Here is a 67,256-nt window from a genome sequence, read left to right as displayed (position 1 = left end):
GGGTCGGAGAAGACGCACTTTCTAGCTAGTTGAATTCGTCGTGGCATATTATCACGTCAGCTGGTGCGTGAGATAGTAAATAGATCCATCTACCTCCAACACTTCACTATCTAAGCTAGGACGCGTACTTTCCTCAAAAACAAACAAAAAAAAAAGCTAGGACGCGTACGTCTTTTGTTTTTGCCGTACCGCGAGGGAGATTCTTTTACGTTCGTTGCAAGTCTCCTACGAGCTAGTAGTATAGTTTTGCCGAGAGGGATCCTGCTCGCGCGCAGCGTACGTACGTATATACCCAAATAGTACAAAGGTGGTCTTGTTGGTATGTGCCGGCCGCACGCCCGGTCGTCGCCACGTCGATCAATTGAGTTATTTGCCATCGCGAACGCGCCATAGCTGGCCGCCGCCCGCCGCGCCGCATTGGTTGCTAGAACACGACGTTGGTTCTCTAAACGAACTTGATCTCGAAAGACCCGATCGACTGCCTGAGGCACATATATGTCACGTGTTACGTGAATTCGATCTTTCTCTCTCGGAGAGTAAAACGTCATGCTTATACTTATATTCCGTTCAACGTCCGTTTTAGTCAGACGATAAAGTGCGTCTGGCCGGGTCATGGATTGAGTTGAGTGGCAGTAGCTAGCTAGAAGTGCATTATGACACATCTGAATTATGCAGGAAGTTATTCGGTCGACCAAATCACGATAGAACAATTAGAGGTTAGCTGAATCCTTGGAAAAGGTTTTAGTCGTCGTTGGCATCAAACTGGGTGTTTGACTTAAAGTGTTGCGCTGTTCCACGGGACCATGGCTTGATTTGGAGCTTAAGAGATTTTTGGTGTGCAGGATAACTAAGTCATACGATTAAGTTTGACAAGACCTTGGAAATTAAGACTAAGATTAGACTAAATGTTGAACTCCTAGAGCTAGGTACGGAAGGATTATAAAATATAGAGTAGATTCCACCTAACATGGGTTTTTGGGGCAGTCGTGTCGCTGAACTACAGTTAACGAAAAACTATTTGCAAAACCACATTTTTTGTGTCAAGTTGTCTCAGTTAGCCCGAAACCGGGTGTTTAGGCGGTTTTACTTGAATCCTTACTGGTGGGGCCCACATGTTGGGCGCCACGTCGGCCCTGAAAACTTGCGGGAGTGGAAAAGGGGTCGGGGGTTTAATCGTGGGCTAATGGGTCAGCACGGGTTGGGGCCGACGTGACATCCAACGGGTTGGCCCCACCTATAAGAAATCAACCAAAACCGCAAAACCACTCGCTTTCAGGCTGACCGATACGACTTGACTCAAAAAGTACGGTTTCGCGGACTGTTTTCTGTTAACTGCAATTCAGCGACACGAGTGATCTAAAAACTATGATTTTATGAAATTTACTCTAAAATATACCTGCTGTACGGAGCCAACGGAAAAAAAATACTACTCTAATTAAACTGGAGCACATGCATACACGAGTCGTGCAGATTCAGTGTAGACTCTATTGTGTAAAGCCAGAGAATCGTGCCCATGGTATCTAAAAAATTGGAAGAGGACAACGTGCATGTGCACCTGCATTTGGAATTTTGGAGCCTAGCTTGCAGACGGGAGCCGAACCGATCGATCGAATCAATGGCGGCAGAAATCTAGCCCCGATTGCCGCTGCGCGAAACGCAATAATGGGCGCGCGCCACATGCATGCATGGCCACTCAGCACGTGAATGCAGGTCGCGATGACTGGCGGCGATGGTCGATGCATGGAGGCCGGATATCGACCGTCTGGACGGTTTCTGGTGCTCCAGTGACCGTTGTCCCCACTATGCATTGCAGGTAGGGCTATATATTCGTAGTAAGATTTCAGAGGCCGGTAATACTACCAGTAAATTGCAGTGGAGATCCTTAAATTTGGCAGCCATGTTTACTTTTAACCATAAACTCGCGGATTTGAAAAACGGTCTTTTAAACTTGACAAGTTGGGTCATTTTAGTCCAAAATGACAATTTCGGACCAAATTAGGCCACGCTGACATCTGACGTAGCTCGGGGGTTCTTTTTGCAAAATTGCGGCTTCTGAAATCTTGTGTTTCCCCCCTTGGAAAAATATGAGTTCTAACCCGCAGCTTAAATCCCTAACCCTAACCTCAGAAATTCCCAAATCTTCCCATTGCTCTCCTGAAGCAAGCGCCGGCCGTGTCGCTGTTCCAGTAGTTGCCGCAGAAGCCATCGACGTCATTCGTGTGGACGTCGATGGAGCCGCCGTTCAAGTCGTCGTCATCTACGCGATTCCATCTGTGTGGGTGCCGCCGGTTGTGCCGTCGGAGATTGTTGGCAATTGCCTCCGGCAGTCCGGCCCTTCTGTTCCGTCGCTTCGTCTCCCTCGAGCGAGGCAGTGTAGCTGAGGACGACAAAGGCCCAACGGTCTAACACGCAACGAGTGAGGTTTTTTTTTAATAAATCAAACATGCCACCTCTTTGTAGCGATGCCTGGACCGCGGGTTCAATGAAAAAAAAACAACGGCCGCAAATTTGCAAAGAAGACCCTCCCCCAGCCACGTAAGATGACAGAGTAGCCTAATTTAGCCCGAATTCATCAATTTGGACGATAAGTGAACCCACATGCCAAATTTAAGGGGACGTTTTTCAAATCAGCAAGTTTATGGATGAAAGTGAACATCACTGCCAAGTTTATGGATCATGCATGCAATTTCGTCGTACTACTAGGTGTAACTTCTGTAAAGCGCGCGCGTCATCCGTAAACCAAGATTAATTAGCCCACACCACATCCATTTTTTGAACCTAAATGCTGAAATATGTGTGTTAGGTATGGCAGTAGTAGTTGACACTGCAATGCCAGATCTAGAAGGTTGCCGTATATATATCCACGGGTGCATGGTGTGACCAGGCTCAAGTTGTGGGGTGCACGTACGTACACATAACCAAAAGAAAAATTGAGACGGGGACAAATGCCTGTTCAGCCTCGTTAGCGTCTAGTCAGTGCACTATTCCTCGTTAGCGTTCGATCTCTTAGATGAATAGTTTTCCTACATGCTGATCCTCCATCCGGATCGATCGAGGATTTCGAGCACGAAGGAGTGACCGGGGAAGAGGACGTAGCTGAATCTAGGATTTTGGCTGTGCGGGGGCCCGAGGATCCTCCGAGAGCCAGCCAAAAGGACGTTGCTTTCCAGGAGGGTGGTGGCTCGTACGGGAAGCCACGTAATGCTGTGGTGGATCGGCTCCAGGTCCCACCAGGCAGTAGGTGAGCGCTGCGCCCCACCACGTTGCCTATCCTGCCGACAGCCGGGAGGCCCGGGAGCACGTGGCCCGCCAGTGCCGCTTTAATTGGGCCCACTAACGGCCGTTGGTTTGGTACTCCGGTTCGGGCGCCGGCCCAACCATTCGCGTCCGCATGTCAAAACGAACCCATACCGGCCGGCACGGTGATTTACAGATTGCAACGAACCCGTGCATGGTGCATACCACTACCAGCACGGTGAGATAACATACTACTGGCCAGGGATCGGAGCACGTACTCCATCCACCGGTCAAAATAACCGATCGATCTGGACGTCTCCGTCCTGCGCCGATGCACCAACCCCGGGCCGGCACGCTCCATCGATCGGGCGCACCGTCTCCGTCGAATTCCGACCGCCGGCCGCTCGCGGTCTCTCCAGCACATTACCGACGTGCCGACCAAATCTCCAAGAGAGGAATATAAGAACCGCACGGCCGGTACTACACCCGCGACTCGCCACCAGCGAACTGGGCGCCACCTCTCGTATGAAAACTTCGCGCCGGCCGGCCGCCGGTCGCTCGCAGTTGAGGCACGTCGGAACTCGGAACTTCGGAAGGATCCAGCCAGTGCATGCGTTGGCGGTGAATCGACCGTTGAGTCAAGAGCACGTCCAGGCCGACGTGGGCGGGTCGCTAGCGGGCGATCGATCGGTGCTTGGGGATTAATTAGATAAGGCGTGGCTTTCCGGCGCACGCGCGGGAGAATTGTCTTGGTCCACCTGGTCACGGCCGCCGATCGATCTTGCGCGGTTTGGATAACGTTGTGCTTGATATTACTCCGATTAACTAGATACGCCTTGGGATCTAGTAGTAGGTGGTTTTATATATACTCGATCGATCTCTCGCTTTGGTCGGTCCCAGTGACCGTAGCACACGTTTTCTCGTCTTGTGTGGTGGAAATGATCTGACGCACGATTAATCGACAGGGTGTCGATCGTGCTAGCAGTAGCGGCTACCGGGTGTCCGGGGTGCGTACGTAGACCTCGTCTCTACGAGTGTGTCCAAACAGCCGATCGGTCATGGGATCATGCCATCCTGTTACGTACGACGTGTGCTGTCCGTTTATGGTTGTCGAGGTTTCCGACGTGTCAGTGAATCTACTCCGTGGATGGTAGGCTCACATTTGTTTTTCAATGCATGGTCACATTCCGCTCTCACAGAGTTAATTTGTCAAAATTCGTGTTAGAGATGTCTGTTAGCTTAATTATCTTCTCTCTTACAACTAACATATTTTATCTCTCTTAGTTAACTAAGAAAAATATACTGTAATATTTTAATTTTTATGGCATGTCTACATCGTTTTATTGTACTCCCTCTATTCCTAAATACTTGTCGTTGTTTTAATACAAATTTGCACAACGACAAGTATTTAGAAACGGAGGGAGTATTTGCTTTTACGCACATCACAACCAAGGCGCGCCCACCACTAATTGCATACAACTTCTTTTTCTCTACAAAGTTATGCCAACCGCACTTTTAGTGGAGTTGTGCGCCAACGCACACAGACCCTTTGCTATTTCAGTGAAACAAAAAATTTGTCGTTCAGCAATCCATTACTAAAAGGAGAGAGAATGAACAATCTTAAATATACTCCCTTTGATACATAAAAAGTGTATCCATTTTGTATACTAAGTTACACAAATTTTGTATTAAGTGGGCGTCACTTTTTATGGATCGGAGGGAGTAGCTTGTTACTAACATCTAAAAAATATTTATAATATATTGTAGTTGGCCTCCCAAAAGTATGATATAAATAAGAGTAAAATGCATCCATGGTCATTTTATTTGATTCGTATTCTCAATTTAGTCACTGTATTTTGGAAATCCAAAGTTACGGTCACCGAACTTGACGAAATATCCCCCGTACGGTCACCAGTACAGTATTTGCACCGTCATATGTGATAGCTCAGCACAGGTTTTGCAATTTGGCCCTTGAAAAAAATATCTGCTCGTTCGCTTGCAGGCATGAGGCAGGCAGCTACAATCGCGTTGCACGCAACATTTTGCTGCCAGATTAAACACACTGGCGTGTTCCTTTTCTTTTTCAGCGTGTGTGGACCTGCGTCTTAACTAGGGCTAAAGTTTGTGCGTTATCTGTGCAAAATTATGCATGTAAAAGAACGCGGAATTTTCCTTTGTTTAGTTTTTTTTTAGATGATCAGGGGCTCGCCCCCGGTCCCAACTTTTCATTGAAACCCATTGTGGGGCCAAAATTGCAACTGTAGCAGAACAAGTTTGTGTCACAAAAGCTCAAAAGCTATTCCTTCTCTAAACCTATCTTTTCTAGCAAAAGCAGCTATGAGTTTCATTACAGCCGATCATTCGGCGATTCAGCGTGCCTCGCAGGGCAGTGAGCGCCCGGCAAGCAGCCACGCGCGGGGGAGACTGGTGCGTATCGGAGATCTTCAGCTTGGCGTAGTCTCCCAGGAGTGTATCTTCAGGCTTTGACGCCAGTAGGCAAACTCTACCTTCAGTAGAGCTGAATGCCGCTAGCGCCAGCCCAAGAGAGGGGTTGCCTTCAGCACCGAGCGGAGGAGGGAACAAAAACCCTCGGCCTGCCCCAATTCTCCTGCTTGTAGATAATCTTCCATTTCTGGAGAGTTCGGAGTATAAGCCACCTTAATTGGTTAGAGCTAATCCAAACAACATTATCAAAAATAGAGCTATTCTTAAATTTCCAGATATACCAAATGATAGCAGCACAAATAGAATTCAAAGCTCCATGTTTTTTTATGAGAAATCCATAATCTGGCAATTGATTCTAGATCAGCCCCAAGCTGTTTATTGAAATGGAGGGAAACAGTTTGCCAAATGAGTTTAGCAACTACACATTCAAAAAAGAGATGAGGAACAGTTTCACTTTCAGCACAAAAAACACGGCTTTTTGGTTTCTCTATATGTTTTTTTTTCAGGTTATCTTTGGTCATGATCTTATTATGAGCGACCAGCCATAAAAAAACCTGAACTCTGGGTGGAGCAGGGATTGACCAGAGAGAGGGTATGAATATCTGTTTGACACCTCTAAAGTTGATGATGCTATAGAGAGAACTAGAAGAATAGTGCCCTGAAGCAGTGTATTGCTAGATAAGTGAATCTGTGTCCTCTCTAAGCACTATGCTACAAGCAACCTGTTCTAAGGCATACCAGGATTCCATTGTGGTTTGGGAAAAGGTTCTTCTAAAAATAAGTTTCAGGTTTTGCCCATCCCAAACATCAGCAATGGTGGCATTACATTCATTGCAGATAATATAAAGGGGCCAAAATTGAACTGCAAGAGAAGAGGTACCAAACCAAGTATCTTCCCAGAACTTGATTTTGGCACCATCTTCCACAATCCACCTATAGCCAAATCTGGCAGCCCCGGCAGCCCACATTACTCCTCTCCAGAAGTGTGAGACACCAAAAGTATTGCTACAAAATATATTAAGGATGGTTCCATATTTGTTATTAACTATTGTTCTTCGCATCTTCCCCTCATTAAAGATGTATCTTTTGACCCAGAAAGTTAGGAGGAAAAGGTTAAAGTTTTGGAGGTCAGGGACCCAGTTTTCCTTTGTTTAGTAAGTAGTTAGTTTATTCTGAATTGATATTTCTTGCAGAGACAACCATTCGGTTAAGCTAGATTGTTTGGTTCTTATCTTTCGGCTGGTTACTGATCGATCTATATGCGTGCGTGTACATAAACTGGCCAGTTCGAAAAGAGTCATCTGGACACAAAAGGCCCGCTATTCTAATCGCTATACCTATTGCGGTACATGCATGCAGACACATGCACATCGAGAGATGCAACCATATGTCGTAGATAACAAAAAATTAATCGATGCATCAGCCGGCACATATGGTCCAATTCATGGGGTAACAATAGAAAAACAACTGAATTTTTTGGTCTCGGGATTCAAGTCGATCGGCCGTACAACATTCTGGCCACCTAGATGCACACACGGTCACTTGTAAGAGTAAAATGCACGACAGAAGGGCTGAATCGCAAAAAAGCGCGCTGAACTGATACCAGTGATCGGAAGTGCGATATTTCGTCAAGTCCAGTGACAGTACCTTCTAGATTAAAAATACAGATCAAATATAGTGACCGTGGATGCATATTACTCTATAAATAACAACTCTTTCTCCAATAATACTTTAGTTGTTTCTTATGTCTTGGTACGTGTGTAGTACTAGTTTCTCTAAGTAGAAACCATTACTCCATCTCTTCTCTTTTTTCTGCAGCCACATCATCAAATTTTGATATGTCATCGTATTAGTAACAGCTGACTCACTAGTTCTGACGGCATTGCGTGACGGTTGACCGACACGAATTATATTTCTGTCGGTTTTTGGGCTATTTTCTGACGGTTCTGCACCGTCACTAAAACTTTGAGATCCTAGGAGTGAATTGTTTGCACCGATAAAAGGTAAGCTTCGTCTCCCGGCAGTTTGGAAGCATTCGAATCGAAAGCAGGTCTGTCAATTGAATCTACTCCGGCGTCATATGGGAGTTGGATTCGCGATTGTTTTAATTTGGATTTGGGATGGAGTATGTTTCATTTGTTGATCGGCACCGCCTGAAGTTGAATTCATGGCTGGCTTAATTAGAGCGTTGGCAGGGAGATGAACTAAACCAGCAGCGAAGTTCCGGGCCGGCCTCTGTTTTTTTCTATTGATAATGCATTGTACTCAACACTCCATCAATAATGATGCAAGGAATTCACAACTGGGGCTGACCGCCATCCATTATCGCTGCTTGCTTCTAGTATACAGTACTACTAATCGCGAAAAGATACGGCAGCCATGATCTTATGGCGGATCACCGACCACATCTGATAGCTGCCTTTTTCATGGTACATATTCATGGAGAGCGATCAATCCTCTGTTACGTCTAGCTGCCTACCTGCATTATTCTTTTTCCCACTGGTCAGTGCAGATTATCGTCTCTTCTAGCAAAGCAGCGTTCGACAGCAGCCCACGAAACCGAGCACCGAACCGGTCGTGGGGGCCTCGATCGATCGACAAGGCTTTCAGGATAACGTCCCGGCCGGGGCCGACTATCTGGGTCCCCCCGCGGCACGCAACCACGAACCACCACCTGACGAGGCCCCCACGCAACGACCCAGTAGCACCGAGATGGATCATGGATGGCCCCTGCATAGCTAGCGCCGGACCGGCAGTTACCTTGCCCTTTCTGCCCCCGACCGTGGCGCCAATGCGCCTGGATCCGCTGACGCCTGCGCTCTGTCTTAACCCGCGTAACCGCCGCCATCATCATCATCGATCATGCAGGCAGATCGTCTTATCCCGATCGATCTCCGGCCCCCTGCACTCGAGCGAGACTTGATCGGCGAGAGAGAGAGACGACGGTCGGTCGGTCGATCGAGGTCTCATGATGTAACATCAGCTATGACTAGATCGACGTGTGAATGAACTGAAGGGGCACTTGACTGAGGAGGGGCATGTGACGCTGCATGCCCCGGCCGGCCGGCCGGCAGTACATGTGGTATCTGGTGATTTAGAGTACGCATCATGTGCTCTAGTTAAGGCACTCCGAACAAAGGTCTCGATTCATTTTACGTGAAAACTTTTGCAAGTTCACGTCTCCCTCCAAGGGCCAAGGCGGTGGGCTCGTCGACGGCCTACTCCGGTCGACGTCTCTCTCTCTCCCAAATCTCGTCCTCGATTTGCTTGACGCCTCCCGGGAAATGACACTGCAGCGCGCTACGTACGTACGTTGTCGATCGATCGCAGATTCAAAGTTGCTGCTTATGGCGTACGTACGTATGGTCTAATTGGATGCCGTCGTTGTCATGCAGGTATACTTACAAGCTACAGAAGAGGCTTCACGTGGTTCTGACCATGACTTGCTCGAGTGTGGCGGCCGGTGTGGATCGATCTGCATGCATACATGTATTACATGGGGAGCTTTCGCAGTCGGAAGACAACAATCTAATATCTAATTAAAGTAATATTTAATTAAAGTAGCAGAAATTCTACGGTCTAGATTTTACAAAAGTTATCGTAGGGTCTAGATTTGTCCTTTTTTTTTGAAACAATGGGCTTCTCCCATCAATTTCTATTAAAGAAACTGCCCTCCAGTTCTTACGCACAAGTTCAGATGAAAATAAAAACGACATAACAAGACTGGAACACAGTCCAGATCAAGCAACAAAATAGAAGTCTGGCCAAGTTCTCAAAACATCACTCCTCAGTAGTTTGAAATTCCAGCCAGGTAAAAGAGCTAAAACCCCAGCAGCGCTTCAAGCTGCGATTCTTCTGCTCAAGGGAGCCCAGCCTTGACGTCTCGCGAAAGCTTCAGTCATGACTTGCCTGATCTTCACGCTCCCGGCCTCCAGCTTTCTTCTGCTTGCTTCGATTTGCAGCAGAGCCCAGGCATTTAGAATGGCACATTCAGCGAAAATAATTGTCGAGGGATCATGTGGGAAGACTTGTGGGAAGCAGGCATTATTTCTTGTTTTCCAAATCGTCCAGAGAACCGTAGCTGCACCACACAATGCCAGTTTACGTTGGTTGGGCGGGAAAGACATTTCCCAGTTACCAAAAAGATCCTCAACAAACAATGGGATTCTTCTAAATCCCAAAGCACATCCTATAACTTGCCAGGTAAATCTGGCAACAGGGCATGCAAACATGAGATGATCAATAGATTCATCTCTATCACAGAAGAGGCACTGAATGTTGCCTGTCCAACCCCTCCTAATTAGATTATCCTTGGTCAGAATGTTGTTCTTCAGGATCAGCCAAGGAAGATTTGGATCTTCAGTGGGATTTTCAGGTCCCAGATAAACCTGTAGCCCACTAAAGCTCCAGCTTTTAACTGTAGATAAAGAGACCTAACAGAGAACTTCCCAGAGCTACTGATTGTCCATCTCACTTGTCCATTATTATTATTATCATATAATTAAGGAAAGGATGCAACTTAGACACGCACGCGTCTCCGGCCGGGACTCCATCAATGCAATCCGGCCGGGACTAAGCATACATTAGTCCGCGTAATATTCAATCTGATTGAATTAGAAACAAATTACATGTGCCAATCTGTAATCGATGTGTGCTGGACAGGATTTCCCAATGCCCACTTTCCTATCTCCGTTCTTAATTGACAAATTAGTTAGGATCAATTAGAGGTTGCGCTATGGCTCTGGAAAGAAAAATTATTGCCACTCCATCGCACAAAGCAGGCATCGCCGCACTGGTCTGAGATTAATCTGTCCTTTCTAGATTTGCATAGGCTCGGTTAATTAGCTAGCTAGCTAATCTCACGGTCTCACCTCCCCTCGATCCAATTCCTGCCAGCCTGCATTTCGGAAAATTCAATTCAGTTTTCATCCTGACATAGGTGATGACGACGAACTGACGCCGCGCATAGAGCAGCAGGAACAGGAAAAGGAGCTTGCGAGCACGAGATCACGAAGCCTTGAGCCGGGCAACGTCTCTCCCAGTCGCTTTTCCCTTTATACAATGGTGCCGGTGCGGGGCGCCCCTCTCTACAAGCGTCCGCCGTCGTGCCGAGTGCCGAGTCCGCCAACCAACCAGGTTATACGACCCCTGGCAGCGCCATACGCTCAATTATTAGTTGCCATGCATCTCCAGGCCACAAGGAACAGAGGTGCAGCACGCGGGTGGAGAAGAAGATAGTGGAAGCTATAGATAAGGGAGATATAGGGAAGTGGGCCATCGATAAATCCCGTTCATCGAAAAGAAGGGGAGCATGGATCGGAGGAAACAAACAGGAACTGACAAGCCCCGTCTTACTTTGGCACATTGCAGCTTCAACTGCGGGTACCCAACGAATTCAAAGGTCTAAGGAAACATATGGACATCAAAATTTTATACAACAATAGCTACTGAAGTAACATTAAAGAATTGCCGCATCAGTTCTTAGTTCGATTAAAATTTTAATTCTCCCCAAATTTTCTCTTTAAATGCATGATTCGATTAGATTTTGCTGATTTGATTAAAAAAGGCCCCTAGAAGCCATAGTCGCACCAGAAACTACATGCCAAAATTCCTATGGAATGTCGGCTAAAAAAACAAAGTTGTACGGACAAACGGTTGATGGGCCTAATAGATAAAAAATGGAATTTGCTTACATCATAATCCATATAAGAAATTGAGTATTAAAAATATATATACATCCGTAATCATGTCTGAAAGGAAAACTTTTAAATAGAATACATATAAATGGCATACAAAATGGATTTACTAGAAAATATAAATATAAATACATAATAAACATTTTGTTATGATTAAATTAAAGAAAATCACACTTTTGGTGTCAAGCTTTTCATGGAGCCACAGTTATGACTAATTGTCTCGAGTAACCACAACTATGGTGGAAACCTTCTCAAAAAGCCCTAACCTGGCATATTAAGCCTTTGACACAGTTGCTTACGGACGTGGCTCGCTGTCAGTTGCCACATGTCAACTTTGACCAGTTTCATTTGCACGTAGGCTTTCAATTTGCAGGCCGAGTCAGGTTGAAAGGCCGCGTAGCAAATGAAGCGAGTTAGAATTGACACGTGACATCGGACAATGGGACACATGTCAGGAAATCATGTCAAATATGCTTAATATCACGTTAGGATTTTTCTGAGAATGTCTACCCCAAAAATTGTGGTTCCTAGAGATAATTAGTCATAACTGTAATATGTTGAGAAAATTGACACAAAATATAGGGCTTTATGAAATTTACATTTTTTATATTAATTTAATCTAGCCGCGCAGATTGCGCGGGTGACCCCACTAGTTCATGTTATATGTGGTGAGTGTCCACTTGACACATGCAGTCAGGCCCCCTCTAGCAGAGTAATTAAAATCTCCATAGCTGCAAATGCGACCTGAATTTAGTAACTGAAAGGTACAAATATAATGCTGCGGCAGACTTCTCCACCAACTCCCACTAGCAGATAGCTATTGCTCGTAGTGGAAAAAGTACGTATCGGATGTTTATTATGGTGAAAGAAGCTCCTTATCTCAGAAGATAAGAACATTGGAGGGGACGTCGTCGATAGCAAATTTGTTTGCCGTCGTTAATGTGCAGGAAGGGGCCGGGCCTGATCGATCGTTTGGGCAGGATTCTCGGAGGAGATTAGGCAAAGATCGTACGTAAGGTAGCAGATCGCTAGCATCATATTATGTGCATGATATGACGTTCACGTGAAACTTAATTAGGTCCACACTCGCCATCGCAATAGTATCTATACTTCATGATCGATGCAGTCGGATACGATCTTAATTTGCATCACTAAATTGTACTGTTTGCGTTTATGGACCACTACGTACGTGACATCTTCTGAACACAAGGGTTGTACATTTCTTTCATGCACACACACTAGTTCAAGTTCTGACCGACGTTTCGGAATACTCTTCTGCCGTCGAGTGGATCTAGTGGTGTAGTGAAGTTGCCCGAAAATGCGGAACCATAATAGCTTTGTAGTATAGTGTGGAAATTGGTGAAACAATGCCAAATGGTCGAAAAAGAGAGAATCTATATATATAATGCAAAATGTACTAGTGCAAAAATGTGTGAATGAGCTCGTAGTCTTGGAGCAACTGACGATATCTTATATGAACAAGTTGTCTCTAACAAACAGATATGAATATTATGAAAAGGCTAATTCTTTTCCGGAAAAGAAGAGAGGCTATTTCTGAAACTCATTTCGTTTAGAAACTGTCATTGAGGGTAGCTATTGGGTCTATAAACCTTTTTTTTTAGAATCATTGGGTCTATAAACCTAGTCATCCGGAAACTGAAAGCATCCATTCTGATCCAAAACTACTCCCTGATAAAGCCCATTCACAGCTCGGCTAAGCTCCTACTGTATTTAGAGGCCCAATAGTCTAACAAGGCCCCCAAGAAACCAGCTGGCCCAAGTTAATCCATTCGCACAGGCGCACGGCTCACCTTCTCTTTCTCATCGCAACTCGCAAGTCCCAACTCAGATCTCGCGGACCTCTCAACCCCCGCGAGCTCTCGCATCACTGCCGCTCTGCTCCCGACCCCCAGATCACCAGATCTCCAGCGCTCACGCCTGCACCCACCCCCCAGCCTGCGAGGACGTCGCCGCCGCAAGCGGCGGCCACGGCGAGATGCTCCGCCTCAGGGCGTTCCGGCCGACGAGCGACAAGGTGGTGAAGATCCAGCTCCACCCCACTCATCCCTGGCTTGTCACCGCCGACGCCAACGACCGCGTCTCCGTCTGGGATTGGGAGCACCGACAGGTACTTTGCTACCGGAGATCCCGCTCGAATTGGGCTCTCTAATACATTTCTTCCCCATTTGTTGATTTCGTCCTGCGGAACCTTGTTAACAAGCTCTGTTTGCGATCGAATTGATCTCTGCTTGCTTTTGAATTGGTTGTGGTGTAGGTGATCTATGAGCTGAAGGCGGGTGGCGTCGACGAGCGTCGGTTGGTAGGCGTGAAGCTTGAGAAGCTCGCGGAGGGAGAAACTGGTATGCTATGCTGTGCAGTAATTCTTGTTGTGATTACTTGTTAGGCATGTCATTATGATTGCTACGCACCAGGACTATATTAGTAATGTTAGATTTGCTGGATTTTTTTGTCTGTTGAATCACAATGCGCTGTCTCTTAAATTGCCCAAATGCGTGTGTTTTAACTGATTGCCAGGATTTTGGCCCGTCAAGAAGCCATGGTGTCTGTGTTCAACTAGGTTACTTCCTTGCTTAGTTTCCTGTAATGATGTAATACCATTAATTAATCATGGAAATTTAGTAAACAACTTTTGTATCAAGCATCTGTCTATCAAAAGTAATAAGGAGACTTGCTGTATGGGTAGGAGGTTTGGAAATATTTAATTTTAACACACAATTCAGTTCTTGAACTATCTATCCATACCTCAGTCACGTCCTTGAACTACAGAACTGGTTGAAGCAGTCCTTGAACTGTCAGTTTTGGCTTTCTTATGTCCCGCTGCTCATGTGGTGCTACACGTGGACGAGCCAACTCAAGTTACATGCAAAAAGACCCAAATACCCCTGCGTCCTTTTAGCGCAGCCACATATGAAGTCTGACCTAAGCAGCCTCTAAATTGTTCTCATCTGGACCTGAATAACACCCAAATATCTCAGCTGGTGGGCACGCTATATTTGCTTTAGACTCCCAGCCAAAGGCAGCCCATGAAGCTTGTCCTTTGTTTGGGCTGTGTTTTTTTTTGTTATCAATCCAAAAGCTGAAAGCCTTAAACAAACAGGTCCTAAGATTAATTATGCGTGCTAACTCTTTCTTGTGTTGTAAATACATAATGTATCATATGGATGCATGCTAACTTAGTAAACATGGTCCGGAATACGATATTATCCCATTGGCTGGAACATAGCAAAATGTCTGAGGTGTATTTGGGTCTTTTTAAGGGCTTTGACTGGGGTGAGACTCGCCATCTAAGGCGCATAGAAAATCAGATTTATCGATGTATTAGCTGCCATTGGCATATATATTTTGGAATGGAGGGGGTATATGAGAGATATATTAGCTTGATCTGACCTTTGCCAAAAATTTGTGCAGATTCAAAAGGAAAGCCTACTGAGGCCATCCGTGGAGGAAGGTATTGATTTGATAGTTTTGTTATTTTCCCATGACCCTTTTACATGGTATCTTTACCTGACTCCCTATGGTCCAACTTTTATACTTTTAAAGTGTAAAGCAGGTTTCGTTTTATGATGATGATGTGCGCTTTTGGCAACATTGGCGCAATTGCTCTGCTGCTGCTGAGGCTCCAACCGCAGTTAATCAACAATCGTCCGCTTTCAGTGCACCTGCACCATCTACTAGAGGAAGGCATTTTGTTGTCATTTGTTGTGAGAACAAAGCGATATTTTTGGATTTAGTCACTATGCGTGGCCGTGACGTTCCTAAGCAAGAGCTTGACAACAAGTCACTTCTATGGTATGATGACTTTTTCAGAGTACCCTCCTTGTGTTTATATGAATTTCCTTTCATATGTCTGTGGTGTTTAGATCAGCCTAAATGAGTTGTGCATGTCAGCTTTAATTTTCCGTAACAAATATTTTGGGTCGGTGATTTAAGGAGCAAAACAGGAAAACCTTATTCTACTTGTGCTATGCTTCTCCTTTAGGCTATACTGGTTGGGAAATGGGAACCATTTCTGGCAGCTGAGTATCTCTGAATCTTTAATGTTTCTTGGTACAATAATAAGTAATAATTGTAGGAAGACATTGTATTCATCATACTTGTTCTTAAATCCTAATTGCATGCATTTTGGTGGTATCAACATATACCTGTCAACAGGAACCTTGACTTGAACTGAGCTGAAATGTTACATCGCATGAACCTTATGCTCCATGAGAGAATCGATCATTTAGGTTCTAAATAACTACTATAGCTTTTTTGTGCCCCAATGCTAAGCGGCAGGCAAATGTTTCACTATACTAGCGACTAGCACTATAGCTCCACTATTTGCCATAGCTTGCTGCTAGCAATAGCTCAACTAAGCCATATAGGTACATTTATCACAAAATAGTATGGTAAATTTGAAAATAATTTTACACTGAAAGTCAAAAAATGCATCATTTTATGTCAGATTAAACTACTCCCTCCGTTCCTTAAAGATTGGCATATTAGCTTTCATTAAGACAAGCCTTTGACCACAAATTACTATGTCAAGATGTGGCTTATATGACATGAAATTAGTATTGCTAGATTCGTTATCAAAAGTACTTCATGATACTTGTGGTTTCATGTCATATAAACCACACTTTAACATAGTAATTTGTGGTCAAAGCCTTGTCTTAATGAAAGCTAATATGCCAATCTTTAAGGAATGGAGGGAGTACGTCCAGATTACCATGGTTATCTAATTTATTTAAATGTAACTTTTATTATGTGTATATTTAATAATTTTCTTTTTTTATATAACGGTATTGTAATAGCTTCCGTGGTAGTTGCCACAGCTGTAGCTACGACCTTGCAGTGAAGCCGTGCGAACCGCAATTTAAAACCCAAGCTTGATATTGTATTAAGAACAACAAACTGATTGCTCCCGGTTCACCTTTTTGTTTGTTTGTATGGTTTAACTGGCTTATGTTATCTATTTATCTCGAAAACCCAATGCAACATACATTATTTGAACAGCAAGTATTTTCAAACTTTAGATTGCTGCTGGATATTGACGTAGATCATGTTTGCCTCTTGCAGTATGGAGTTCCTCTCCAGGTCATCTTCTAGTGATGCACCTCTTGTTGCTTTTGGGGCATCAGATGGCGTGATTAGAGTTCTCTCAATGATGACATGGAAGGTGACACATATTATACTCACCCCCTTCTGTTTCTTTGTGACTGCATTTCAAACCTAGCATCCTTGCAGCTTGTGCGAAGGTATACCGGTGGTCATAAAGGAGCAATATCTTGCTTAATGACATTCATGTCTGCAGCTGGCGAGGTAAATTTCCACATAAGTGTGCTTTGTTAGGTTTGGTCATCAAACTTTGATTATTTCTCCTGATGAGTGATGACTACGGTCTCATAATGTGATTTGCTTGTGTCATTTGTTCTACTTCTCTGATATTTCACTGTTGTTAGTTTCTGCAGCAATTTCGTTTTCCACATGGTACTGTTATATCTTTCCTTATCAATACGTATGTATGGCTTCAGGTACATTTAGTTTCTGGCGGTAGTGATGGTCTGCTGGTATTATGGAGCGCTGATCATATCCACGACTCTCGTGAGCTTGTACCTAAGATTAGTTTGAAGGTATCATTTTTAACACTTTGTTTGTTAGTGCAGAATATTTTGATAAATTATGTAAATGGCATTAGTTAGCAGTTTAGCTTGTTGGTGTTTAATATGGGTTTCTTTTCTTTGGATATCTTTCTGAAGGCTCATGATGGAGGGGTGGTTGCTGTTGAACTTTCAAGGGTAATGGGAAGTGCTCCACAACTCATTACAATAGGGGCTGATAAAACTTTAGCCATATGGGATACCGTTACATTCAAGGTATGCATATTCAGTATTTCCATGAAATCGTGTCCTTTGTTATTCTAGGAAGAGCTTATGGAGTAGCTTATTTGCTGTGCAGGAAATAAGGCGCATTAAACCAGTACCTAGACTTGCCTGCCATAGTGTTGCATCTTGGTGTCACCCTCGTGCACCAAACCTTGATATTCTGACTTGTGTCAAGGACTCCCATATTTGGTATGATTTATTCTGTGTTTGGAAAGGAACATCAGACTACATATATTTTGTAGTGACGACAAAACCCCCCTTCACAATGTTACATTCTTTGCTGCTACAGGGCCATAGAACATCCGACTTATTCTGCTTTAACAAGACCGCTCTGTGAATTGTCCTCGCTTATTCCTCCACAAGCCCTTGCACAACATAAGAAACTGAGAGTATGCTTCTGGACTGATTTTCAATCAAAAAGTTTTATTTTGTCACTTAAACAACGGTATTTTGAGTTATATGCGGTGTGGTGTTGGAATTTTACACCTGATGATTCTACAGTATTGTGTGAACATGGATTTCTTTTCCATTTTTATCTTGTGCTTTAGTAACTGCTCTACTGCAGAGCTATGTATTATGTATTGCAAGTAAGAATGTGATATCGTCATTGCTTAAGATACTGGCACAGCCAGGGTTATCTATTAATACTTAAGTGTTAAGTCAATTATTTTTCGTACCCAATTCATCTCAACAATCATAAGAGCAGATCTTAATAACTGAAAAGCTTAAGTGTATGCCTTGAGTTTCTTGGTGGATGATGCAGTTTGCAAAGACTGTTACCACATCGTTCTGCACTTAAAAATGGAACTGAATTATCACATATCAGCAAAAGATAACTTCATCATTGAATTTACTAAATCTCCAGAATTTCCAGTTCACTGTACTGTATGTTCATGAGAAAATGCCGGTTTTTGTATAAAAATAAAGCTACTGTAATGCATTTCCTAAAGCATGCTAACCATAAACTGAATTTGTGACTACTCTAGGTTTACTGCATGGTGGCACACCCCTTGCAACCACATCTTGTTGCTACTGGAACTAATATCGGTATTATTTTAAGCGAGTTCGACCCAAGAGCACTTCCAGCCGTTTCTCCTCTACCAGCACTGACAGAAAGCAAGGAGCATTCTGCTGTTTACATTGTGGAAAGAGAACTTAAGTTGCTGAATTTCCAATTGTCAAACACAGCAAATGCATCCCTGGGAAGTGCATCGGAAACAGGAAGGTCAAGGAATGAATCTATAGAACAGCTAATAGTAAAGCAAACCAAGAAGCATATCAGCACGCCTGCTCCCCACGATTCCTATTCAATCCTTTCATGTAGCAGCTCTGGGAAGTAAGTGTTCATGCCATGTTATCGTCTAGCACTTGGACTATACAAAAGATACGAACAATCATGTCCTCCGTTTTCTTATTTCATGCATCTCTTGCATTATGCATTGGCCCTAGCTGAATTGCTTCTAGTCTTCATTCTGGATACTGTTACATTAAACATTGTGTTTGTAATTTTGTATGGTTTAGTATTACAGTTATGTTGTTGTTATATGCTGTGAGTTGTCCGTTGCAATCTGTCAGATCTCTATCTTTGCTTTTATATAGACCTGACTTAGTGGCGGTCCATTCACCCTTGCATAGATTACCTCTTAAGCTGAGAAGAATTTACCACAATTATTTCCATTTTATATAGTAGACAAATATGTATCATGATCTTTTGTTGAGTGAATTTGGTTGATGTATATCTTGAGATAATCCTTTTTTTGGCACAAAGTTAAAGACTGATGACACAAGCGTTTAAGCAAATCCGTAGCAACACATGTGATATAACTAGTAGAAGTTAATGTTTCTTTTTTTGAGTGTTTTTTTTTAGCGGGAGTAGAAGTTAATGTTTCAGATGTATAATCTGTTCTGCATGTCCTAGAGTTGTGCTGTCTATGTTAATTGCTTATTTAGATACATGTTATGATTTTAAATAAATTTTTTGAAAGATTTTTTATATATTTGCAGGTATGTTGCAGTTGTATGGCCAGACATTCCTTCTTTTGCTGTGTACAAAGCTAGTGATTGGTCAGTTGTTGATTCAGGCACAGGGAAACTTTTTGCATGGGACAGCTGTCGTGACAGATATGCTTTGGTTGAGAGTGCATTGGCTCCAAGGATGCCACTTATTGTGAAAGGCGGTTCTTCTAAAAAGGCAAAAGAAGCAGCAGCTCAAGCAGCACAAGCAGCAGCTCAAGCAGCTAGTTTTGCTTCTGCAGCCACAGTACAAGTCCGCATTTTATTAGATGATGGAACAGCTCATGTTTTGCAGAGATCCATTGATGGCCGCAGTGAACCGGTTTGTACTCATCTTTTCTGATATATTTTTTGTTAACTCAATGGAGAATTTCGTTTCTTTTCTTTTAACAGGCCAATTCAATGGCATATGACTGTAGAAAGGCAGTAATTACATTCCTGTTTATTTTTGTTTTCTGTTTTTTGATGGAAATACGAAGAACCATCAGTGTCACTTGTAGAAAACCATCATACCATGCCTGACATATGCTGGAAAATTTCCATCCTCCCCTTCTCTCTCAGTTGGGGAAAAAAGAGAGGAGGAAACCATTCCTTAGAAGGCAGACAGCGATGTTCAGGTCAGGGTGGCGAGGTTCATGTGGGGACAGTGAAGGGGAATCTCGTGGGAGGGAGTCGGCGGTTGGGTGATGGTGACCATGGAGGAGGCTGCCAAATGTAGAGGTTGGTGAGGTCAATTTGGAGGGCTGCTAGAGACGGTGGATTGTATGGAGGCTCTGTTGGAGCAGTTTTTTTTTTTTTTTAAAAACATTGAGCCTCGAATCAGGGATGGCAGGTCATATAGCAGGGATTGCTGGTGATGTTCTAAGAAGCTCAGTTACTTTGCAGACATATGTTGGTAGACATAGTTGACCATATTTTGACATGCCGCGGTCATGTTCTTTGCACAGTGAATTTATAGTTCCTAATTATTTAATATAAAATGTTTTCTTAACTTGGGTAGAATTTTTTTTGTAGTCGAGTTAATGCTAATGATCTCTATCATTCAAATTACAATGTGATTTATTTCTGAATACCATGGGTTTTAAGATGGTAAAGCGAGGCACCTCAGCCCCTTCTCAACTTTTAAGCGCTTAAGGCGGAATGGAAGGCTATGCCTTAGATACATTCTACCATTTAGAAGCAGGGTCTTTCTTTAGGGCATCTTTGGGTTGAAGGATTTCCTTATAATTTTTGTAGTATTTCAATTCCTAGGAACCTTTTCTATGAGTTCCTTTGGATCAAAATAATGGGGCACCAAAATTCCTATGGATTGCTTTTCTATGCCCCTACTCGATAGGATTCCTAGCAAGCTGTTAGACTCATGGAAAATTTTCTTTGTGCCTTGTTGCATCTCTCTCTTTAATTTCCTGCGAAAATCCTGTGGGGGCATCCAAAGGGCCATGTTTACAGATTCATGTGTTGTTTTAGTTTCCTGTAGGTTTGAGGAAATCATGACATCTTGATCCTACATTTTTCCTATCGTTGGGAGATTTATAGTTGCACTCTTGCAGGTCGTTGGCTTGCATGGTGGTGCTTTGCTTGGTGTCACATACCGGACATCTCGTAGAATCAGTCCTGTGACGGCAACAGCTATATCAACCGTTCAATCAATGCCCCTATCAGGCTTTGGAGGAAGTGGATCATCTTTTGCTTCGGATGACCCATTTTCCAGCAGAGAAGGGCCGCCTCAAAATTTCCAGTTATACAGGTATAGATGCACTTGTTGCTTTTGAGGTGTTGCATGCTTCCTGAATATCCAGAGAATTTTTTTGTTGGCAGATGCAAAATGATTGATATGTATGTATTATTACTCGCATGATTTATAGCTAATGCTTTTTCTTTCCTATACACATTGATATTTGCAACTAACATCCGTGTTACCCTAAAACTGCCTACTTAACTACAATTGATTGGTGCAGCTGGGAGACCTATCAGCCTGTAAGCGGATTACTTGCACAACCTGAGTGGACCGTGTGGGACCAAACTGTTGAATATTGTGCATTTGCTTATCAGCAGTATATTGTGATTTCTTCCCTGCGACCTCAGTTTAGGTATCTTGGAGATGTTTCAATTCCTTTTGCCACCGGTGCTGTTTGGCATCGTAGACAGTTATTTGTGGCTACACCAACAACGATCGAGTAAGTTATACTTATCCTCTGAGCAGTCTCAATGGTTCATTTCCTGCCCTCCATATTGTCCAATATTGAGTCTGTTTCTAGATTTACGCCACGTCTTTCAATAATGCAATACGTGCGATATGATGGAAATGGAAACAAAAGGTGCCGTACAAGGCTTATGAGTCCTTGTATGATCCACTTTACATTATCCGGTAAAATATGAAAACCATTCTTACAGTAATTAAGTTTTATGATATACATTCAATGGTGTAGAAAGTGGTGGTGCTAGGATATTGGGCTGGCAGGCACTTTTATACGAGTTCAGTTATTTTGAATTGATATGATTTTGAATTTTAGTTATGTGCAAAAGGGGGTTCTCTGGTCTTTGTTGGGACATTTTAGTTATGTATTGAACCAGCAAACAATGTTTTGAAGCTTCAATGGCACTTGGGACATTTTTATATCTGTTGAACTTTTGAATAATATTTTCCAGGTGCGTCTTTGTTGATGCTGGGGTTGCTGCCATTGATATTGAGACAAAAAAGAGGAAAGAAGAAATCAAAGCAAGAGAAGCTCAGGGTCAAGCAGTTGCAGAGCATGGAGATTTGGCTCTTATCACAGTTGAAGCTCCCCAGGTTACGGCGAGTGAAAAAATATCACTAAGACCTCCGATGTTGCAGGTACGTATTTTAATATGTCAAATGCTTTTAGTACCCCTTTTGGAGACTATTAAATTATTCTCTTCGGTGTCCATTAAATGTTTATGTGAAGTAAGGGTTAATAAAAAAAAATGTACTTTCATTTCCTATGTTTGCAACTTCTCTTTAGCTCTATGGCATTTGTCTTCGTACTTATTTTTATATACTAGCAAATATTATGAGGTATTTTCTTATGGAAGTTCTCAGTTATCTCATTTAGAAATTAGGATAAGTTAAGGTATTGTTGTTTACAGAATATACTCTGTATTTTCCAGGTTGTTCGTTTAGCCTCCTTTCAGCATGCTCCATCAATACCACCATTTGTAGTGCCAAAGCAATCCAAGTTAGATGGCCCGGATTCAGTTTTCCAGAAAGAACTGGATGATAGAAGATACGCTGAAGTTGCTGTTGCTGGAGGAGGGGTATCTGTTGCAGTAACCCGCTTTCCTCCTGAGCAGAAAAGACCTATTGGGCCACTTGTCCTGGTTGGTGTCAGAGATGGAGTTCTTTGGCTTGTTGATAGGTAATACATTTTACCTACTTCTTCTAAGGACAACATGGTCAGTTCCTTGACACAAGAAAGTGCTGGTGGAAATAATATTTCACTCGAATATAAACTAATATTGTACTCCCTCCGATCCATAAAAAGTGTCGCCCACTTAGTACAAAATTTGTACTAACTTAGTACAAAATGGGCAACACTTTTTATGGATCGGAGGGAGTACTATTTTTGTTGTGGTGATATTTGAGGTGCTGATTTGGATGCAATTCTGACACTCTTGCCATATTCTTTGAAGGTATATGTGTGCACATGCTTTGTCTCTCAGCCATCCTGGTATAAGATGTCGGTGCCTTGCAGCATATGGAGATCCAGTTAGTGCTGTAAAATGGCAAGTGTTTATTCTTTAGAGCATTGCATTTTGTTAGCTGTAGCAAGGGGGAGGATTAATAACTTAAAATCCAATCATGCAGGGCTACTAGACTTGGCCGAGAACACCATGATGACCTTGCTCAGTTTATGCTGGGAATGGGCTATGCTACCGAAGCACTTCATTTACCTGGGATATCTAAGAGGCAAGATTTTTATTCCTTGAACTGTTCTTTTGTTAGATAGTGTTATACTATGACATCATATTCATTTGTTTCTCTTTACATAATTGTATTCTCATAGTCAGAGTCCAGGTATCAGTTGATATTGATAAATAGATTAATTTTTTCATGAGTTTTTATTTGTGCTGATGTTCCCCAGGTTGGAGTTTGATCTTGCAATGCAGAGCAAGGACTTGAAAAGGGCACTTGCATGTTTGCTGACAATGAGCAATAGCCGAGACGTGGGACAAGAAACTACTGCTACTGATGTTACACAGATTCTCAATTTAGCAGTAGCTAAGCAGGCTAAGCAAGAAAGTCTTGCAGATGCAGTGCAGGGAATAGTGAAATTTGTCAAGGAGTTTTTTGACCTTATTGATGCTGCAGATGCCACCGGGCAGGCTGAAATTGCTCGTGAAGTTCTGAAGAGATTAGCTGCAGCAGCTTCTGTAAAGGGAGCGCTGCATGGACAAACTCTACGAGGCCTGGCACTCCGTCTTGCAAACCATGGGGAGCTTACTAGATTGTCGGTATGTTGCTGTGACCTCCATTCAACATGACTTCCTATTAAGCGTGCACGGTGCAGCCAAACATATCCATCTTTAACAACCAATAAAAAAATTACTAGGTTTATTAGGTACAACTTGTATCATTACATTTGTCATGAAAAATTGTTTTGAAATATGTTAATTTAAGTAACATATACAACATACAAGAACAACGGTCAAAGTTGTGTGCTGAATGGAGGGAGTAATAATATTTCTACCATTACAACTTGGTTCTTCCCCAGAATGGTGATTAGCGATAAATAACTTGGATTACCATCCATGATGGTATTCACAAACCTGTCATGATCATGGAGTTACACCAGACCACATATCTACTATTGCTATCTGTTTCTGCGCATTTTTCTGGAATATGGCAGGACCTTGTTCATGCATGCATTCTAAACCTGATGTTTACTTCCTGTTGACTTATTAATTTTTGTTTATCATTGGTAGACTGTGACAAGCATAACTCGTTTTAGTATAAATGTCAAATCTGAGGCTAGATTTTCTCCTTTTGCCCTAATTGTTGCCTCAACGAAGTAATCTGTTTCTAAGGTTCACTCAATTCCTTTGACAATGGTGAGAGTACACATCTCTTACGTATTAGGCACTATGAATTTTTCTACTCTCTCCGTCCAACAAAGGATGTCTTAAGTTTGACCAAATTTGAATGCATCTATACACTAAGTCATGTCTAGATACATCCAAATTTTTACAAACTTGAGACATCCTTTGTTGGACGGAGGGAGTAATGAATTTGCTGATACGAAGCTCTTATTTTGATAAGGTAATCTCGAAGAAGTAAGAACGCTTTTCATTAGCTGGTCGTGACTGGTAGGTTGACACAGGGTCCAGTCCTAGTTTTAGGAACCGGACCAGACAAGGAAGCAAACCGGATTTTCCCCGGTCCAACAGGCGGTTTTCGCATGAACCGGTGAAAACCGGGGGTGGCCTGGCCGCCCAATGGGCTTCGAAATACTCTTTCTGGTATTTATGTAATGGGCCTAGTGTAAAAATTGGTGTGTTGCGTGGGAATCGATCCCAAGACCTCCCGCTGGCGCAGAACGGACGAGTGCGCTAGCCACTCGACCTATCCGAACATTGTGAATATGAAGGAAGTTTACTTTATTTATAGTTTATGAACCACCGGTTGAACCGGTGAACCACTGGTCCGACCTGTGAACTGGTGAACCGGAGGCCTGACCGGTTCGATCACCGGTCCGGTTTTCAAAACTAGGGGTCCAGTCACAATCAAATTTTACTCAAACCTGTCCAATGCTACTGATTCAGGGTTTAGCAGCCGAACCTGTCGATATCCTTTAAAAGGTGGTTTAGACCCAGTCCAGTTCTAGACATCGAAAACCCTGAGTTATCATCATTCACAATGCATGAATGCTTGGCTGACTTGATTGAAGATAGGGACTCATGACATGGTATTATGATCAACAAATGTTAATAGGATCACAATCTTATGCTTATTTGGGCCATATGGCTGTTGCATGCTTGTGAAATGAATTAGTAAGCAGAACCTTGTGCATGTTACAGAATTTCTCGGAGCAATCACTAATACTGTTGCACTTTCTCAGGGTTTAGTGACCAATTTGATCACAGCTGGACATGGGCGTGAAGCAGCATTTGCAGCTGCAGTTCTAGGTGATAATGCACTCATGGAAAAAGCATGGCAAGACACAGGAATGCTGGCTGAGGCTGTTTTACATGCTCAAGTAAGTTTTATATTGTATCCTGTGGTGTCACATATACTATGAAAAAGCACAAGTTTGATGTGAACCATTCAATCTCAGCCATCCATAACATCAAATGTCTGAGAAAACAAATTGGCCTTTACAACCGTAAAAGTTCCCACACTTGCTGCCTGTTAATTATTCCTTGGTTGTTACTTCAAAAATCAGATCACACTGCTATTAATAACGCTTATCCAATGGCCCCACTTGAAGCATCTGAGCAAAACCTAAAGCACCGACAGCACGCTACCTCAGAATCATGTGTCTTCCACTCTGCCTACATGCCCTTTTTTCAATTGATTTCTTTGTATTCAAAATGCATTATGCCTAAATGGGGAAAACATATGGAGTTCTTGCAATTTCACCTTGCAGAATCCATCGAGCATCAATCCATCTATGTTTCTTCCTAAATAATCCATCGAGTAGTATGAAGCATTGCAGACGGGGGTTGGGGTGTATATATTTTGTGCAAACACATTGCAAAGGACATGCATTATAGTTGAACGATTGCTCCTAATTTTTGAGAGAAGCCGACCATTATGATTTCTCTATAACGAGGCATTTTCTTGTCTATACATATGAGATGTTCTTTTATTTGGCTGAATGATGTACAATGAATATGATTGTCAAGTGCTTACGAGGATTTTCCACTCTCTAGGCCCATGGTCGTCCATCACTAAGGAACTCAGTCATAACATGGAACAAGGTGCTACAAAAGGAGCTGGATCACACCCCAACAGTAAAAACCGATGCTGCTGCAGCGTTCTTGGCTTCTCTTGAGGATCCGAAGCTAACCAGTTTGGGAGAAACCGAGAAAAAGCCACCTATTGAAATACTTCCTCCTGGAATGCCACCACTATCTGCACCTCCCATAGTAATTAAAAAGGCTGGTGCCAAACCTGGCCTTCCTAACACAGCACAGAACCCAAATGCAGCTATAGGTGCCCCCATGGCTCAAGGCACTCCTACGAACCAAGGTACCGCCATGAATCAAGGCACTCCTATGATCCAAGGTACCGCCATGAATCAAGGCACTCCTATGATCCAAGGTACCGCAATGAATCAAGGCACCCCAATGATTCAAGGCACTCCCACGGCTCAAGGTACTCCTGCTCCCACACAGGGTACTGATGAGGGAAAGCCATCGGAGGCTAGAGAAGCTCCTGAGAATGTGGATGCTGCAGCAGCTCCCAGCAATGCAGAAGGTCCTAGTGCAGAAGCTCCTGGTACTGCTGAAGCTACCGTAGCTCCGGCAGTAGACCCAGCAAGTAGTCCTGACGCCGCTGCTGCCCCAACTCCAGTTCAAGAAGCTGGGTCCAGTGGTATTGATGCACCTGCTGTTACTTCCAGTGAAGCTACAAATGATGCACCTTCTACCGAGGAGCCAGAGTCACAGGATAAACCACCGTCAATAGAGGCATCGCCATCACCCCCACCGAATGTTTCTTCTGTATAGAATCTTTTTGACTCAATTCTTCTAGCGGTGTGCCATTTTTGTCATGCTGATTCGTTCATCCCACTGTAAGTTTTCCATACTGGTATAGTTATTTGTTATATGTGGTGTTCAGAGACTTCGAGCAGTATTGTGAGTAAACCATGTACATCTACTGTGGCCAGTGCGACAGTAGCATATGTTTGTGATTATTTGAGACTCAAAAGGCCACAGCTGATTTGTTTGTTCGCCAGTTTACTCCTTGTTTACCACATGTTTATGCGTCTTTGGCTTGTAATCTTGTTGCGTGACTAGTTGTAATTCATTTTCGTTGATTGGCTATGGACTACACCACCGTGTGTATCTCGAATGAAGATGTGGAAAATTAAAAGTTCCAAACCAACGAGTTATAGGATTCATGGAAAAATGCTGCCACGGAAAACATACTCCTTCCGTCCAACAAAAGATGTCTCAAGTTTGTTAAAATTTGGATGTATGTAGACATGACTTACTGTGTAGATGCATTTAAATTTAGTACATCTTTTACGGAGGGAGTAGCAAGTTTGTTCAAAACTGGACATGCTGGCAACTCGGTCAAAGTCATCTCAAATCGCTAAGCAAGTCTGAAGTCGATTCCGTAAGAAAAACGCGATACTGGTCCACCGATCCCAAGACTTTCCTCGGAGGCAGCAATTCATGGTGCTGCAGGGCGATCGCTGCCTGAATATGGGGTACGGGTCAACCCTGTGTTGCCTACTGTCCTACGGAGTACGTACCACTTCTGCTGCACTGCGCGATTATTTATGAAGAGAAACTTTACAATAAATAGCTGAGGATGTTAATTGAATAATTGATCATCAGTAAGATTTGGAGTTCGTGTTCATTTGTATACATAACAAGATCAATTTCGATCAATATCTCTATAGCTCGGAATCCGGTGTGGAAAAGAGGAAAAACAAAAACTTTATGTAACAAGTATAACGTAGAGCACTACTTTGTATGATTATTAGTGAAGCTGGATAAAATAAAGACACGCACAAAAGGTGATGATGACCAAAATGAACTAATCAAACTCAGAGGGGTACCCACAGAAGGTCTCGTTTTTTACGCAAAGGAAGAGCCTCTCGTACGCCAGGGCCATCTTGGTGGCCGCGAACATGGACTTGGCGTAGTCCCTGCACGCGCGGCCTCGTTCCGCGGCGCGCCGGGCGCCGTCCTCCACCACCGCCTCCAGCCTCTCGAGCAGCGACTCCACGTTGGGCGCGAACATGTAGCCGAACTCGTCCTTCACCACGATGCTGCCCTTGATGCTGGGGAACCGCGTGGCCACCACGGGCTTCCCGCACTGCATCGCTTCCATGAGCGTCAGGTCCAGCCCCTGCGGCCGCAGCGTCGGGTCCACGAACACGTCCAGCGCGTTGTAGAACGCCCTGAGCTTCCCGGGTGGCACGGCGCCCAGCACCTTGGCGTTGCGGCCCAGGTCCATGTACCGAGACTCCCACGGCCCCTTGCCGGCCACCAGGAGGTACACGTTCGGGTGCCGCATGGCGAGCTTGGAGAAGGCCTCGTAGAGCAGCGGGTGCCCTTTGTCCTTGACGAGCCTTCCTGACACGCCCAGCACGAGGTCGGCGCTCTTGGGCACCCCGATCTCCTCCCGGAACGCGCGGCCGAGTTCGAGGTCCGGCGCGAACTGCGCCTCGTCCACGCCGTTGAGGATGACGTGCACGCGCCGGCCCGGGATCTGGTACACGTCCCGGAGCATCTCCCCCGTGGAGTCGCTGATGGCCACCTGGTGCGCGTAGCTCCTGAAGAAGCGCACCTCGGAGAGCACCCGGTGCACCGACTGCGACAGCGTCTGGTTGAACTGCGGCGACATGGGCTCGTCCTCGCCGCGTGCCAGGTCCTGGTATATGCCCGAGTGCAGTGCCTCGAGGGAGATGCCGTGCCACGACACGACCAGGTTGGGCACGCCGAGCGCGTAGCGGTGGAACACGGCCACGCTCTCGGAGTGGATGACGTCGAACGGGTCGTTCTCGCCCTCGGCCTCGTACAGCTTCCACGCCTCGTCGCAGCGCCACTGGCCCGGGGTGCCGTCCAGGAAGTGCAGCTGGGGGCCGTCGGGGGAGGCCGGCGGCGCGGCCTCGGTGTGCGGCGGAGGGGACGTGAACACGTGCACGCGGTGGCCGCGCGCCGCGAGCGCCGTGTGCAGCGTGTGCGCGTGCCGCTCCATGCCGCCCGGGGCCGTGGCCACGGGCCACTTCCGCGAGAACACGGCGATCTTGAGCTTGGCAAGGGGCGGCTTGGACGGCGTGAACGGCAGGTGGTTCCACGAGAACTCGATGTCGCGAAGGTCCCCGGAGAAGGCGGTCAGGCTCGACGAGGAGCGAGCGTTGGCGGTGAGGTGGGTGAAGACCGGGGAGCACGAGGAGTGGTGGAGGAGGAGGAGGTAGAGGAAGGGGACGAGGAGGAGGAGCGTGACGAGGGCAGGGGAGAGGGACTGCATGGGCTGGGATGGGCACCTCGGCTTCCTCGGCCTCTGCTGCAGGGAGCTGGCCGGTGCCATCACGTCATGCACTGTAGCTAGCTAGCTAGTCATGCATGAACGCCGGCATGCATACGAAGGAAGATGGATCAGAACAAAGGAGAGGGATTGAGGACGGAAGCAATGTGCAGATCTTCACGAGAGCTTTTGGAAGGAGGGTGAGTGTGTGGAGGTGGAGTCACTTGCAGGATATTGACATTTGGGTGCGAGCTTCATGCTTTGCTTTCCATGGCTGAAGTTACTTAGGAAGACGGCGAGGACAGAGATGTCCACGTTCGAAATAAGTGCGTTGAAGGGGGAGGGATGTTTTAGATGTGTAATATTGGAACAATTTTCGTGTACCATCATTTTTATTTTGGAGTAACTTTTATCCACGGTCACTGAACTTAATTGGTGTGTAATTTAGTCAGCTTCAAAATACGGTGCTTAAACTTGCTCGGCATGTTCATCTACATTCAGTACGGTGGGTCTCTTTTGATTCTTTAAGGCAGTATCATTTGTCTCTATGGATATAGGCATGAATATGAATGTGGTGTGCCGGTCCAGACCCAATCCATTGACATCTTGATACAAACAGACAATCATCTTTATTTATTATTTAAAATTCCGAAAGTAATCCAAGTACAAAATTAGAGAAAATCGGAAACCAGAAAAAAAAATTATGAAAAAATTGAATAGGCCTCAATCGGTGAGGGAACAGACGCTCTGGACAAGTCCGCTCACTCGAGCGCAACACGTAACGGGCCAGGAGCGTCTCCTCTGCTGGGCCACTCGGAAGGTCAACCAAAGCCACAGTACCACTAGACGCCCGATCCATGCGCATGGGCTGGCGCTTTCTGGCCTATTACCGCGCCTAATTCTTCCCGAGAATTCCACAGTTCCATTGTCACGGCGAGACCCAAAACAACATGACATGTCTCCGATCAGAAAAAAAACATGTTCACATCTTCTCAAAAAAGAACATGATCGTTCGAAAAGCGATTCTATCTGATCCGATCTGCCGCGTGTAGTTGAAATCGTCGAAAATTTCCGATCTAGCCATCCATCAGCTGCGCTACCGAACTACAATGTCGAACCAGTCGCGTGTTTGAACTCCACACCAACCCAACCACTCGACAACGATCACTCCTCAATCATCTAGATTAAAACACGAACCATCTCACCAAAAAAAAAACAGGGAAGACGAACCCACGCTAATGCCACCTCCTAAATTTGTTCGTGACTCGATGATCCACCGATGAACATGTAATTACATGAATATGACATGCTTCACCGGGTTTATAGTCCAAGGTGTGACTATTAATGTCGTTTTTTCATTTATTATTATTAAATCACATAATACGACATGCGACATCTCCGCAGCCGGTCTGGCCCCACCGTCCGTCGATATCGTGCCTAGCTCTACGAATTTCGTGTAATCTTTTTGGTTACCCACAATACTTTTTTATATAAGGCTTGGTTCCGGTTGTGTTCAATTCGAACACTAAACTCTCCGTTAATTATTTACAACCATAATCATATTCATATACATATTGACCACAAATTACATACTTCATGTTTATACATTGTGGTTGTCGTAAATTAGGCTACCGCATCATGCATGTTCAATATTAGTTGGCGCAGTTTGAATATAACATCACTCACTGCATTGCCAGAGTCCGTACTAAATGAAAACTATATATTTTAGATGCTATTTCCTTCAAGGGACACATAAAAATTTATGTCAAATTTTGATGTATCACATATGTGTATAAAAGATATATAATTGGAAATGTTTTCAATACGAATCTAATGACGTCACAATAACCTCATACTAGTCTAATAATCGGTCACGTTTGACAAAAACAAATCCTACATTTGTTTTGTATAGTATTTTGAACGAGTGGGTACAACAGAAGATTACAAATCGCTAGAAAAGACATATCGAAACACATATTTAATGCTTAAGATACAATCTTAAATACGATTATTTGGAGTGACCCTAAGAAACGGGCGAAATACAACTTAATTAACCACTTCCATTAGCCAAATATTCGCTCCGTTTCTTCACGTTTATACATTGTGGTTGTCGTAAATCATTTTTTGCCAAATTCAACTGAGTTTGTAAAAACAAACCCAACATATTCAACACCATGCAAATGCAATGTGAAAATGTATTGTATATTAGTCCTAATAAATATTAGTTAGGTCTTATATATTTTGATGTTTTTTTAAAAACTCGATCAAGGTTGATAAAAATTGACTTAACACAACCTCAAACGTACGGATCTCTTGAAACAAAGTGAGCAAGTAAAAACTCGATTCTCATTTTTACATCTTTGACACTATAGGGCCTTTTCATCGGAAGGACGGGCGGGTACTTAAAATTGCCATCGTACTTCCCTAAAAGAAACTGCGATAGTACTTCTCTCAAAAAATAAAAAAATTGAGATAGTACTAAGTCTAAATTGATACTCCCTCCGTTTCATATTAATTTGCATGGATTTAGTATAAGTTGTACTAAATCTGCAATTGGCATGGAGGCATGGACTGGCCCGGCTCAGTTCAAGGGTATTCAGTTGAATACCCATGATTTTTTGCAAAAAGACAAATATATATACTATGTATTTTATTCATGTGTATGCAAAAAAGGTTCTGGGATAAAACTCAAGGCTATTCTCAAGCATTGAGTCTATGAATGCACCTATCCTTTTCTCTCATACCTCCCTGAGTTTTCTAATGAACTACGTAGGATTTTCCATGATCCAAAACTGAACCGGCTGCTTGATACGTTTAATCTGATAACCTGGATCGATGACTGCACCTTAGGCCTCCTCCTAAATCCCCAAACAGACCTTTCACCAAATGTAAAAATCCAGTAACTACTTCTTTGCCTCCTCACCTGCTCTGCTCTCCGGCGTTCCCGCCTTTGTGCGCTGGCCGGGTCGCCGATGCTCCATGCTTCGGCGCTGTTACCGTTCCACGGCTGCACATGCCTACTGCGCTACGCACAACTGGCAATGCCTCAGCGACCACTCAATCAGACACGCAAATAAGTTGCAATATTAACTAGCGATTTTTCAAAACAATTTTGAATACCCAACCCGCTCCTGAACGGAGGGAGTATTAACCTTTGATGCAGTGAAATAGACGTCTGTTTAAGGGTACTGTAAAAAGAACTTAGCACCACGTTGAACTGTCAGTTCTGCCTGGATAGTTGAGCTTGGATTCCTCGAAAAGATAGTTAAACTTGGATTTCTAGAACAGATAAAACTAAAGTTTCGATCTCGATGCCAATACCAAGTCGACCCTTGTAGGAGTATAAATCAAATGCCACGCACGTCCATTTCCAATTTCAACTCCTCGGTAAGACAAAACAGGCAGTTTCACGGGGTTGTAAACGTTGTTCACGGTCTATTTTCTTTGCTGGTAAACGTTGCCATAATTGCTCGTGTGGACTTGGAGGTAGGGCGGGTACTTAAAATTGCACTTTATTTCTCCAGTGTTAACTAAGAAGACACTGGATTCCCGAATCAGTTTTAAGCAAGGCAGCAAGCCTAGTTAAATTGTGCTTAAGTGCGCGCACACTCGTCAGACAGACTTACCGCGGCTAGCTCGAAGCTAGTCACCATGGTTCTGTTCATCAAGCTCATCCTCAGCCTCGCCGCCGTCTTCCTCTCGGCGCTCATCCTGTCTTACTTCACCAGCGTGCCTTACCTGAGGTACCCCGACCTTCAACTCCCCTTCTACAGGTCCAAGCAGTCCAACTCGCCGCGGATCCCCAAGCCAACGTGCGACATCTTCCACGGCGAGTGGGTGCCGGATCCGGGCTACTCTCCGGAGTACACCAACGAGACGTGCTCCTACATCCAGGAGTACCAGAATTGCTTCAAGTACGGCCGGCCGGACTCGGAGTTCCTCAGGTGGCGGTGGCAGCCGAGCCAGTGCGACCTCCCGCGTTTCGATGCCGGCAAGTTCCTCCGGCTCGTCCGGGGAAAGACGCTCGCCTTCGTCGGGGACTCCCTCTCCAGGAACCACATGCAGTCTCTCCTCTGCCTCTTGTCCAAGGTTTTACTCACTTATGTGCCGTGTTGTATCATCATTTACACCGGCGGCTCGGCCCCTCACTGACTGACTAACGTGTGTTGTGTACGACTTGGAAGGTGGCGTTGCCCAAGGAGGTGTCGATGACCGGGACGACGGACGAGCGGAACAAGATCCTGTACTACGAGGACTACCGGTTCACCATAAAAATCCTGTGGTCGCCGTTCCTGGTGAGGACGGAGGACGCCGGCAACGACATCAAGCTCTACCTCGACGAGCCCGACGCCAAGTGGCTCTCCGGCGTGGCCGGGTTCGACTACATGATCCTCTCGGGGGCCAACTGGTTCACGCGCCCGACGCTGTTCTACGAGAAGGGGCAGCTCGTGGGCGGCAGCTACGTCGCGGCGCTCAACATGACCAGCAACCTCACGCTGCTCTACTCCCACCGGATGGCGTTCCGGACGGCGCTCCGGGCGATCAACGGCCATGGCAACGTCAAGGGGAAAGTCATCGTCCGGACGATGTCGCCCATGTCGCACTTCGAGGGCGGGTCGTGGGACAAGGGCGGGGACTGCAGCCGGACGCGGCCTTACCGGAGCAACGAGACGACGATTGAAGGCCAGGAGCGCGACATGTACACGGCGCAGGTGGAGGAGTTCATGGAGGCGAAGAAGGCTGCGGCGGCGGCGGGCGTGGACATGGCGCTCATGGACTCCACGGGCGCCATGCTGCTGCGGCCGGACGGGCACCCGAGTCGGTACGGGCATTGGCCCGACGCGAACTGGGAGTATAAAGACTGCATACACTGGTGCCTGCCCGGGCCCGTCGATGCCTGGAGCGACATGTTGTTTCACATGATGTCAGACTAACAAACATACAGGTTGGTTATCTAGTAGGAGTACTATCTACTTACCTGTGGTTTGGTTTGGTCCTGTGTCACCATCGCGATCTGATGGTGTGCAATAATATTAGGAATTTCCAACATGTTATGTTAATGAACAATTGCACATATTAATTGTTTGCCAAATTATGAACTCGGAGTTCTATACTAGGGTGTGTGTATATCTCAGATGCTTGGTATTATATTTAAACAAAAAACCTTAAATCTTATCAGTCGTCCGAATTTTAAGCACGATTCAGATCCAACGGCTGAACAATCAACTTGTCCCTGACTAAAAATCAAGCGACTTAGATACAACAAAACCGTTTATACTACTCAAATCGGAGCATGTAATGATGTAAGCATATTTTTGGATCATGGTTACATTGTGTAATAAGTCTCTTCGCTCCCTTATCCATGTAGGTGCCATGTTTTTGTCTATTTCGGTATGTAGAATAAAATTGTTTTTCACAGAAATCATTTTATTCTCTCATGTAGTTGTTGCACTCCTGAATCAATTGATTGTGATCGCGAACATTGCTACAGGTACGCAACACAAGAACCAAACAGGGTCTGGCGCCAAGAGGTTGAAATGATTTAGGAGGGAGATTATGTCTTGATCGTGTGGCAAGCGTGTAATGGGTTATTCACTGACATGACTTGATTTCAAGTAACATGGCATGTCACATTGGTTTTGTTCCATTTATGTTTTGTTATGTTATAACCTCATGTCTGCATCCGTGTTGCAGAGGCCGAATGTAGAATGGTAGATCTTCAATTTTTCCGAATACAAATACTAGAAATGATCCTCTTGAATTATTGCCTTGGCTTACTTTCTCTCCTTAAACATTTTTTGTGTGACTATGAAGGCAATCTTTTTCTTAAGCCAGATCCAAATTAATAAATATATAATTTTTATTCCTATTCGGAACTACAAGGATATTTTGACAAACGATATTTTTTATGCTACCAATTTTTTACACACCCTTTCCATAGTCCATCACGACTTCTCATCTTTTAGATGGGCGACTCTAGGGGCTTTTCGAAATCTTTGAAGGTAGTCAAGTTCGTGCAGGGGCATGCGTGGCGATGATGTCGCTCCAGTCTAATTGCAATCCTTCTGCCGAAGCTTGGAGAATATTGGGCGTTGCAAAGATTGATACCATGTAGAATATGTTTCGAGAGATTTCATTCATTGTAATTCTTAGTCATATGGGTTATTTTGTAGTTTCTTATCTCTATGATCCGAAGCAGTATACCTGCAATGGTTTTCGACTTTGAATAAAGTTAGAGGTAATTAAAAAAAAATAGATACTTTAGGACGCTGAACAACAACAAGGCCTAGTCGATCTCATCGGTAGAGGCCAGCTTGTCCAGCAAGGCCAAGGAGATTCTGATCGCTTCAAATAGGACGGGCATTTGGTTTTCCTTCTAGGTGCTGATTTTCTATGGCAACCTCTACGCTCAGCCTGTCGGCCATCCGCGTAATGAGATCCGCCTATGCCATCACCTGCAAGCCGGTGAATGGATCCCACGTGCTCAGGATCGATGGGTACTCACAATTGAAGAAGAATTGGATCGAGTACCCCAAGCACATCAACTCATGCGATTTCTCCGTCGGCGGCTACATGTGGCGGCTCATGTATTACCCCAATTGCAGCCGCTCCAAATTCAAGAATCACATCTCTGTACTCCTCCAGCTAGCCAGCTATCCCGGGAACGAGGTGGTCGAGGGACGATCACGGTTCAGTCTACTCGATCAGTTTGGAACCGGCATTAATGCATTCCACATTCCATCATAATGCACAATTTCATCTCCAAGAAATAATTGGTGGAATCCGAGTATCTCAAGGATGATCGCTTGGCTATACAACGCGATGTCACTATTATTTTAGGGAAAAGACGGTCGATATCCGTCATTCGATTAAGGAGAAGCACTGTATATATAGGAGGGGATCAAAGATTGATCCCCAAAAGGAGAGGAAAAAGAAAAAAAGAAAAACAGAGGACCAAGGAGAAGCAATCTCCCGGGTCCGAAGAACACGCCCTTATCCTCCCCTGATAATCCTCCCAGACTAAATGTGCCACTTGCAGCACCGTCGTAGCTGTCCCCTTGAAGGTCCTTCTTTTGCACTCCTTCCAAATCCCCCACCAAGTGTAGATGAGCCGTCCACTGAGATCCCGCTTTGCTTGCTTAGGGAGGCCCCGGATGATGCCGTCCCAAAGCGCACTAATGGAGCTCGAAGCGGGGGATGTGACCGGAGGCGTCTGGCTCCAAGTTTGAAAGAGCCCCCAAACCTCACGGAAGAAGGAGCGGTCGTCGCAGATGTGTAGGATCATCTCGAGATGAATATGGCAGAGCTGGCATATCGGGTTATGGGGCCAAATACGGATCGCAAGGTTGTCTGCCGTGAGTATTTTCTGTGAGACAGTGTCCAAGCAAAAAATCTGCATTTTGGCACAGCTTGGGCCTTCGAGATCTTGTCCGTGAAGAACGGAGGGAATGATCCGAGGAACTGTGCACGCTAAGGGAAAGCCGCCGAGTACGAGCTCGTGGCCGTCCACTTCCAATGGATGGCATCCCGCTGCGTGGAGAGGGAGAATCCCTCGAGGCAACCCCAAAACTCCACAAAGTCATCAAGTTGTTGCGACGTGGCGATCTTGAGCAGTGGTCACACCCAATTGTTGGAGGAGAGATCCTTTTGGACAGTGTGATGCTTCCTTGTAGCGATGGCAAGGAGGCTGGGCCAGCACTGCCCGGGTGTGGAGCCGTCCGGAAGCCACACGTCGTGCCAAAATAGCGCAGTGGCCCCATCGCCGATCTGGATCGTTGTTGAGGCACGGAAGAGGGCCCAGTCAGTCGCGTCGCAAGGGGAGGGGCAGGCCCACCCACCGCTTGCTGGGATCCGTCCAAGCGAACCAGAGCCAGCGGAGGCAAAGGGTGTGCCCAAAGTGGGCTAGGTCCGAGACCCCAAGGCCGCCAAGGTCACGAGGCCTGCAAACCGAACTCCAGTTGACAAGGGGGAGGGAGGATATGCTGCTGCCTTGATTGCGCCGTCTAGCCCAGATGAAGGTCATCATAATCTTATTGATCCTTCGGAGACCCATGCGGGGATGTTGAAGGCAGTGAGGTGGTACGTGAGCATCGCGGAGAGGACAGATTTGGCGAGGACCACATGACCGGACCGAGTAAAATGAGCGCCTCTCCATCCGGTTAGGCGCGAGCCCACTTTATCCACCAATGGCTGGAAGGCCGTCCCCTTGATGAGGCATGAGGATTGAGGGGAAGGCCCAAGTAGGTGCAGGGGAAGGATCCCCGTCTAGCCGGGAAGGCCGCAAGCGTGGTTGCCTCATCACAGCTGATCGGGAAAAGCTCAAACTTGTCAAGAAAAGATCCCCGTGTACGCAGTACCGAAGCATCCCCGAACACGCCAAAAGAAGATGATTCATCGCCTCAAGGTCCTGCACACGCGGGAAAGAAAAGATCCCCGTGTCCTCTGCATAGAGCGAGACAAGCACACGGACAAAAGAGCCCTAGAACAGGGTAAGCACCCCGCGCTCTGCCGCTCTCCTGAGGATGTGGTGCAGAGGGTTGATGGCTAAGATGAAGAGCATTGGGGAGAGCGGATCCTCTTGACGAAGACCCCGTGCATGGGGGATCCTGGGCCCAGGGTTGTCGTTGAGTAGCACCTTGGAAGAGGCCGAAGAGAGGAGGAGGCACACCCATTGTCTCCACCTTGGCCCAAACCAAAGCATCTCAAGACCCTCGATGAGATAGGGCCAAGAGATGGAATCGAATGCCTTGGAGATGTCGAGCTTGAGAAAGCAGCTGGCTTCCTTCTTCTTGTGCATCTCCCGAATGAGATACCCTGCACAAGGATGAAGTTGCAGTGGATGCATCACTTCTTCACAAACGTCGATTGGTTGATCCAGACAAGCTTAGGAAGAAGGGGTGCGAGGCGACGCGACATCAGCTTTGAGAAGATTTTCGCTAGGTTGTGGTTCAAGCTAATGGGCTGGAAGTCGCGGATCGAGGAGGCATCCCCTTTTTTAGGCAGAAGGATGATGTTCGCCGAGTTGATCAGGGCATAAGCACGGCCACCAGCGCATGCAAGGGCCTCAATGGCCAGCTTGAGATCCTCCTTAATGATGTCCTAGCAGACACGATTTTTTTTGCCGATGAAGCAATCCGGCCCCGGAGCCTTCTCACCCGGCAGATTGAAAATGGCCTCCTTGATCTCCTCCAAGGAAAAGGGGGCCTCAAGCTGAGACAAGTCACACTACTCGTACCCGAGCTCCTCCCAATTGAGCCCCGTAGTGCCAGGTAGGCCTTCTTGGCCGCCGCATCGAAGCTTGCCGTCGGGGGGAGGGAGCTGACGTGGTTATGACTAGCCACGTAATCGACTCGAGTATACCCATCATGGCCCAGCCGGGGGCCCACAAGAAAGCCTACTACGACTACAGGAGTCCATATGCTCAACTTGTGGCTCAAGACAAAGCAGTCTAAACATAGTATGTCTCAACAATATATTCGACTTGGACTCTAACTGGGACTTGGTCTCCTGCATATATAAAGGGACCAGGAGGGGGAGTGAAGACCACCCAATATAGCATAGAAGCCGCCTAGACGCACTCGCCAGATCGAATATGTGCATCTAGCCCCGCGGCTCCCTTGTTATCGACTCATCAATACAATCCAGACAAACAGGATATAGGGGTATTACCTTCCGAGGTCCCCTGTGTCCTTGTTAGCCAATGAGATCGTCAACACATACACTCAAAACTTTCCTAGATACAAGTCCGATAATATGGTCATTGTCGAAGTCACCCCTTCGTCAGGAGCCAAGACAGCCGAGGTGCGGCTGGCGAACCTGAATCTGATGTCACTGTTGCTACTGTTAGGACGTGTTCAGATCACTGGGCTTTTATCTCTGAAAATCCTGAATCTGATGAAACCTAGGTTTCTATTTCGAGATAGAGCAGCCCACAGAATTTTTACTAGCTCTTGACGAGTTATGGTGCCATTGTACGTGTTAATCCCTTTGCTTCAAAATATTTGTCTTTTGGTCTTTCATGTTGAGAAACAAAAAAATGATAGTAACTACCTGGGCAGTTGTTGATATCCGTTCTGAAGAAGGGGTCTCTTACAAGCATAGTTTTAAAACCGGGCCGCTGACCGAACCCATAAGGCCCTCTCGTTAACCGGATCACCGTTTGGTTTAAAAAAGTAAAATATATATATATATATATTTGTTCATAAATGCTGTGAATTTTTAGTAACACATTATTTTTTGAGTCACATGTTTTAATTTTTGAGTTTTTTTTTGTACCAAGCAGCAAGCCTTGCGTGGTTTTGAAAAAACAGGAATTATGGCTGTCAGATTCTCGGTCACGGTACGAGCACACTGTTTTTCTTTTATTACAAGGTGTTACTGCTCAAAGCCATTGGGCCTGAAGTATTTATGGCATCGACAAGGGCCATTCGGCCTGAAGTTTCGATCGCCGTCACCCAGTCAACCGAAATATGTATTCGAGATATTTCATTGTAATTCTTAGTCATAGAGGCTATTTTGTAATTTCTCGTGTCTATAATCCGAAGAATTGTACATGTAATGGTTTTCGACATTGAATAAAGTTACATGTGATTCTAAAAAAAAGCTTACTAGTTCGCTGGAAAGTATGGATTCACGTTTTTTTTTGGTTTAACTGATTTATTTTGTTCCGGTTTAATAAAAATGGCCAGTTCTGCTGGTTCGGCGGTGGGGATTGTCCTTTGCGCTTAACCCACCACGGGGTCTCTGGTTCCGGGTTTTTTCCGCTTCAACAGCGGTCCAGTGCGGTTTTTAAAATTATACTTACAAGTAAGTAAGAACAAGAGGGTGTTATTTGATGGACGACCGCCAGAAACGAAATCAGCGAACGAAATCTGACAACCCAAAAAAGGCTGTTAGAAGAGTCTTTTTTGCCTTTTAGTCCAACTTTTATTTTCTGTTTTTTTTTGCCTTTTCCAACTATCAATTTCTCTCTCTTTCAATTTTTTTTTGAGAGGATCTCTAGCTTTCAAATAATACACATTCATCTTGTTCGGATCACGCATTGTGGGAGGCTCGGGCCCAAGGGAGTGCGGTTGAACAGGGCCTCAAAATTTGCGGGCCCAAATTTCCTACTTTGCTGAACAGCCAGAGAAAAAAAAAAGCCAGCGGAGGCCTTTCTTCTTCCAATTTCCTGCGACGCGCCTGCAGACCCAGCTGCCAGCGCCAAAAATATGGCCCCAGCGGAGGCCCTTCCACTACAGCTGGGCGCTGAGCACTTCGACGCTTCGTCTTCGCCAGCAATATTTATTGTCCCAGTCGCCAAATGGTCATTGTTTTCTCGTCTTGGCGTCTAGCCAAGGATATCATGGAAAGCTTTATTTCAAAAATTTCAGCCAAACAAATTGGTTTCTGGAATCGAAAATAAATTTTAAGTTCCAGGCCTAAACGACGGGTGCAAAATTAGTTGTAAAAAAATTATATTGTTGTTGAATAGTCATATTTCTTCAATATATCTAATTGATATGTAAGATATTATGACCTATATATTATTCAGGCTATATTGCATTAGTTTTATTTTTTTTAGAAGGCTTGTCTAATTTCGGAGTTTGACACGGGGTCTCGGATTTTCCTGGCTCCGTCCTTCATTGTGGTGAGTACCGCTGGATTCATTTATCTTTGTCATTCATCTCTCTGCTTTTTCACATTAACATATTGTCATGTAAGTCTGATGCATTTTGTTCTACACATGAGAGCAATTGGTCTCAAAAGCATTGTTCGACCTAAAAAACTAGTGACCCCAAGCTCTTTTTCTTTAGCTAACCATCGGTCTCAAGTAGACCCTGTCTGTGCATGTGTAGCCCAGGACGGACAGCTTTTTTTTTTTGTTGAGCGAACCCAGGCCGGACCGCTTGACATCCAGGCTGGGCTGGGATTCAGTTTTCAGCCCAAATACCGGCTAGAAAGCCCAAAACTATTAAAATATCACCAAATCTTTTCTGCGTCCGCGCACTTTGTAACCGCGTGCGGTGCTCACTCGGTGACCCTCTGGAACCTTATCCACTCTCCTGCCTCTTCTTCTCCGAGCGCACCTCCCCGGCTCCCCCCTCCGTACCTCTTCTTCCTCTCTCCTGCTGCTCACCCCACGCCCCATGTAGACGAAATCCTCCTCCCCTCGAGCCCCGCCTCGTTCCTCTTCTCTCCTGCTCCTCACCCCCCCCCCCACCCTCCCCCATGAGGCTAGATCTCGAGCACCAGCGGCGGCGGGTTGGTCTGCTTGTCGCGGCGCCCCCAAGAGCTCTAGCGCCGCCGGCTCGTCGGTCCGGATACGCTGGTGCCCCCTCCTTCCTCCTCTCTCCACCCCTTCCCCCTCCCCCCACGCTGAGAGCTCGAACGCCGCTGCCGGGGGGCATGGTCCGCTCGTCGGTGCGGCCGCGGTGGAAGCAGCAGGGGCTGCCACTATAGCAATGGCCAGTCTCCACCAGCGGGAGCGCCGACTCCCCTTCCAGCCATAGCGAGCAGCACGGCCCTGCCTTCACCACGTAGGGCGACCCCTGAAGCGGCGGCGGCAACGGCATCCTTGCCCGCCACTGAGCGCACCTTGCTCTGTCTCCACAACCTCGACATCAACGACGACAACGGGCCTTCGTTGCAGGCTGCTGTGAGGTTTGTGAAGTCGCTTCGCTTGGGCTCGCCAGTTTGTCCGTCTGTGTTTGGGTTGGTGCTGGTCACGCGTATGCTGATCCATACAGGTTTTCGTGTTTGTTCAAGCGAGTTTGATGCTCTGTAGTGTCTATTCGTGTATGATGAGATGATTACTGCTTTGTTATTCTTCCTACTCTGAATCATCATTATCTTTTCAAATGTAAATTTGAGGTAAGTAGTTACTTCTAGATTCTGTTGGATGTAGCTTCAACATAGGTGAATTACTTTTAGATTCTGTTGGATGTAGTTTTAGTTTTTAGAATTACTTTTATGATATTTTAGATGTAACTATGGAAGTACGATGTAACTTTCGGATGATTAGCTCTTCAGACAAAGTAACTTTAAGATGATTAGCTCTTTAGACAAAGTAACTTTTGGATGATTACTCTTTACTCTTTAGACAAATTAACTGATTGGACAAAAAGTTTCAGCATCAAACCGTGCTGGATTTTTCATGTTTATCACTGTGCTGGTTGTAATTCTTTCCATCTCCCGTGCTTGGAAGAACGGTTATTTCTTATGTGTTAGTGATTATGCAAACTGGTCTGTGGTTTCGTAGTGTTATCTCACCAGATCCATGATTATGCAAGCTGGTATTAAATCACAATGAGTGACTTTGTTCTTAAATTTTTTTGAAATTTATCTGTTTGGGAACTGGAAAGTTATAAAGATGTTTTGTTATTTTGCCAGCAGTGACCACACATTGCTAGTAATATTGCGTACACTAGATGTAATTCTTAGATTGCATTGGATATATGTTATCGCATCATGCTTACATTTTAGCAATGATACTACTAGTCACTAAATGTAATTATATTCTTCGGATGTATTTTCCGCCTCATACTTACATTTAGCAGTATATCTTCCCGCATCATACTTGCATTTTAGCAATGGTATGCTAGTCATTAGATGTAATTAGTATTTACGTACACTAGGTAGTACTATAGATCACTACCTTGACAAGAACGGCAACCTTTAAATTATGTGGCTGCTTTACGATAGTTTAAAAAAAATATTAGCATGTATTAAGATGGAGTGTAGTAATATAATTTCAATTCAATGAGTAAACAGAAAGAACGCGTATTATTCTTCTTGGTTTTGAATTACATATTGTGGATCCTATATTATTGGAGATATGGATGTATTTTTTATTATGAATTACATCTGATAGCAGGCGGGCCAGTTGACGGTGTTCTTCAAAGCTGGGTTGCCTTTGAGGTCCATGGTACCGTCTTGGGTGTACATCTCTGCTCCTTCCAGTGCCACCTCCCCCATGGTTCTGGACCTGAACTGCCTGTTCTTCTCTTAATCTTCTTGTTGCTTCGGGCAGAGATTCAGAGTAATTCCAGCTGCTTCCTGCCAAGTTATTTATTTACACCGAAAAAGATGGAATTTTAATCGGAATTGCAAGATACTACTCACTGTACTGCACAAGATCATGATAATCTACGCAAGAACTGGGATTTAATTTGAGACGAGGCTGAATGAAATGGACCAGAGTGCAGGGTTGATCCAATACTGCTAGAATATTTATGTTTGTTTTAGCTGTTGAATATTTATGTTGTATGCATGCCTATGTGAATTTATTTGTACTTGTGATGGCAGTAGAACTCGTAACGGAAGAATGCGTCAAATCATACACTAGACGAGCGGCGCGGCCGAGGCGGGCAGAACGCAATGCTAAACTTTCCTTTTGTGGGGTTGTCGGAGAGCACCGCCTAAGACTAGGGAGTGCGCGCGCACTCCCTAGACGGGAAACAGTAATCTTTATCTTTAAACTCAGAACTATTAAAATATAGCACTGTATTTTCAAATGTCAGAAACCTGTTTGTTTCAAGCTCGGTCCAGGCCCGGTCTTAGCATTTTTGTGCCGGGCTTTACGAGGCTTGGCCCAACCTAGCCTAGCCTGGGGTACGCATGGCCGCACGGGAGAAGAACGGTGGGGACATTCTATCTACACGGATTGATAGCATGCAGATGCATCGAAGATTTAATAAATCGACCTGTAATTATGTTTTTGGTTTAACTATTATTAGTACTGGGATCATCATTGGTGGTTGCTTCTGTATTCATCACATCGCAACGAGAAGACCTAACTGACTGTAGGCAAGAAGATTGTTCGCCGTTGTCCCGTCGTCGTTCTCGACGATCTGACCACACATTTCATCCTCGCGATGCCGTCTCTTCTCCAAGGCGACGGCGGCATCTTTCTGTTCGACGCGTGCGTGCACGCCCACGGCTACAGAACAGAGGCGAGGAGACACCAATTATACACCACACGGCGGTTGAAGCAGATCGTGAGTACTACAAGTGTATTCAAAACGGGTGCAGCTTGGAATGAACTTGAAGGCAGCCAGATAGTGATAGATAGGTTGATCGCCACTTCTGCCCCACCATGCATGATACAGGCACAATTAATTAGTGGAATCTCGATCCCCTTCAAAGACGAAACGATTATTGTTCCCATTTGGGACTACTAGCAGGCAAAGCAAACATTTGGCTTTATCCTTCATTGGGACTACTTACGAAAATCCGGCAGACTAGCTGGGAGGGATTGTGATTGGTTACGAACATGCATGAAAAATAGCGACATGCCAACTAAACCAGACTTGGAAACTATAGTGTTTTTTTAATCTCCAGTGCCAGCCATGCTTTGGTCGATGTCCGACCGCCGCGCTCATGCCCACCGATCGTGACGCCCACTACATACAGAATCCTGAAACTGAGATACTGCTTAAATTTTCTACTCGCCGCACTCGGTCAAATTTTCTACGGAGTAATATACAAGTATACCTTAACAGCTTGTCAGAAAGTTTTTGGCTTATCAGATATCCATTCTCTCGTTTTCTTCACCAATGCACCAATGCAGTTGTACTGTACTGTAACAAATTGCAATTTTTATCATGCAGTATGTCGTACCAAATGAACACGCCTTATTTGTTTTGCTTGACTTCTTCCTATCAGACCTTGTACTGGCGTCCCTGACGTTCGTTCGCAAGTACCCAAAAGGTGTCGGTGGGTTGCATTGCATCGCAGTACCGTCAGCTGCCCAGCTGCACGTACAGATCGAGAACATGCTGCGTGCACTTTTACCAGCGGTAAGAAATTTACGACTAATCGTTGCAGGCGATCGGTGTTGCTGGCGCCACTGCTGCTCTCACGTGTCTATGTGGGGGAGGGACACGGCAGACGCCAGTGACAGTCCGTACCCCCAGTGTCACAGTGCTATACTCGTTAGCGTTGAGCAATTTTAAACGGGGTCCCATACGGCGAAACCAAAGCGAAATTTGCCATCGGGTGATGACTGGATCGTCTCGCTCTCGTGTCACGTGGAGGCACAGATGCACAGTAGAGTTCCATGTGGTGAACAATGGTGGCAGTAGCAGCTCGGAAATTTACGACGCTGCCGGTGCGGGCGCCGGGCAGCTGATGAGCTGGTAACAAGTAACCACGGCGGCCCAACTATACGAATTTAAACACCCGATGGCCCATTTTATTGTTTATTACTTTTTGCCCCCCATGAATTTTTACTCCACTTTTTTGTTCCTCCCAGATCTTTCGTGGGGCGGCGGGATCATATCATACTCTCGACCTTTTTTGGGTGGAGCAGTCCAGTCTCCCGGTGTTTCCGTAGTGCGTCCTTGTTGATTTCTTCTTCTTTCTTCTTTTAGAACTAAACCCTTCACATTTACGCTTCAGTGATTCATATCGTACTACGATCGACCATGACTTTGGGGTGACCGGATAAGAAGATTGTATGTAGCATCATAGCGGCATCGCTGGAGTCTTGCATGGAATTGGCCCACACAACGGATGGCACAACGGAGTACTGAGACGGTCGTTCCTGTGCTACCTCCGTCTCGAAGAAAGAAAACTGTAACCATTCTTGTGCCCCTCGATCGAAGCGCCGAGCGGGGTGCGCGGCCTTTTGGCCCCTTGCACGGTATCCGTTCCGCCCCTTTTTCTGTCATGTGCCGACGCTGATCATCTCTACCACTTTGTCGCCTTATCATCGCCATCGCCAAGGTGGTGAGCCCGGGCCGGCCACACACACCCGAGGAAGAAAACAACATGATGCTGGATCTAATTAAGGCTACGCTACGCATCGTCCCCATCATGGCCTCACACGAGGCAAACCCATGTGCAGCTAGCGAGGGTCGATTTGATCCCCGGCCCTGCCCATCGAGCCAGCCGAGAACTCAATTGCCCGTCTTGCCCTCGGCGGTCACCTTCGCATGCAACGGGCGAGTGGCATGCGGTCCCATGAACCTGCAATTACCAGCTGTTTTCTTTGGCTATCGACACCACGCGGTCGTGTCTCCTTGCACAGCAGTACTCCAGCTAGCTGGCTACCGTTCTTTTTTTTGACGGGAAGCTGGCTACCGTTCTTGATGAACGAGTTCATCTTATCTTCGTGCCAAGGGCATTCCTTTTCTTTTTCTTTTTCAGGCGGTGCCACGTACGTACGGTCCTCGGCGCCGCACTAGTTGCTCTCAGTCTCACACGACACGAGTAGATCAGGGGACGGTTTGCTGCATGCGGTGCCATGCCAGCCTCCGGTATTATCTATCATGCTTCTCGTGCTGGACTGAGCCTCTCCCCAATTTAGATGCATCGAGCCGAGCAAACAAAAAGCATCGTGTGGGATTCTGATTCATGACGACAGACAGAGACGTTCGCACCTGCGATGGCTAGCTGCTTAATTCGAGCTGATCTGATATGCCAGAGCGACCGGCCAAGGGCCGTTGCGTGCCACATATGTTTGTTTTGTAAGCTAGCCCGACCAGAAGCATCCCCTGCCCAGATCTCTGTGGAACGACATCGAGAATTTTACTAGCCCCCCAATCTGCTACTGGCGTGGAATCCCGTAAAACAAACACACCGATTCCTCTCGTTCGCCGTGCGTCGAACGAATATGATAGCCAATCAATTTGTTTTGTCTGTTTTATCTCGGATGTTTTTGGTTCCCTTGGTCGATTCGTTTGCACTAAACAAACAAACAAATGGAGTGGAGTAATAATACTAGAATGTCCGAAATCAGTTCAGATCTGCGGAGGCCTTGGCGTGGGATAGTGCATCGCATGATGCACGACCCAATCGCCCGTTATCGTCCAGGGCAGGACACGGCTGGATTGGTAAATGGCACGCGGTCACCCAACAGAGGTCATGCGAGTAATAAATCAGTAGGCGCACAGAGGCAGGTTTACATGGCAGGCAGCGTTGTGAATATAATACTGAAAAAGACAGACATGTTCCTTTGCGAGCCCACTTGTCAATGTTATTGAAATCAACGGCGCACCTACTCTGTTCGCCGTGACCACCGGCTTCAAGAGGAGGCGCACCAGAGTCCAGAGATAGCCGAGGCACGGCATGCAAGCAGACTCTGCTGCGCTCGCGGGTTAAGCCCTTCAAAGGCAATAAAGGAATCCCCTTCCTCCTGCGCCGCCGCTCCTGCAATGCAAGCTAGCTAGCTATCGTGTTCCGATCCCAAGCTATCTAGCTACCATTGGTTTTTTCTCTTCTTGGTGGCGAATTGCTGCGATTTGTAATTACAGGATACTCTAGTACTATTACTAGGCGCGTAGATAGGTAGTAGAGCTTAGATAGACCGACGATGAAGCTCCATTTCTTGGTGAAGCTCTTCTTCGGGCCGGTGCCGGTGTACTTCTCGGCGCTGGCCATCCTCATCCTCTTCACCAACGCGCAGTACTTCGGCCTGGTCGGCGTGGGCGTGCCGCACGCCACGAAGCTGGTGTCCTCGACGCCGGTGGTGAGCGTGATGAAGTACTGCGACATCTTCCGCGGCGAGTGGGTGCCGGACACGGAGGCGCCCTACTACAACCACAAGACTTGCTACATGATCCAGGAGCACCAGAACTGCCTCAAGTACGGCCGGCCGGACCTGGGCTTCCTCAAGTGGCGGTGGAGGCCGTCGGGCTGCGAGCTGCCGCGCTTCGACCCGGTGCAGTTCCTGCAGTTCGCCCGCCACAAGTCGCTGGCATTCGTGGGGGATTCCCTGGCTCGCAACCATATGCAGTCTCTGCTCTGCCTCCTCTCACAGGTACGGTACCATGCTCTGCTTTACTACTCTTCTGCTACGCTATCGCAAGTTTTAATCTGTCGAATTCGTCGGGGAATTGTGCTGCATGTGCTCCCAAAGAAAAGAAAAGAAAAGAAAAAGGATTTGCGTCTTATACTATGCATTGTGAGAACCTGAGATTTTTCCCAAGTTTGCTTGGACACTGGCTGACCTGTGTTGGCGGCGGAGCTGAGTGCAGGTGGCGTATCCCAAGGACATGTCGGCGAACCCGACGGACCAGAACAAGGTGTACTACTACAGAGCATACAACTTCACCATCAACATGTTCTGGTCACCGTTCCTGGTCCGGGCGCGGGAGCCCGACCACGACGACCCGGCGCACACGGGCCACTACAGCCTCTACCTCGACGAGCCGGACGACAAGTGGGTGTCCCAGGTGCCCCGCTTCGACTACGTGCTCGTCTCCGCCGCCAACTGGTTCTCCCGCCCTTCCCTCTTCTACGAGAAGCGGCGCCTCGTCGGCTGCAGCTTCTGCAGCCGGCAGTACGGCGTCCCGGACCTGACGCTCTACTACTCCCAGCGCAAGGCGTGGCGCGTGTCCCTGCAGGCCATCAACGCCCTTCAGGGCAAGGTGAAGGGCCGGGTGATCGTGCGGATGCTGTCGCCCATGTCGCACTTCGAGAACGGGACGTGGGACCAGGGCGGCAACTGCAAGCGCACGGAGCCGCTCCGGAGCAACCAGACGGTCATGGAAGGCCGCGACCTGCAGTTCTACACGGCGCAGATGGAGGAGTACCGCGCGGCGGAGAAGACGGCCAAGGCGAAAGGGGTCCGGATGATGCTCATGGACGCCACGGCGGCGATGCTGATGCGGCCCGACGGGCACCCGAGCCGGTACGGGCACTGGCCCAACGAGAAGGTGCAGCTCTACAACGACTGCATCCACTGGTGCCTGCCCGGGCCGATCGACATCTGGAACGACCTCCTCTTCCAGATGATCCTCGTCTAGCCGTAACCCCGTCGGTAATGTGGTGCACAGACATGATTTGCGTCCATGTTTTTACGGCAGTTTTGATAAGGAATTACAGTACTATATTTTTCATTCCCATTGCTAGAAGAACTCCCTCTGTCTTGTTCGCCTCTTTTCCTTCCTAATCCCCTTTCCTTTCCTCGGGTCGAGTCACTGTCGGATGCGAACTTTTTTTTATCGGTCGACACTGAAAGAGTGAACAAAAGAAGTTCCTCACTGTAAACGACAGACTGCCGCGTACTACTGAAAAAAGAAGCCACCGGTCATCTTCGACTGAAACGAAAGTTACGCGCTACCACTACGCACCTCGTATCGGATTCCCTGGAAAAATTGCAGCTCCAGCCCGCCGGAGGGAGGGATACGGAAGGAGGCGAGTAAAAGCGAGTAACTTCCCTCGGGCCGTGCGGTGCTGGTGCGGCGAGCCTGCGTGTGGGATGGATCGCACTGATGGCGCCGGGGACGATGTACCGCTGGCGCTGCTGTGGCGCACACCGGAAAAGCAGAGAGACACGCTTGTCGGGAGGTGGGGGCCTCGCGCGGCTGAACCTGAACGCCGCACTGGCCGGGGTGAATGAATTTGGGTGTTGGTTGGCGTGCGCGTCTGTAGCTGTGACCGACGCTTGTCAGGTTCGACATCTGTACGTTCCACAACCTCTGACTTGCCTGCCGGGAGTTACTGCTATAACTGGCCTACGACTTGGCCTTGGCTAGGAGGATGAAGACGTGCGTACTACGAACGGTTCCTTTCGTTCGTGGCAAAGGCGTTTTACGTAGACTGATGGTAGGGTGGGTGGCGCCTTGCCAGTTGCCACTCATTATGAAGCACACCATAAAAAAAATGAACGCACGTACTTGCGTCCGGTGAATAACAGCTCACGCTCATTTAATCTGGTCGATAACAGCTCGCACTCATTTAAGAGGTAATTGCATCACTGGCCTAATAACTTGAGAGATTGGAAATTTCGGTCCAACTTCTTGTAAAATGGGAAAAACCATCGCAGTTGACGGGAACCGAGGCATACATGACTCTCGGTGTGTACCGGAGACCTGTGTACAAATTGTTCTAGTCCGGCAGGCCTTCTTGCAAAATTTCCATGGGCCCGACGGGACTCCATGTTGTTGCCGGGTGTCCAATTCGGAATAATTGGACTAAAATGTTCTCGCATTTCAACTTGTAGGATTAGTGCTTCTCATTTTGCAAGAAGTTGGACTAAAATGTTCCCACCTTGCAAGTTGTTAGGCCAGTGGTGCAATTACCTCCTCATTTAATTTACTAATATGCATGAAAGGGAGATGTCTTGGTTCAAGTGCACAAATTTATATGAGGTGGTTTGTGAAACGGAGAGAGTAGAAGCAAAATACTAAGCAAGACCTCCCCCTAACTTTCTCGACATCGGAGAGCTCTTGTCCATTCTAGCTGATGCTTCTATCCTGTTCGTTCAGCTAATGGGATTCAATAGCCTGCTCGCAAAATAAACAACGGTTTTGCTATTGAGAAGTCGTCTGTTTTTTTGTTAGAGATCAGTCGATGTGTTTGACCGTTGGATCTTGATCCAACGATAACACGTGAAAGAGGAGAGAATTGAGATGACCATCAAATCTTATTCTAACGGCTCTAATACGTCAACTTAGATTTTAAGACTTTCTGTTAAAAATCAGACGACTTAATAATAGCCACAAACCAATAAACAAATATTACATGGAAGTTAATAATCAATTGCTAGAAATTGTACTAGATTCTCTTGTGTTTAGGAGGATGTTGCCCCTAATTTTTTTTGCCTTTGTTGGTGAACGAAGTATGACCCATAAAGCTAGCCGAATGGAATTCCCGGGAAAAAAAAAGTGTTGGCTCTACGAGAAAGGTAAGCCTTGCTTGCAGTCCGCTACATCGTTCTCGGCCCAGTTAAGACTCATCTTCTCAGTCAAAACAAACACGACATCTGCGTCGTCATAATCCTAGTTCAGCCCGAAGCGGAAGTGATTGAAAGATTATGGAAGAGACTATGCCTGGAGTATTTGGGCGAGAGACTGACCGTGTCGGTATCCTGCCAGAGGTACCAACAGCTCGTTTGGTTTGGAAGAATTAAGTATGGGGAATGTGAATTAAATGAGATAAGACTTTAAATCTATTGTTTGGTTAGGGGTATTGAGAGTTTAGAGGGGAAGGGAAATGGAAATTAGGCTGTGAAACTTTCCAATTTCTTTTCTGTGCGGGAAGCCTGGTAATCGTGGGAGGGAAAGGGAATTGAGATTAAACTCCCATTGCCCTTCCCTAAACCTTGCCAAACACACCGTAGGGGTTTTTAATCTTTGATTTTCAATTTAGATATAAGCATTTAGTTATTATTATTTTATTTCAATCCTGTAATTTTGTCAAAATCAACCTGCAACCCACCCTAATTTACAATATCAAGCCTATTTCATTAGGATATCAATTAAATGTTATTATGTTAAAAACTTAAAATATCCTTTTTGTGAAATCCTGATGAAATTATAACGAAACCTCGATAAAATATGTTTTTTATGAAACATTAATGAAATCATAACAAACCATCGACGAAATAATGAAATCATGATGAAACCTAAATACTTTGTTAAAATACAGACGCAATCGGAATGACACCTTGATGACACTAACGAGATCTTGAATGATGAAATGAAGAGACAAGGGTTGTCTGCAGGTTAATTTTGAGAAACTCAAAGGAGTAAATTGAAAAATGGCGGGTTAAAAAGCCATGTTCAGGAGAGAAGAGTGAACCGCGGGCTGATTTTGACAAACCCAAGGGTGTGTAAAAAAAACAGATGTTTATATCTAGACCGGAAATTGAAAGCGTGTGATTCACGAGTCACGACCCGCGTTAGTACATCTAAAATTTCTAGTGAATAGGCCCTTCGAAAAAAATTCTAGTGAATACTTGTATACGCACTGTTCACTGACGCGGTTGTGATTGATTGCCGAATACCAATGTTCCGTCCGAGGAAAAGTACAAGCCACCGAGCCCGTATATAAGCACGGGAATCGTACGGTGCACACTGATCACACTTGTATAAAGATACTATTAGTACTATAAAGGTGTACCGTAATGTTGGAAACAGCAAATTGACTCGCGAAATTTAAACGAATGCATCTCCTTGGGCGCGGGCCTCGGCGGACTGCGTAAGATTTGTGAGCGGCGACAAACAGGAAGCATGTCCGCGGCGCGATTACTGGCCCGCTGCGAAGGCCTCGACGGGGAAGGTCTTGGTGACGCCAGCGAGGCTCTTGAAGACGATCTTGCCGGTGGAAGGGTCGGCGACGGTGATCTCGTTGACCGGCGGCCACAGCATGAGCTCCTTGGCCTTGACGCCCTTGAGCTTCTTGATGCACTTGGGCTGCACGTACCCGGTGATCTCCACGTCGTAGCTCACCTGCTTGCTCACCAGCTTGAACCGGTGCTCCACCTTCTTCAGCTGCGAGATCCACATGTAGCCCGTGGCCCGCACGAAGCCCACCTCGATGACCTCAGCCAGCGGCAGGAGGCCCAGGGGAAGCCCGAACTCCTCCAGCAGCGACGTGGCCATCTTCAGGCCCTCCTCGTGCCCCTTCTTCACCACCGCTCCCTCCCTCTCAGCCATGCCTACCTGCTAATCGGTTTTGTTACTTAGCTGCTGCTTGTGGTTTTGCTTGTGCTTGGTGTTGCATTGCATGTGTGTGGGGGATTATATAAAGGTACGGAGATGCAAGCAAAGGACAAACGAGAGACATGTCAAAGGGATCGAATCCTCGAATTCATCGTTTGGTTTCAGGAGTTTAGCACGAAGGATGTTGGGCGTGATGATCATGGCAACGGGCAAAGGTGCTCTTGTCTACTTCTGTGTTGTTAACTTGCAAGGTTTGCATTGTGGAGTCCGGAGGGCCGGCAACGCACCGGTGTAGTGTTTCGTTCCTCCAAAGAGAATGCGCAACGATGGCTGACTATGAGATGACGAGGCTAAACAAATGACCATTTTAATTCCATTGGTCTGTTTCCCCGTCCGTATGCCTATCTGTCAGCAACTGTGAAAATTATTTCGGTGACATACTGACGGGAACAACTACGCGGTGAAACCGAGATATAGTTACACAACACACAAATAACACAACATTGGTCAAATAGAGACGTTTTTGCTTGGAAAGACAGGTTTGAAAAGTAACCAATATCAAAATGGTCAACAAAGACCACATTAATCATCTGTTAAGAAGGATCTTCAGAAGTCGACTATAGGTGCTGCCAAAAACATATTTATGATTAACCACGACTTTTATTCCAGAAAAACAATACTCCAGTGTCCACAAAACCAGTCATACACTAATCATTTACTTCAGGTTTGAGATAGCATTACATTTATAGTTCGAACGGCTACACTGATATAGTTCCTAAATACACCCGATGAGATGTCCTGCCGATCATCACATACCATCTGCTAAGAAGGATCTTCAGAAGCAACTAAAGGTACCGACAAAAACATATTTTACCTTAACCACGACTTTTATTCCTGAAACAACATTCCAGTATCCACAAAACCAGTCATACACTGAAATTTGTTTGAGATACCAATACATTTATAGTTCAAACGGCTAGACTGATATATTAGTTCCTAAAACACACCAGATGAGATGTCCTGCTGATCATCACATACTTTAGGATGACTGTCGGAGTTCTGGGCGCACAAAATCAGCATCTGCAGTCACTGAGATGTCAACGGTGGGCCTCAGCTGAGCGCAGATTTCAATGGCGCCATGAACAGGATCGGACAAGAAATTGCTGATGAGGTCTTGGTTAATTGGTGCATTCTTGTCGACGGTCACGAAAGCTTGTTGGGTCAAGACATAGTCAAAGCGTGGAGCCCATTTCCTCGACCCTAGCCGAGCTGTGGTGGAGCAGTTATCCACCATGAAGGCCACCCCGCGAGCATGCATGAATGGGTTTAGGGAATCCACAGACTCAATCACACTCTCATTGATGATCTCTGAGTACGAGTGGCCCTTCTTTCTAAGGACCTCAATCTACATTGGTGCAGAATATAACAAATGAATAAATATTTCTAGACCAATGTACAGCCCAATCCTCATCTGAAATAATAGAAACCAACCTGTGCCATCATTAGTGCGACAAACACTCCAGCAGTGAAGGGATGTAAGGGGCCAAGATCACCTTGTGGCCGGGTTGCACGCACCCTTTCACCCACCTTCCACATTCGTGTTTGATCAATGTTGCCCATAGGGAAAGCAGGGAGACCCTCCTTTTCCTATAAATATAAAAACAAGATATACCTCAATATTATTTTTCAATGGATAATGAACATGAGTAAGACTTTAATTCATGTTTAGAGGAAGAGCTTACGTAAAATCTCCTCCCAGCCAGCACAACACTTCTTATTTCACTTCCAGAAGAAACATCTTCATAGCACTCATAGAGTATATCCATGCTTGGGTAAAAAGCTGCACTATATGCCTCTTTGAACTGCTTCTTTCCTTCTTCTGTAAAGGAGTTGTACACTTCGAGCATCCCCTGGTACCATATCAAGTACTCTAGTAAGCAAAGTTCAAAAGAGATATATACTGAAAACAGAAACCCTGTATACCTTCTTGGAAATAGTTTTAGAGACAATCCCAGTGATGCACTCTACAGTGTTCTTATACGCCAAGACCTCGTCCATTCCTTGTTCTGTGTATCGCCTGAAAAGAGCCTCCACAATGCCATGAACAGCACCAAGCAATATACCTGAATAATAGATTATTTGTCACTGACTCACAGTGCAAATTTTTACAGACACAGAGAGGAAAGTAGGTCACCTCGCTCGCCAAAAATATCACTCCGGTACTCTTGCTCTAGAGTAGTAGCAAAGGTGAAAGGAGAACCTAGAGCAATTGACCATCCTAGAGCAACATCTGTAGCCCTTCCATCAACATCCTACACAAAAAGAACCACAAAAGGACAGGCAGCAGTTGGTAACATACATATTCTTCGAAGAAAGAACCAAGAAAAAGAGTGTATATTCAATGAAATGAAATTAGCTGTTGTACAAGCAATACCGACTTATAGCATACCTGGTGAACAGCAAAGCTAGAGTTGATACCGGCACCGTTGACCTCTTTACCCTGAACATAAAGCCTTCTAACTGACGGGCCCATTCCCTTGGGGCATACAGCTATCACACTGATGTTTTGGGGAAAATCAAGGCCAACTGATTGTAAATGTCCAAGGAGAAACCCATGTGACAAACCAAGAATACTGTTCGGTTTCATGTGTGAGAAGATTTTCTCGTAGTTATCTGCCTGTACAACATGTAAAAAATAATTCAATTTCCAGCATTGTTGAGTAAATAAAATAAAATATAAGAAGCTAAAATTCCCATGGACAAGAACGTAAAGAAAACAGATTCTGATGTACAAACTATCAACATTGACACAAAACTGTGATCTATAAATAGCTAGCAGGGTTTCTTGAAAAAAATTAGCAGGGCAAGTCCATGAGAAAATGCTCGTACTGAACATGATTAGCAATATATGAACTTAAATTATGCTGCTGAAATTTCAGCAAAAGGCAGCGTTCTCAAATATGCAAAGTGAGCATCCCATGCAACTAACATGCATTGTGTAATTTAGACAAATCTTATATAACCTAGAATCAATATGATCTCGAAATCATACCACTCTAAAGACTCTTGATAATCATACACTGGTGCGGCAACACAATCATAGCACGTATGGTGTATGCGGGCGTGTGCAAAACAAGCAAACCTGGGCAGCATCTGATATCAATAACAATAGAAGGTCACTGCTTGAGACAGTCTCCCATATATCTCCCAAGGTCCCATTTTCTTCAGTAAATCCAGCTGCACGTGCATCCTGGAAAGATTTGGAACCTTTCCGAAGACCAATCTAAAATAAAATGGCAGGATGTTGAGTCAAAGGATACAGCTGTGCTACTATAAGAACTGTTGAAGAAAACGAATAATAATAATTTTCTCACGGGTGAAGGATCATAATAAATAATAAAGTATTAAGATTCAGAGGATTTTAATAAGAAGCCATCTAATTTGACCTTATGTAGCAGCGTAACCTATACTAAACATTCAAGGACAGAGCAAGATGTGACCTTAACAACGATGTCCGACTTTGCCTCAGCAAGTGAATCCCTCAAGTTCTGAGCTTGTGCTGGACCCTGCAAAAATAGCACAGACGCTGTTATAGCCTGAACATGCCTTTCACTATAAGAGTACTTATTTTGTTGAGCACAAGTGACAGAAAAGATCTTTGAAGTAAATAGGGAAAGTGCTAATGAAGCACATCAACATCTGCACCCAGTTATCAAAGATATCGCTAGTTTCTTTTAAATGGAGAGGCTTCATCGTGTCTGGCACCACCAATATAAGCATCAACACGCACTAAATCCTCACTACTCATATATCTATATCAAACAAGTAACTGAAGCCCCGATCTATAGGGGTTTCCCCCCAGCCCCATCTAAAGTCTGGATAGAAGTCTGAACACCCAGCTGGCGCGCACGAACTGGTTCCCGGCTGCTGACCATGTCTCAGCCTGAAGCTCTTAGAATGCTGAGTGTTGCTTATCGTTCTAGTCCAGCACGAACTATGTTTTCTCTTTTCTGCCTGTCAGACTCTGTTAGCCTGGCCTGGTCTTGCTGTGGATTCTGAATGTTTGGACGACTTTTGGTCTCATTTATCAAATGGGGCTGGGGGGGAACCCCTATTATTCTAAAAAAAAAATCCACCATCGGAAGTTTGCTAGAAAATGTGTCCGAACAAAGTGTACCCCGTCAGAAAAATGCTAGTCACGCCCTCATTCTTCACCAAAAAGACAAAAATTATACCGTCACTAGAATTTCACCACCAATATAGGATGCAACAACTTTCTTTAACATAATAGACTTCCCACGCATATACTCCCTCCGATCCATATTAATTGTCTCAAATTTGATCAAATATGGATGTATCTACGCTTACAAAGCGTCTAGATACATGTAATATTTCGACAATTAATATGAATCGGAGGGAGTAGAAAAGAAGGTTTGCATCTTTTTAACCTGCGAGCCCCATCCAAGCACGCCGATCTGCTTGATCCCCTTGAACGCCTCCGGAAGCAGCGGGAAGAGATTCCTCCCACCCCTCACAATGTACTGCAGCAAAAACACTCAAGAAATCACAAACTGTAACTCTTTTTTTTTTGCGGGTATCACAAACTGTAACTTATTTCACAAATTAAACACCAAAAGGTCAGAGTGGAAGACAGCACGGGGACAAATCGGACCTCATCATGGCCGGCTAAGGACACCTTTTCCTTCTTGAAGACGGAGGTCTCGAAGTCGAGCGATGGCATGGTGGCGCCGATCACCGACGGCGACGCGACCTTTGCTACTACGGCACGGCAGCGGCCGGCCGAGGAGGCGAGGATGCATGGGGTCTGAGCGGCGGGGAAGGATACGGAGCCCACGGCTGGGGTTTTGGAGGCAGGGTTCAGGGTTTTGGGGTGGGAGAAGGCAAGGGAGGAAGCGGAGGAAGTGGCCGCCGCCATTGGGGATGCGATGACTAGGGTGACTGACTGCGAGGGGAAAAGAGGGGATTCCTGGATCTGCTCAGCTGCGTCCCGTGGGCATATATATGTAGGCGACAATAGGATATTCACATAACGATCATCAAATGCTATAGCCACTTGGTAATTCAATGTTTACTTAAGAACTGTTTGATTCAAGAAGAACCATAGGAAATTTTTAGGATCTTTTTTTACTTGTAGATTGAATCTTACAAACTACTCCCTCCGTTTCATAATTCTTGTCTCAAATTTGCCTAAAAATGAACGTATCTATTCCTAAAAAGTGTCTAGATACATGTAAAATTTCGACAGGAATTATGGAACGGAGGGGGTACTTTTTTTAAACGGTTTTGCCAGTAAGAAGTTGGCTGGTTTTCAGTTAGAGATCAATCGACTTGTTTGAGTCGAATCTTAATTCAACGATAGCACGTGAAAGAGGGAGTATTGGTGATGACATCTTAATCTTGTGATTGCATTTTTATCGCTTACCATGTTTGCCATCCAACGGCGATGGTGCATCTACTTAGATTAGCATTTTACTTAAAAATCAGACACGTAAGATATAGTCAAACCCTTTAAAAAAAACTTTGCACTATATTTTTACGGATTTGTTATTTCGAAGGCAACAAATAACTATTTATAAGTCGAGGCTAACAACCGACTGATCCAAGCACCGAGATTTGTGCATGATTTATGCCAGTACTACAAAAGAGTGAGAAAAATCTTAATCGGATGTCTATTATTGTTGACTGAGAAATAACTATTTCTAAGTCGACCGAGAAATAGACATTATCATAATTTTTAATAAAAAAATCCATTGTACATACATATCACTGCAATGCATTTTTATATTTCTACGTTTTTAAAATCATGCGAGTCGAGGAAACATTTAAAGGTTTGGTACGTGTTACTAAATTGTTTTGTGATTCTTTTCTTAACTGAGCATGTATCCATTTGCGCAGAGAAAGAAAGAAAAACTGAACATGTACCCAACACTAAAGTCAAGAAGCTTACGAGCTCAAGATTACCGACCTTATTTTTAGTACAATAATGTTATACTCCCTCCGTGCACTATTAATTGGCGCGGATTTAGTAGAGGGAATGCGCACGATAAGATTGGTACATTTTTCTCGTGCAGTATAGTATGGCATTGGATGAATATTCGGTATAACTATTTTCGTTTTCAGTTTATAAGTGAAATGTCACTACGCCAGTCAAGCAACAAAACCTGAGAAGTCTTGTAGTACTGATCTTGCATGCTCGTAATTATTTTGTCTTCATGCCTTCGAGTGCCATTAGACAGTATTCCCTCCAATTCTAAATTATTGCCGAAATATTACATGTATATAGACACTTTTTAAGAATAGATACATTCATATTAGGACAAATTTGAATTAAAAATTTAGGATCAGAGTATTATATAAGAGGCCCCTGGGCTTGAACTCTTCACTCTTGGTGCATGGAGCTACAGGCAATTTCTATAGCCCAACGAAATGAACTGGAGAACTTGAATTCGTCGAGGACATTTACGTAGTATTCAGACCAGCGCCCGTGCAGTGGACAGTGGTGCCGATCTGCTGGTGGCTTTTCGAGCGGCGTTTGGGCCAAATGCCGAAATCTGCTGCCGAACCGCCGCACGCTAGCGCTTCTTGTTGTAGAAGCTGGTCCCGCGTGTCAGACCCGCAAGCAGAGCGGGATCAAGAAATCGGGTCGCCACGCTTGGCCGGTGCCCCGCGTGACGCGGGCTCGTGCCTTGTACGATGCACGTTGCAGCGTCTCTTTCTACCTAGTTTAGCAAAATCAATCTTCTTCTTTTTTCGAGTCGTAATGACCGTAACATTCTGGCCGGGTGCTAACTTTGTCCGTGTCCTTGTCAAAGCAACACGAGGCTGGAGGTCACTCCAAAACCCAGAATCTCCATGTGGTCAAGTTCTTGTGAGCAAAATATTTTCCGGAAGGCAATGCAATGCAATCCAAGGATGTGGTTGTGGTACACGTGAAGGAGCATACTTAAAAGAATTATTAATCGCTTAATTTTTATTATTTCTTAATTTGCAGTTGCGTCCATAGTAGCCTACTCGTACGTCGTCCCGTCCCGTCCCACCCCACCCCACCCCGTGATCGATCCCGCACCCTCTGCACGGTAAAAAAAAACGTCTGCTGCCCACGTCCTCTTCCTCAATAGTAAGCGGATCTGGCGCCTACGGCCAATCGGCCATCGCCTCCCTCGCCTCATCTCCCTCCCTCTCTTTTTCCTCCACCGCCGGCTGCCCGCTCGCCGCCACTGGCCACCCGTTGGTCGCCTGCGCCCCCTTCGACGCGATGGCGCACCCCCCCCCCTCCCCGCGGCGGCGCTGCAGCCCTCCCCCGACGCCGTGCGTGGAAGACCTCGGCAGGAGAAGGAGGAAGCCCCTTCCCTTGCCTTGCTCCCTTCCGCGGTCTCCTCTCCCCTCCACCACCTCCTCCTCCGGCCCAGAATCCTTCCCGCCGTCGGCTTCCTTCATGTTTGCCCCTCCCCGCTGCCAACCGGCAACGACCCGAGCCAAGCCTGTTTCGAGCGCGAGCGTTGCCGTCACGGTGCTGTCCTCAACCTTCTTAGCAAATACACTGATTGCAAGAAAATGTATACCAAAATAAATCGAACCTGTTTGGCAAATATCCTGTATCCATGTTTGGTCGATTTTATACTCGGGTGCATGGATCCATGCACCTCTATGGATCCATGCACCTCTTATTCAACATTGCTGTGATGACTTCTTTCACAGTTATCCAATTTTAGCTAGCACATGGTCCAGGTTGCAGTTCATATATTTCACCATGAAGCGATCTAGGATTAATTTGATAGATTTATCAATGTTAGGTTCTTCCAGAGTTTTTATGATAGGATGTCAAAAGAGAAGAGAACATATATGGTTTAAGTGTTAGAGTTGTAAGCTGATGTAGGTAGAGGGATAATTCTCGTTTCTCTGTCAGCTATTTGTCAAGAATCCCAAGTTCAGTATCTTGACCACACATGTTGGTTTTGAAGCTCTAATTATTATGTTGCCTCAAAAGTAAGTAGCAGTTAACTTGCAGATTTTGCTAGCACTCATGTGTTGTTTAAAAAGCTTGTTCTTCAATGCTGTGTGAGAACCTTGCAAATTAGGATTTTTTTTTTACTTGCCAAAATGCAAGCTATGATTCTTGTGGAATTGTTACCTACCTTTGTCTATATGCCGTTTGTGTTCCTATTACCTAACGTAACATTAGAAATTGTTTCAGTTGGGTTGGTGGTCTAATTAGCAGTATGCAATCAGGCAATAGCAGCATGCATGTTTACTTCAAGTCCATGTCTTCTTACTTTGGCAAGCAGAGGAAGAGATTTTAGCTAAGTACCGATTACATATGGTTTCATTTATAACATAGCTTCTTTATGAGAAGCAGAGGACATAAGCTATCTTGTCTAGAGTTCAGAGCAGTGAACAAATAGTTCAGAAGAGCAGAGAGCTGCAACTGGCACTTCTGGTAATTCCATAATAACTCACTGATTCTTTTATGTGTTTCACCATGCTTTTATCTGGACATCATTGTGTCTCTGTGTACAGAAACCGTCATATATAAAGATCCAGAATATAAATATAGCTATTTTTGAAACTATGAAGTAAAATTGTCCTTTCTGAAGTTGTGAGTGCACAGATTTCAGTTCCAGGTTTTAGTTTGAGTTGTCCTTGCTTCTTTTTTGGCATGACATGGTAGATTACGCATTTGTTCATTGCATCTTTCAGACCTTAACAAAGATCAAACCATCAGAGTTGACAATCCTCTGTATATGCCCTATTCTTTTTCATTTGTCTTAATGACCCTCTGAATTTTCCATGTCTCTTATCTGTCCTTTTAGAAGTTTGCATGTCTGTTGCAGCCAGAAAGTTTATACATGTGCTCTAATGTCCATACACATCACAATATCATATATATGCCAGGTTTTTTTTACCACATCCACATCCACATCCAGGTTTGCGTAACTATCGTTTTTCTTTTCTCCAGGTTTGCATGTTTTGAAGCAATAAAAGTTAGTAGTCATCTGAGAATTGGTTTTTGCTTCAAAGTTGAAAAAAAAAAGTTAGGTAGTTAATGGCTTAATGCACCAGAATTCCTGTTTTTTTATGGCAAGTTAATGTCCATACTCATATAGTACGGATGGAACAAGATGGGGCGCCAACTAAGATAAGGGGAGAAAGGAAGATGGAGCCGGACGACGAGGAAGAGGAAAGATTGCTATTGTGAACCAAACTGTATTCAGTCTTCTTGAAAGATTGTACTATTTTATTGTTTGATGAATAGAATGGTCGCCATCTTTACCTCATAAACGGAAAGATATACAGATAAATATTTTCCTGTAATGTAACTAGAGGTACTTTATATCTTATATATGGATAGTTGTTTAGGATTTCTGTAATGACTTCTCTTGCTTCGTCTTTCATGATCTATGACATGTAAAACCAATTTGTACTGCCCATAAGTGTATGAAGATAAACATGATTCTTCATATTTAGTCGACTCACTCCTTTCCAAACCAATTATAATTTGCACTTGATCATTTACTAGCTTACCAGAATCTTTTATATTTCCTACAGCCGAAGATTGGTGATGAATTATTGGAAGGCAATCACATTTGGGATAAATGTTGCCATTATCACATGTTTTCACCCTATAATTTGTTGTGCCGTCGTCCATCACCATCATGTAGTTAAAACAAAATGAGGTCCTTGCCTTAGAAACTGAGAGAGAAAGGAATCAGAAAGAGAAAACGGGAGGTATGTGTTATCTTCTAATGTTCATAATACATATTGTTACTGTACTGCACGTTTTGTTTTACCGTAGCAAGGGCTCCTAACAGTAATTAAGGAGTTGATTTTGGAGAATAGAGAATCGGGGGAATGTGCATATATGTGCTGGGACTAGCTAGGGCCGTGACGTGCCATGGGCCGCAACACGTTGTGCTGTCCGGGCACGGTTAGCAAGATGTGCTGTGCCAGCAGGCCTCTCCTCTGGCTATACCCAAGCACGGGACGAGGCATGGGCGCTTCGGGCTGTGTCGGCATGGGGCCCGACCAGCCCACGGCCAAGACGCTAGGTCGCTAGCGCGTTGAAGTATGAGTGATTTTTTATCACAGGATTCCTCTTATTTATGAAAAAACATGTTCTAAAAAAAATCTTTGAAAAAACATGAATTGTATGTCATGGCATTTTGAACACCATAGTAATCCAAAACAAGGAGAGAGACAGAGAGAAGATGCATTGAAACTTACAAAAAATAAATACTGAGGATTCCTCCAAAATTTGAAGAAAAAGTTTGTATCCTATGAAATTCCTTTGATTCAAATAACAAATCATATGACCCAAATGACATCTACATCAAAAAATTTCTTAGGATTGAAATCCTATACTTTTCCTCCAAATATCTTATGATCCAAAGAGGTCCTAAACATGTGAGAGACGCAGCAAAGGTGCCGGTGGCGGTGACCTGGACGAGAGGCCGTTGGAGGTCCGGGTGTGCATTCGGCTATTTCAGCTTTACTTGGTTTAGTTAATATGATTTTCCGTTAATACGGTTGTTATACTTCGGTTAACACGGTTTGGGATAAAAAAATACGGTTTTGTTTCAATAATAATCATTTAATTTCGGTCTGGTTTCGGTAATAACCAAGATAGACTCAGGTTTTCAAGCTACAAATGATTTCTGGGTCTTATGCTTGAATTTTTAATGTATAAGTTACACATTAGAAACGCAAGCAGCAGCAGCAGAAGAGGCAACCTTAGAAATAACCAAGATAGACTCAGGTTTTCAAGCTGGCTGCTGCTGCTCGGCCGGGGTGCACCATCGATGGAATCGAAAAAAAGAAAAAAGAAAACGGATCCAGCTTGTGTTTTATATGCATGTGGGCTTGAGGCCTTGGGCCGATGGTTGAATGTTTTCTTCGTGGGCTGGTCCGACCAGGGCTACGCTCGTGAGCAGAACGATCATAGAAGGAACATGCGACCATTTTTTTTTTCGGGATGCAGGTGACCATGGTTGACTAGTCTGTTTCGTTTGAGTCCAAATTTGACTTATAAAAAATTTGGCTAGCTCATGAGTTGGTCAACTTTGAGCAACAAATTATACTGTGACTAAAAAACATTGGCTTGTCAAATAATTAGCTTTTATCCAAACAAATGCTAAATTTTGGTCACTCAAAAATTTGATGATACCTCTTGAAACCAAACCAAACACACCCTTAATACCTCCTCAGTCAGCTAAGGCCATGGAAAGCTCAACAAGCTTATAAATATAGCCATATAGCCGATGGCTACCGAGCTGGTAGTAAGCAAAGCTCTGCGTTGGTGCCAGCAAGCAGTGTGTGGCCCAAACTTTTGAGGAACTTATTCCTAGAGTACAAAAATAAATATAAGTTAAAACTTTCGGTCTTTTCGGTTTAACAGAGTTATTTTTGTTTATAACCGAATTAATCAAATGGCTTACGGTTAGCTGTTTTGCTAACCATAACCGAAAACCGGGAAAATCACATTTTTGGTTTTGGTTAGGTTTTTTTGGGGTTCGATTCGGTTTTGCGCACCCTGACTTTGGAGGTGAGCTTTCTTTGGTGCTAGCTAGAAAATGCATTGGGGAAGAAGTTGCAGAAGAGGCAACGCTAGAGTGCGTCTTGCGATTCGGCATTGTGGTCTCCTATTCACCGATGGGAGTTTGGGGATAGGGTTTGTGTGTTTGGACGTATACTGCTAGGTCTGCATCTGATGGATGAATGTAACAAATGTTTGAAAAAATATACAACCAACTTCTGTCCAGTGGTTGTAAACTATCTTTTTTCTTTGATGTAAAATCTGAAAAAAGAATTTTTATTTCATACGTTCTTTATGAAGTCCACAAACAACGAGACTTTTAAAAAAGAAAATGACCAGTTTGCTCTACCGATGAAATTTAGAATGAATCTATTACATAATTAAAAAAATGACAGGAAACCATCAAGCTCGTCCATATAGGTTGAATAATTTTAACCATCAATCATTGTGGATTCAAATAATGAATCAAATTTAAAGATAAGAAAACAAGATATCAGATAAAAGTACATACGCACATAACCGCCAGTTTTTTATTGCCACCTTGGAAAAATGACCCAATAATAAATAGTATAAAAGAAATATAATCAAATACTCCTAATTTAATGAAAGGGTAAGAAATTAAGAAAAATATCCGAATGAAATCACATCATGTGATCTTTTTTTGTTGCAAAATGTCGTGCCAGAACATTCGGCCGCTTCATACCGGGCCACCACTATGCGAGTACGGGGGCAGCGGATTTATGCGGGTCAACTCGCTGGTATTCAGCTTAACTCACATGCTCTGCTCTCCTATGTGTTTTTTTCCAGATGCAGCTTCACCATTCTGTTTGTCTTTTAGCTGTATAGACGACGCATTAGAGCTAAGCCGCTAACGGGAAAGATTGCACGAAAGAAGAGTCATTAGATTACCTGCCACAAAGACGTAGGCTCTATCTATGCAAGTACTTTCGTTTTAAAAAGATTGGCACGGTTTTGAACTAGATCTAATTCAAAGTTATGACAATCTTTATGAAACGGAAAGAATACCAAAATATGCATATGCATATTTTAGTCACTGATAATTGGGAATACTAGGTGAGTTTTTCTCGCGTTGACGGAGCAAATCAAAGATACGCACGATTCCTAGGCACTGAAAAGCAAATAAATTTTGTCATCCCCAAAATAGAATAAGATAGGACACGCATTGAACTTTGCAGATACCTTTTTATATTTTATAGAGTTCATAACGATTAGGCACTAAATAAAAAAAAGTATCTGTTTTTTGGGAAAAAGTATCCGATGGTTAATTAGCCAAAGATATGGACCTTAGACAGATTCAAGAACACAATACGTTCCGTAAACAAACAATAACACAGTAGTACACGTTGAGAACACAGTCACAGAGACCGTATTCGATCTGTATATAAGTTCCTCTCGCCAGCTCGATCAGAAAAGTTCCTCTCGCCGTCACCAGAGCAGGCCCCACCTGCAAGCGAGGGAAGCCGAGAATCTAACCGGAGATGTTTCATGTCTGTCCCACAGAGAAAGCTGGCCGGATAAAAGGCGTAAAACTCGCACCGCTGCTTACAAAGATCACAGGCTCGCTCTGCCCCGCCGTCCCCAACTCGTGGCTGCATAGTCTTTTTACTCCACAAACAATGGCGGCCGGACGGCGGCAGCACCAGCTGCAGCTGCGCCTCTTCCTCCTCGCCGCCGCCTTGGCGTGCTCTCTTCACGCCGCGGCGGAGAGCACGGACTTGGACGCCCTGGCAGTCCGGCACAAGCCGTCGAAACCGAGGCCGAGGCAGCGGCACAGACCGGGAGGGGGCCGCGGCACCGGCAGCGGGATGGCGGCCTGCAACATGTTCCAGGGCAGCTGGGTGTACGACGACACGCTGCCGATGTACGACACGGCGCGGTGCCCCTTCGTGGAGCCGGAGTTCGACTGCCAGAAGTACGGCCGCCCAGACAAGCTCTACCTCAAGTACCGGTGGCGCCCCGCCTCCTGCGAGCTCCCGAGGTACGTATGTGTATACTAGTATTCCGTATAAATTTATGCGCGTATCTATCCCGAATCCGATCAATCAATCTCGACCGGCCGGTGTCGGCACACAATTACACATATGCAAAATAAGCTGCAGCGCGTAAATGAATTCCAAAATAGCGTAGCGTATCGACCGTGGTCCGTGGGCATGCAGGTTCAATGGACAAGACTTGCTGAGCAAATGGAGGGGGAAGAAGATACTGTTCGTGGGGGACTCCATCAGCCTGAACCAGTGGCAGTCGCTGGTGTGCATGCTGCACGCTGCCGCGCCGGCCTCCGGGACCACCCACAGCAGGGGCAACCCAGTCTCCACCGTCACGTTCCAGGTCCGTGCCCTGCCCCGCCTCGCCCCGCCGTATATATATTCCTGCTCTTGTGTCCTGTTTTGGTGCCAGTGACTAGCCATTCGTTCCTTCCGTTGCATCAGCACGAAACAAAGTACTATAGTGCAAAGTTCTTGATATATATGGCACTCTGGTGGTGCAAATTAACTGACTACTGGTACAGATTTTGATATATACGAGTAGCTCACAACATTCTCACTGTAGTTCTGTCTTTTCTGGAGGCATGGGATCTTTGTTAACATCGAGTTCTTTAACGACGAGCTTTCGAATTAGACTATCCACATTTCCACACACGCCTTTCGAAAAGGGACTTGCTTTGTGCTGGCCTTTTTGGTATCCCGGCGCTGGCCTTGGGGCACCACCGGTGGAGCGGCATGTCTGTCCCCCGCGCGCAGATAGAATTAGCGCCTGCAGAGTAGCGTCCTAGTGCCAATCCCACTTGCCGCTTCCTTGCTTGCACAAATGCGCTTGCAACTCACGTGGCTGCGCCCCCGTCTTGTTCGCTCATGTGCGCCCGAGTTGGTG

At 45.3% G+C, this 67,256-nt stretch overlaps 7 protein-coding genes and 1 long non-coding RNA gene across 10 annotated transcripts in view; 5 read left to right on the top strand and 3 right to left on the bottom strand.

Moving 5' to 3' along the window:
• The first annotated feature begins 13,215 nt into the window (after positions 1-13,215).
• Positions 13,216-27,213, top strand: LOC100836556. 2 transcript variants are annotated; one of them, XM_010233789.3, is made up of 21 exons: positions 13,216-13,506; positions 13,654-13,738; positions 14,808-14,847; positions 14,940-15,188; positions 16,458-16,557; positions 16,626-16,700; positions 16,913-17,011; positions 17,138-17,254; positions 17,337-17,452; positions 17,553-17,652; positions 18,250-18,599; positions 19,268-19,598; positions 20,827-21,023; positions 21,235-21,453; positions 21,926-22,112; positions 22,406-22,653; positions 22,928-23,020; positions 23,103-23,204; positions 23,380-23,749; positions 25,354-25,491; positions 26,168-27,213. In XM_010233789.3, exons 1-21 carry the CDS (start codon positions 13,375-13,377, stop codon positions 26,963-26,965), a joined length of 4,146 nt encoding a protein of 1,381 aa, XP_010232091.1. In that variant the 5' UTR covers positions 13,216-13,374; the 3' UTR covers positions 26,966-27,213. The 2 variants fall into 2 exon arrangements, with proteins under 2 accessions (XP_010232091.1, XP_024314661.1); XM_024458893.1 differs by lacking the exon at positions 13,216-13,506 and having other exon boundaries at positions 13,661-13,738; positions 14,950-15,188.
• A 585-nt stretch (positions 27,214-27,798) lies between these two features.
• LOC100836251 (D-inositol 3-phosphate glycosyltransferase) lies at positions 27,799-29,803 on the bottom strand. Its single transcript, XM_003569424.4, has one exon. The coding sequence runs from the start codon at positions 29,502-29,504 to the stop codon at positions 28,005-28,007; it is 1,500 nt and encodes a 499-aa protein (XP_003569472.1). The 5' UTR covers positions 29,505-29,803; the 3' UTR covers positions 27,799-28,004.
• Positions 29,804-32,976: 3,173 nt separating this feature from the next.
• LOC100835944 (protein trichome birefringence-like 19) lies at positions 32,977-35,233 on the top strand. The gene is made up of 3 exons (XM_014899342.2): positions 32,977-33,530; positions 33,626-34,386; positions 34,933-35,233. The coding sequence occupies exons 1-2, from the start codon at positions 33,093-33,095 to the stop codon at positions 34,373-34,375; spliced, it is 1,188 nt and encodes a 395-aa protein (XP_014754828.1). The 5' UTR covers positions 32,977-33,092; the 3' UTR covers positions 34,376-34,386; positions 34,933-35,233.
• A 6,206-nt stretch (positions 35,234-41,439) lies between these two features.
• LOC104582829 lies at positions 41,440-43,739 on the top strand. Its single transcript, XR_730857.3, has 2 exons — positions 41,440-42,083; positions 43,297-43,739. It is a non-coding gene; the product is annotated as an uncharacterized LOC104582829 (long non-coding RNA).
• Positions 43,740-47,368: 3,629 nt separating this feature from the next.
• On the top strand, positions 47,369-49,333 carry LOC100835102 (protein trichome birefringence-like 19). The gene is made up of 2 exons (XM_003569420.4): positions 47,369-48,183; positions 48,401-49,333. Exons 1-2 carry the CDS (start codon positions 47,737-47,739, stop codon positions 49,169-49,171), a joined length of 1,218 nt encoding a protein of 405 aa, XP_003569468.1. The 5' UTR covers positions 47,369-47,736; the 3' UTR covers positions 49,172-49,333.
• Positions 49,334-52,263: 2,930 nt separating this feature from the next.
• LOC100835636 lies at positions 52,264-52,917 on the bottom strand. Its single transcript, XM_003569422.4, has one exon. The coding sequence runs from the start codon at positions 52,805-52,807 to the stop codon at positions 52,397-52,399; it is 411 nt and encodes a 136-aa protein (XP_003569470.1). The 5' UTR covers positions 52,808-52,917; the 3' UTR covers positions 52,264-52,396.
• A 581-nt stretch (positions 52,918-53,498) lies between these two features.
• LOC100834797 (ketol-acid reductoisomerase, chloroplastic) lies at positions 53,499-57,816 on the bottom strand. The gene is made up of 10 exons (XM_010233788.2): positions 57,486-57,816; positions 57,262-57,354; positions 56,314-56,379; positions 55,956-56,096; positions 55,263-55,490; positions 55,008-55,125; positions 54,797-54,936; positions 54,556-54,723; positions 54,305-54,460; positions 53,499-54,218 (listed from the first exon to the last, which is right to left on the bottom strand). Exons 1-10 carry the CDS (start codon positions 57,747-57,749, stop codon positions 53,853-53,855), a joined length of 1,740 nt encoding a protein of 579 aa, XP_010232090.1. The 5' UTR covers positions 57,750-57,816; the 3' UTR covers positions 53,499-53,852.
• A 7,987-nt stretch (positions 57,817-65,803) lies between these two features.
• Positions 65,804-67,256, top strand: part of LOC100834496 (protein trichome birefringence-like 38) — a 3,991-nt gene continuing 2,538 nt past the window's right edge. Inside the window, exons 1-2 of one of the 2 annotated variants that reach the window (XM_024460226.1) lie at positions 65,804-66,363; positions 66,542-66,713. In XM_024460226.1, coding sequence (XP_024315994.1) covers positions 65,864-66,363; positions 66,542-66,713 — 672 coding nt within the window. In that variant the 5' untranslated portion in view covers positions 65,804-65,863. The remainder of the gene's footprint in view (positions 66,364-66,541; positions 66,714-67,256) is intronic. The other variant, XM_003569418.4, reaches the window with a different exon arrangement.

Source organism: Brachypodium distachyon, chromosome 2 (assembly GCF_000005505.3).
Source record: "Brachypodium distachyon strain Bd21 chromosome 2, Brachypodium_distachyon_v3.0, whole genome shotgun sequence".
NCBI lineage: Eukaryota > Viridiplantae > Streptophyta > Magnoliopsida > Poales > Poaceae > Brachypodium > Brachypodium distachyon.
The sequence above is the reverse complement of the archived record's forward strand: the minus strand, read 5'-3'. Positions and strand labels throughout refer to the sequence as shown.

Excerpts from the sequence above, each read along its gene's own strand:
- LOC100835944 (XM_014899342.2), top strand. The coding sequence starts at position 33,093 with ATGGTTCTGTTCATCAAGCTCATCCTCAGCCTCGCCGCCGTCTTCCTC. Across the intron at positions 33,531-33,625 it reads TCCTCTGCCTCTTGTCCAAG|GTGGCGTTGCCCAAGGAGGT; the intron begins GTTTTACTCACT and ends ACGACTTGGAAG.
- LOC100836556 (XM_010233789.3), top strand. The coding sequence starts at position 13,375 with ATGCTCCGCCTCAGGGCGTTCCGGCCGACGAGCGACAAGGTGGTGAAG. Across the intron at positions 16,558-16,625 it reads TCTCAATGATGACATGGAAG|CTTGTGCGAAGGTATACCGG; the intron begins GTGACACATATT and ends GCATCCTTGCAG. Across the intron at positions 18,600-19,267 it reads TCATGTAGCAGCTCTGGGAA|GTATGTTGCAGTTGTATGGC; the intron begins GTAAGTGTTCAT and ends ATATATTTGCAG.
- LOC100835102 (XM_003569420.4), top strand. The coding sequence starts at position 47,737 with ATGAAGCTCCATTTCTTGGTGAAGCTCTTCTTCGGGCCGGTGCCGGTG. Across the intron at positions 48,184-48,400 it reads TGCTCTGCCTCCTCTCACAG|GTGGCGTATCCCAAGGACAT; the intron begins GTACGGTACCAT and ends AGCTGAGTGCAG.
- LOC100835636 (XM_003569422.4), bottom strand. The coding sequence starts at position 52,807 with ATGGCTGAGAGGGAGGGAGCGGTGGTGAAGAAGGGGCACGAGGAGGGC.
- LOC100836251 (XM_003569424.4), bottom strand. The coding sequence starts at position 29,504 with ATGGCACCGGCCAGCTCCCTGCAGCAGAGGCCGAGGAAGCCGAGGTGC.
- LOC100834797 (XM_010233788.2), bottom strand. The coding sequence starts at position 57,749 with ATGGCGGCGGCCACTTCCTCCGCTTCCTCCCTTGCCTTCTCCCACCCC. Across the intron at positions 56,380-57,261 it reads TGCTTGGATGGGGCTCGCAG|GGTCCAGCACAAGCTCAGAA; the intron begins GTTAAAAAGATG and ends CTATTTTTGCAG. Across the intron at positions 54,724-54,796 it reads CTAAAACTATTTCCAAGAAG|GGGATGCTCGAAGTGTACAA; the intron begins GTATACAGGGTT and ends ATATGGTACCAG.